General features: G+C 39.1%; 2 protein-coding genes and 1 long non-coding RNA gene across 3 annotated transcripts in view; 2 read left to right on the plus strand and 1 right to left on the minus strand.

Moving 5' to 3' along the window:
* The window catches only part of AMTN (amelotin), a 13,398-nt gene extending 12,789 nt beyond the window's left edge, over positions 1-609 (plus strand). Inside the window, exon 8 of the mRNA XM_066386200.1 lies at positions 492-609. Coding sequence (XP_066242297.1) covers positions 492-502 — 11 coding nt within the window. The 3' untranslated portion in view covers positions 503-609. The remainder of the gene's footprint in view (positions 1-491) is intronic.
* A 32,136-nt stretch (positions 610-32,745) lies between these two features.
* On the minus strand, positions 32,746-55,409 carry LOC136405893 (uncharacterized). Its single transcript, XR_010751589.1, has 3 exons — positions 55,353-55,409; positions 39,461-39,613; positions 32,746-32,905 (listed from the first exon to the last, which is right to left on the minus strand). It is a non-coding gene; the product is annotated as an uncharacterized lncRNA (long non-coding RNA).
* On the plus strand, positions 44,727-56,782 carry AMBN (ameloblastin). The gene is made up of 11 exons (XM_066385529.1): positions 44,727-44,747; positions 45,687-45,755; positions 47,848-47,898; positions 49,051-49,098; positions 49,995-50,105; positions 51,379-51,615; positions 52,519-52,557; positions 52,820-52,879; positions 52,978-53,022; positions 53,399-53,443; positions 55,992-56,782. The coding sequence occupies exons 2-11, from the start codon at positions 45,702-45,704 to the stop codon at positions 56,529-56,531; spliced, it is 1,230 nt and encodes a 409-aa protein (XP_066241626.1). The 5' UTR covers positions 44,727-44,747; positions 45,687-45,701; the 3' UTR covers positions 56,532-56,782.
* Positions 56,783-67,668: the final 10,886 nt, after the last annotated feature.

Genomic DNA, 67,668 nt, shown 5'->3' on the forward strand with positions numbered 1-67,668 from the left:
GCTAGACTCAGAAAGAAGACATTTAATTGGTGGCATAACATACTTTCCACCTTAGGTCAGAGCTGGAAATATTTGGACGCAGACTTCACTTTCCTTTGCGCAACTCAAACACACTGGCCCACAGGAGACGCAGTTAGTTAATCAATCACTACACGCTTTTCCGCTCACCGAGCTTGGACGAGCCTCAGAACCTCCCTCATTTCATGTTACCAGCTTCGCCAGTAACACACTGGAGTGAGCACGCAGATGAACCCACGAGCTGTCCTCAGGCGGCACTTAAAAATGTCGCCAAAATAAGCTCTTCTAGCATTAACAAGCAAAGATAATAGTTTAACAAGTGTGGATGTCTAGAACCAAGTGTCCTTGGAGATAACAAAAGAAAGATTTGATATTGAGACCTTTCTCCTAGAAAAGAAATTTTGATGTCAGGTTAAAATGGTTACATTCAATATATTTTTACCTCATTTAAAATGTGTTTTCTTTTCTTCCAGGAATTCAGTAAGCTGTTGCAAATGTTTTCAACTAAACCACCCTAATGTGGTAATACATATAAGTCTTTTTCATTTATCAAATTATGGAGATAAATTGAGACACACTGGAGCATATCAGAAGAAATTAAGTCTTAGTTAACCAAAAACTTTCTTGAAATTTCAGAAAACATGTTCTTCCTAGAAAATACTGACTTCTAAATAAGAACAATTAAATGGATGATTTGTCTTTGAAAAGTAACAATATGCCATCTTGGATATGGAAAATACATATGTATATTAAAACATATTTTGAAAACTGAGTTTTTCTTCTTTGGGGATGGAAGAAAGTTAGACCCTGTCAGGAACTGCATCACCCCAGGACCCTAGGCTGATGCTCAGGTCTAGAACCGCCTTGGCATGTAGACAGTACCACAGTCACGGGAGTGGCACCCAGCAATGGAAGGAAACTTTCTGGTTTCCTCACAATCACCTTGAGACTTACTCTCTCTCAAAAGAACAATGTCATATTGTTTATCTTCAAGCTACTTATATACAGAGCTAGTGGCTATGATGCTTCATGTTTAATTTGTGTATGTCTGAGAATGAGAAATGACAGTGATAAAAATTATCATTAAAAGTGATACTCTTGCTTCTTACACCTAAAAAGTAGAATTTAATCTGGGTTAAACTTGTAACTTAGACCATTACAGTTCACTCAAAGTGGGAGAAGGTGAAAAAAATTAATACAAACTACATATGGCCCCCATAAATGAAAGATGCAGATAAGTTTAATAACATGTCTCAGTATATTTGAGTCAACCTCAGTATGGAACACATCCAAATATACACTTATGGAATATATATATACTAAGTTTTTAGAAGGTTAAAGATTTATTGATCACAGTGTTTCAGATTTGCAGAATCCAAATGATATTTATGAATTGTCAAGACTTTCACAGCCAAATGAGAATAAATTAAGATTCAATTTTCCAAAAATCTTGCATCATTAGTGTCACATGATACTAATTAAAAGTGCTATCAGAAGACTTCCTACATAACCCTCTATCAAAAAACTATATACCAGTATATTCTTCTGAGCCTCACTTTTCTTATCTGTAAAATGGGGAGCAAAGAAAAACAAACCTGTCACAGATATCCCACAAGGTTAATATGATGATCAAACTAGATAGTACATGAAAGTGTTTTGCAAACTCCAAACAACTATAAAATTTTTTTTGGTTTACAATACCCTTCAAACCAGCTGAAATGATCTCTCCTCCCAGCCCTATGCTTTCTCCTTGTACTTCTGTACTTCTTCACTGTCCTTTGGTTATTACTGTGCTGTGCGATTACCATCTAGACCAGATGTCTTTCTGGTATGTGCTACTCAGGGAACCTGAAGACTTCTATAAACTACAGGCGCAGACGATTTTAAGGATGCAGTTTTTATTATTAACTCCCACATATGGACCTTCTTAAGACAGATCTACCTGAGAACATGCTCTTTTCTCCCTCTCCTTTAATACTCACTCTTATCCCACATTACAAAGAATGATTTATGTCTCATCCATCTATGACTGATCTCACAATCTAAAACTTCTCTGTCATAGAAAACCTCCAGGACACAAAATAAAGGAATTTCAAATATTGGTGCTGTTGTTAAGAATGTCTTTTGCAACTCAGGCAGTTTCTTGTTCTTCACTTTCAACAAAATTGAATGAGAACCTATGGAAATTACAGATGGTTGATCACTGAAAACAAATTTGATGGTATAAATAAAAACTAAGAAATTAAAAATGTTTAGTTATTTATTTTAAAATGTCAACAATACATAAATTACATGTTAATACAAAAACATATATTTTAAATTAAATGTAAATTTTTAAAATGTTGGTGAGGATGCTTAAATTTAATTAACAAAAAGTAACTCAATATTGTTGCAGAGACAATGACTACTCAAAGACCACATGGCGTGCACCAAGGGACCTGGGGGAGCCCTCCTCATAATCTCTTGTACAGGTTTCATGAGACGGCCCCGACCCTCAGTCCTTACAGGTATTTATTGATACACACAAAATAGAAGCAGGGACAAGAATGAGGTGAGGAAGTCAGGAAAGGGAATGTTTTTAGAGCAGATTAAAGGGCAAGCAGAAGTAGCTCAAATGTCCCCACCTATTAATTAGTCAGAATTGCTAATTCTGTCCCTACTGTGCTGTGTTCAGCTCGGTACTGTGTTCAGTACATTCGTCAGTAAAACCACTGAGGCCTTTGCCTCAGGGCACAGTACTCTGTCCCTGTTCTAAATTCCTCTTTAGAGCCTCTACAAATATGGTTTATAGGACTAAATAAATATAAAATGCAAGTGATGAAATTTTTATAATATAACATAGGTAAAAATCTAGGTGACTTTGGGTTTGGTGGTAACTTTTTTAATATAACACAAAAAGGCTCTCCATGAAAGAAAGAAATTGGTAAGATGTAGTTCCATTAAAATTTAAAATTTCTGGCCCTGGCCGATTGGCTCAGTGGTAGGGCGTCGGCCTGGCGTGTGGGGGACCGGGGTTCGATTCCCGGCCAGGGCACATAGGAGAAGTGTCCATTTGCTTCTCCACTCCCCCCCCCCCTCCTTCCTCTCTGTCTCTCTCTTCCCCTCCCGCAGCCGAGGCTCCATTGGAGCAAAGATGGCCCGGGCGCTGGGGATGGCTCCTTGGCCTCTGCCCCAGGCGCTAGAGTGGCTTTGGTCTCTGCAGAGCAATGCCCCGGAGGGGCAGAGCGTCGCCCCCTGGTGGGCGTGCCGGGTGGATCGCGGTCGGGCGCATGCGGGAGTCTGTCTGTCTCCCGTTTCCAGCTTCAGAAAAAAAAAAAAAAATTTTAAATTTCTGCTTTGCAAAAGGGTGTTAAAAGAATAAAAAGACAAGCCATAGAATGGGAGGAAATTTTATCAAAACATAAATCTGATAAAGGAGTAGTATTAAAAATATACAAAGAGCCCTAGCCAGATAGCTCAGTTGGTTAGTGTTGTCCCAATATACAAGAGTTGCTGTTTCAATCCTCAACTAAGGCACATACAGAAACAGATTGTGCCTGACGTGTGTTGGCACAGTGGATATAGCATCGACCTGAAATGCTGAGGTTGCAGGTTTGAAACCCTAGGCTTGCCTGGTCAAAGCATGTATGGGAGTTGATGCTTCCTGCTCCTCCCTCTTTCTCTCTCTCTCTCTGTTTCCTCTTCTCTAAAATGAATAAATAAAATGGTTTTATAAAACAGGTTGATATTCTGTCTCTCTCACTTCTCTCTCTAAAATCAATAAATTTATTAAAAAAATTAAAAATATATATATACAAAGAATACATAAAACTCAACACTCAACAATAAGAAAACAAACAACCTAATTTTTTTAAATGGGCAAAAAAATCTACACACACTTCACCAAAGACATAAATATGACAAATAACCATAAGAAATGTTCAACATCATATGTGTTGGGCACATAAAATATATTATGCTCACTTGTTAAAGATGGCGCTGCCCACGTAGAAGCCCGTCGCCCAGGTGATGGTATTAGTTGCCCTTCTTGCTTGGGATGGGCATGATTATATTAATGTATGTTGTGGGCGGGCTGTGGGCAGGCAGGATCCTTGTAGCCTGGGGCTTGGTTTTGCCCGGCAGGGGTCCCCAAACTTTTTACACAGGGGGCCAGTTCACTGTCCCTCAGACCGTTGGAGGGCCGCCACATACAGTGCTCCTCTCACTGACCACCAATGAAAGAGGTGCCCCTTCCAGAAGTGTGGCAGGGGGCCGAATAAATGGCCTCAGGGGGCCGCATGTGGCCCGCGGGCCGTAGTTTGGGGATGCCTGGTTTGGGACTAAGCCTTTCCCACCCTTTTCGATGTGGGGTGGTGCACTCTCATGAGGAATCCCATTATGCCTCAGATAAGTGACTTTGTATCAGAGACTTCCTTGTTTGTAAATTGAATTAAAGGTTTTGGTTTCTACACTATAAAGTGGGGCAGACTGGGAGCTTGCTCTCTCTCAGTTCCTGAGATTAGCATTAGAGGAGAGAGCAGAGAGGAGAGTAGAGAGAGGCCATGTGGCGGAGGCCAGGAGAAGCAGCCAAGATGGTGGAGTGTTGAAGGAGAAGCTAGTTTGTGCAGAGTTTGTGCAGAGAGAAGGAGATGGGGAACAGAGGTGAATAAGGCTGGTGAGGTAGAAATCTTTGATTCTAGGAATACTCGGATGAGTCAGTGGTTTTGGGAGCCCTGAATGGAAAGGGAAGTGTTTTCCAACTGTGTGTAATGGCTCACCAGTTCTTGGCTCCGTTGTTTCATCACCGTCTGTCCGAATCCAATGTGAACCTGCACAGGCCAGGTGGCTGTAATGGTGACCGTGGATACTGGCTTTACAACTGGTAATACCAAATGCCGGAAGATAAGAAGCAGCAGGAACTCTTTGTTCATTGCTGGTAGGAATGCAAAATGATACAACCACTTTGGAAGGCAGTTTGCAGTTTCTTAGTAAATTTAATATACTCTTACAATATGATTTAACAATCATTCTTCTTGGCATTTACCTAAATTAGTTGAAAACTTATTTTTGCCATGAGAATCTGCCTATAAATCCTCAGGGGGAGGAAGAGATAAATAGGGAGATTTTTAGGATGGTGAAGCTATACTGTATGATACTGAAATCAAAGATACATATTATCATGGTTTTGTCAAAACTCAAACTATGCAACATAAAGTGAACCTTAATATAAACTATAAAATTTACATTACAGAGATGACGTCAGAGTAATGGCGGGGTAGGAAGCGATACCAATAAATCTCCCCCAAAACTCAACAAGATCTTCAACCAGAAACAGAAAAACCTATACTTGGAGCTTCCAGATGCTTCGCAATACACCCAAAGGTATGATTGAGTGAAAAATTGGCTAAATATATAACCAAACCCCGAAGGAAATAGGGAGTAAGAAATGCTCCGCCTTCCTCACTAACCTAAACAGGGCGGCTTTCTCTGGTAACTGTGAATATAGAAACTGAGGCGGGCAAAGGGGGTGAATACATCCAGGCCGCAAAACAAACGGCCGAACCAGGCTGTGGCACGGAGATCCAAGCCAAGGAAAATCTGATCCTGTGACAACCCGGGCAATACAAGCTAACACTCGCGCCAAACCCAAACAAAGAAAGACAAGCGGCGCGGACATTTTACCCGGTCTCCTGGCTGGTGCGCAGTTAGTGGGCGAGAGATTTCTTCCTAGGCCCCGGGAGTCAGTGCCCGTGTTGCCTCACGGAGAGACAGAGTCAGAGGCCTTTCTGTGGGCCGAGGGCAGAGTCTCTGGGCAGCCCCAGCGCCCTGGGAAAGCCACGCACGGGAGGGAGTGAGAACTAATTCCAACGGTGGAGATTTTCCTTGCCGGAGGGTGTTTCACTCAGAGGGAAAGCAGCCGGCCTCATATCCTGGTTTGCGCGCGCAGATAAGGAGTGAGCGATTCCTCCGAGTGCCTCGGCAGTGCGCGCCCGTGTCATCGCACAGAGGGGCAGAGTCAGGGGCCTTTGTGTGGGCCAAAGCGGAATCTCGGGCCGCCCCAGCACCTTGCAAAAGCCGCGCACGGGGACGGAGCGAGACTCAATTCCAACGCTGCAACTTTTCCCTGCGGTTGGGGGTTTCACTCAGAGCGTGAGACTGCTGGCCGGATATCCTGGTCTGCGCGCGCAGCCAGTGAGTGAGAGTTTCCTCCAAGCGCCCCGGAAGTGGGCACCCGCTTGTGTTACCGGACAGAGTGGCAGAGCCAGAGGTCTGTGAGTGGGTGGAAAGCCCGCCTGATTATGCTAGCAGCTCTGACTGACTGAGCCTTACCCAGAGCCCTGTGCTGAGTGGAAATAGAGTGGGGAGTTGCCAGCTCTTTGAGCCTCTTACTATCCAGGCAGAGGCAGCAGCAACCCATAGCTGGATTATCAGGCTACTAATTGAGGAAGGAAAGACTAGGAGAAAGGCTCTAGGAACACGGACTCTCTCACTGTCGGAGCCTATAAATGCTAATAGCCTAGACTGCCAACGAGACTAAAGCACAATACATGACATTGCCATAGAGACTTATCAACTGCAAACCTCCACCTGAGCGTGGCAAAGGGGCAAAACCCGGGGTACAGAGTCACCGACCAGGAAGAGGGAGAGAAAAGAAAAAGCAAGAAGATAACCTCTCAAAATCAAGAATAATCTGCAGACTTTATAACCTATCCCATTTTATTATATTTGTTCGTTTGTTTCTCTTATCTTCATTCTTGATACTTTTTTTTTCCTCCTCCAATTTGGCCGATTAACTCTCTACCGGTCTTACTCTCTCCTCTCCTTGAACTACACTACCCATAAGTGTTACATCTCCCATTATCTTTTCTCTTCTCTTCCTTTCTCTCTATGAGGGTTGCACTCCAAAACCCTTAACTCTCTCTCTCTCTCTCCTTTCTTTTTTCTTCTTTTAGTGGTTCCCTCTTTTTTTTTTCTCTCTCTCTCTCTTTCTTTTCTCCCTCTATATTAGTTTCTTCCTTTCTCCTTTACATCTCCTCTCACTCAAACCTCAATAACAAACAAATTATCTTATCTGGGACTCAAACTTATGTTTGTGGCATTCTGGGGGGTTTTTACTTCACCTTTTTAACTTACTAGCAGTGCTCCCATCCCTGGCTCTCCATATTATCTAGTTCTTGTTCCACTAAATACAATAGTAATTTTTTAATTTGTCCCCCCATTTTTCCGTTTTCCTCTTAATCCTCTCATCATAACTCTTAGACAACCAACACCTAAAAGCAAATCATTTTATTCTTGACCCAAATTTTTTCCTTATTTGCTTTTTGTGGGTCCATACGCTTTTTTTTTTTTTTCTTCTTTTTTCTTTTTTTTTTTTTTTTTTTTTTTTTGTTTGCCCCTTTATTACTTTTCCCCAATTCAGGCCCTCCATCACAGGCATTGTTTGTTATAATTCAAAGTCCACCACAAGATTTTATCAAGAAAGAGGGGAGAGGAGAGGAGAGGAAAAAAGGAGGGGGGGAATAATTTCTTTTTTTTTTTTTTTATTTTATTTTTCTTTATTTCATTATTAATTTTTTTTAAAAAAAACAACTTTTTTCGATTTTTTTTTATTATTTTTTAAACTTTTTATTCTTTATTAAATCTCATTAATACTATCAACAAAACCACCCTCAGATGCCATTAAGGAAGAGAAAATCGAATATCATGGATACAAAAGAAAGAGAGGTAACACAGCTAGATGAGGAAAAATCTATGGAGAAAAAATTTAATATATTGGAAACCTTGGAGCTAAATGACAGAGAATTCAAGATAGAAATCCTAAAAATCCTCCGAGATATACAAGAAAACACAGAAAGGCAATTTAGGGAGCTCAGAAAACAACTCAATGAACACAAAGAATATATGTCCAAGGAAATTGAAACTATAAAAACAAATCAAACAGAGATGAAAAACTCAATTCATGAGCTGAAAAACGAAGTAACAAGCTTAGCTAATAGAACAGGTCAGATAGAAGAGAGGATTAGTGAAATAGAAGACAAGCAACTTGAGGCACAACAGAGAGAAGAAGAAAGAGACTCAAAAATTAAAAAAAAATGAGATAGCCCTACAAGAATTATCTGACTCCATCAAAAAGAATAACATAAGAATAATAGGTATATCAGAGGGAGAAGAGAGAGAAAATGGAATGGAGAACATACTCAAACAAATAATAGATGAGAACTTCCCAAGCCTGTGGAAAGAACTAAAGCCTCAAGTTCAAGAAGCAAACAGAACTCCAAGTTTTCTTAACCCCAACAAACCTACTCCAAGGCATATCATAATGAAATTGACACAAACCAACAGCAAAGAAAAAATTCTCAAGGCAGCCAGGGAAAAGAAGAATACAACATATAAAGGAAGGCCCATTAGATTATCATCAGATTTCTCAGCAGAAACTCTACAAGCTAGAAGAGAATGGACCCCAATATTTAAAGTCCTGAAAGAGAGGAACTTTCAGCCATGAATACTATACCCATCAAAGCTATCCTTCAAATATGAAGGAGAAATAAAAACATTCACAGATACAGAAAAGATGAGGGAATTTATCATCAGAAAACCCCCACTCCAGGAATTACTAAAGGGGGTTCTCCAATCAGATACAAAGAACAAAAAAAAACAGAGCCACAAGTAAAAGCTCCAAGAAGAACACAATAAAACCAAATTTAAACTGTGACAACAACAAAAAGAAAGAGGGGGAGAAGATGGAGATTAACAGTAGCAAAGGACAATGGAGTGCAAAAGTACTCACAAAATAGTTTGCTACAATGAACAGGGTAGGGACCCTTTTCATTATTCAAAGGTAACCACCATTGAAAAAACCACCACAGAAGCACATGAGATAAAAAAGATAGCAACAGTGGAAAGATGTATGGAATACAACCAAATAAAAACAAAAGATAGAAAAACAAAAGAGAAGGATCAAACAAGACACAAAACTAACAGAAAGCAAGATATAAAACGGCAATAGGGAACCCACAAGTATCAATAATTACACTAAATGTAAACGGATTAAACTCACCAATAAAAAGGCACAGAGTAGCAGAATGGATTAAAAAAGAAAATCCAACTGTATGCTGCCTACAGGAAACTCATCTAAGTAACAAGGATAAAAACAAATTCAAAGTGAAAGGCTGGAAAACAATACTCCAAGCAAATAACATCCAAAAAAAAGCAGGTGTAGCAATACTCATATCTGATAATGCTGACTACAAGACAGCAAAAGTACTCAGAGACAAAAATGGCCATTTCATAATGGCTAAGGGGACACTGAATCAAGAAGACATAACAATTCTTAATATATATGCACCAAACCAAGGAGCACCAAAACATATAAGACAGCTACTTATTGATCTTAAAACAAAAACTGACAAAAACACAATCATACTTGGAGACCTCAATACACCACTGATGGCTCTAGATCGGTCATCCAAACAGAGAATCAACAAAGACATAGTGGCCTTAAACAAAACACTAGAGCACCTGGATATGATAGACATCTACAGGACATTTCATCCCAAAGTGACTGAGTATACATTTTTCTCCAGTGTACATGGATCATTCTCAAGAATTGACCATATGTTGGGCCACAAAAACAACATCAGCAAATTCAGAAAAATTGAAGTTGTACCAAGCATATTTTCTGATCATAAAGCCTTGAAACTAGAATTCAACTGCAAAAAAGAGGAAAAAAATCCCACAAAAATGTGGAAACTAAACAACATACTTTTAAAAAATGAATGGGTCAAAGAAGAAATAAGTGCAGAGATCAAAAGATATATACAGACTAATGAAAATGACAATACGACATATCAGAATCTATGGGATGCAGCAAAAGCAGTGATAAGAGGGAAGTTCATATCACTTCAGGCATATATGAACAAACAAGAGAGAGCCCAAGTGAACCACTTAACTTCCCACCTTAAGGAACTAGAAAAAGAAGAACAAAGACAACCCAAAACCAGCCGAAGAAAGGAGATAATAAAAATCAGAGCAGAAATAAATGAATTAGAGAACAGAAAAACTATAGAAAAAATTAATAGAACAAGGAGCTGGTTCTTTGAAAAGATCAACAAAATTGACAAACCCTTGGCAAGACTTACCAAGGAAAAAAGAGAAAGAACTCATATAAACAAAATCCAAAATGAAAGAGGAGAAATCACCACGGACATCATAGATATACAAAGAATTATTGTAGAATACTATGAAAAACTTTATGCCACTAAATTCAACAACCTAGAAGAAATGGATAAATTCCTAGAAAAATACAACCTTCCTAGACTGAGTCAAGAAGAAGCAGAAAGCCTAAACAGACCTATCAGTAGAGAAGAAATAGAAAAAACCATTAAAAACCTCCCCAAAAATAAAAGTCCAGGCCCTGACGGCTATACCAGCGAATTTTATCAAACATTCAAAGAAGACTTGGTTCCTATTCTACTCAAAGTCTTCCAAAAAATTGAAGAAGAAGCAATACTTCCAAACACATTTTACGAAGCCAACATAACCCTCATACCAAAACCAGGCAAGGATGGCACAAAAAAAGAAAACTACAGACCAATATCTCTAATGAATACAGATGCTAAAATACTAAACAAAATACTAGCAAATCGAATACAACAACATATTAAAAAAATAATACATCATGATCAAGTGGGATTCATCCCAGAATCTCAAGGATGGTTCAACATACGTAAAACGGTTAATGTAATACACCATATCAACAAAACAAAGAACAAAAACCACATGATCTTATCAATAGACGCAGAAAAGGCTTTCGATAAAATACAACACAATTTTATGTTTAAGACTCTCAACAAAATGGGTATAGAAGGAAAATATCTCAACATGATAAAGGCCATATATGATAAACCATCAGCTAACATCATATTAAATGGCACTAAACTGAAGGCTTTCCCCCCTTAAATCAGGAACAAGACAGGGTTGTCCACTCTCTCCACTCTTATTTAATGTGGTACTAGAGGTTCTAGCCAGAGCAATCAGACAAGACAAAGAAATAAAAGGCATCCATATCGGAAAAGAAGAAGTAAAGGTATCACTTTTTGCAGATGATATGATACTATACATCGAAAACCCCAAAGAATCCACAAAAAGACTACTAGAAACAATAAGCCAATACAGTAAGGTCGCAGGATACAAAATTAACATACAGAAGTCAATAGCCTTTCTATATGCCAACAATGAAACAACTGAGAAGGAACTCAAAAGAACAATCCCCTTCACGATTGCAACAAAAAAAATAAAATACTTAGGAATAAACATAACAAAGAATGTAAAGGACTTATATAATGAAAACTATAAACCATTGTTAAGGGAAATCGAAAAAGATATAATGAGATGGAAGAATATACCTTGTTCTTGGCTAGGAAGAATAAATATAATCAAGATGGCTATATTACCCAAAGCAATATACAAATTTAATGCAATTCCCATCAAACTTCCAATGACATTTTTTAAAGAAATAGAGCAAAAAATCATCAGATTTATATGGAACTATAAAAAACCCTGAATAGCCAAAGCAATCCTAAAGAAAAAGAATGAAGCTGGGGGCATTTCAATACCTGACTTCAAACTCTATTATAGGGCCACGACAATCAAAACAGCATGGTATTGGCAGAAAAATAGACACTCAGACCAATGGAACAGAATAGAAAGTCCAGAAATAAAACCACATATATATAGTCAAATAATTTTTGATAAAGGGGCCAACAACACACAATGGAGAAAAGAAAGCCTCTTCAATAAATGGTGCTGGGAAAACTGGAAAGCCACATGCAAAAGAATGAAACTGGACTACAGTCTCTCCCCCTGTACAAAAATTAACTCAAAATGGATCAAAGATCTAAACATAAGACCTGAAACAATTAAGTACATAGAAGAAGACATAGGTACTCAACTCAGCGACCTGGGTTTTAAAGAGCATTTTATGAATTTGACTCCAATGGCAAGAGAAGTGAAGGCAAAAATTAATGAATGGGACTACATCAGACTAAGAAGTTTTTGCTCAGCAAGAGAAACTGATAACAAAATAAACAGAAAGCCAACTAAATGGGAAATGATTTTTTCAAACGACAGCTCAGATAAGGGCCTAATATCCAAAATATACAAAGAACTCATAAAACTCAACAACAAACAAACAAACAATCCAATAAAAAAATGGGAAGAGGATATGAATAGACACTTCTCCCAGGAAGAAATACAAATGGCCAACAGATATATGAAAAGATGCTCATCTTCTTTAGCTATTAGAGAAATGCAAATCAAAACGGCAATGAGATACCACCTCACACCTGTTCGATTAGCTGTTATTAGCAAGTCAGGTAACAGCAAATGTTGGAGAGGCTGTGGAGAAAAAGGAACCCTCATACACTGTTGGTGGGAATGTAAAGTAGTACAACCATTATGGAAGAAAGTATGGTGGTTCCTCAAAAAACTGAAAATAGAACTACCTTATGACCCAGCAATCCCTCTACTGGGTATATATCCCAAAAACTCAGAAACATTGATACATAAAGACACATGCAGCCCCATGTTTATTGCAGCATTGTTCACAGTGGCCAGGACATGGAAACAACCAAAAAGCCCATCAATAGATGACTGGATAAAGAAGATGTGGCACATATACACTATGGAATACTACTCAGCCATAAGAAATGATGACATCGGAACATTTACAGCAAAATGGTGGGATCTTGATAACATGATACGAAGCGAAATAAGTAAATCAGAAAAAAACAGGAACTGTATTATTCCATACGTAGGTGGGACATAATAGTGAAACTAAGAGACATTTACAAGAGTGTGGTGGTTACGGGGGGGGGGGAGGGAGGAATGGGAGAGGGATAGGGGGTGGGGAGGGGCACAAAGAAAACAAGATAGAAGGTGACAGAGGACAATCTGACTTTGGGTGGTGGGTATGCAACATAATTGAACGACAAGATAACCTGGACTTGTTATCTTTGAATATATGTATCCTGATTTATTGATGTCACCCCATTAAAAAAAATAAAATTATATAAAAAATAAAATAAAAAAAATAAAAAAAAATTTACATTACATTTAATGAAATTTAATTTTCATTAAAATTATTGAAATTGTATCAGTAGTGAGTCATCAATTCTAACAAATGTACCAGACTAATTAATGCAAAATGTTAATAAAATTAAGTGGAAGAGAAGGAAAGGGGATAAAAGGAACTCTGGATTTTCTGCTCAATTTCCCTGTAAGCTTAAAACTGATTTTTTAAAAATATACTAATTTTTTAAAAGGTAAAAAATACTGGTTTGTGTTTTAAAATAGTAGTCCACAGGCCCTGACCGGTTGGCTCAGCGGTAGAGCGTCGGCCTGGCGTGCGGGGGACCCGGGTTTGATTCCTGGCCAGGGCACATAGGAGAAGCGCCCATTTGCTTCTCCACCCCTCCCCCCCTCCTTCCTCTCTGTCTCTCTCTTCCCCTCCCGCAGCCAAGGCTCCATTGGAGCAAAGATGGCCCGGGCCCTGGGGATGGCTCCTTGGCCTCTGCCCCAGGCGCTAGAGTGGCTCTGGTCGCGGCAGAGCGACACCCCGGAGGGGCAGAGCATCGCCCCCTGGTGGGCAGAGCGTAGCCCCTGGTGGGCGTGCCGGGTGGATCCCGGTCGGGCGCATGTGGAAGTCTGTCTGACTGTCTCTCCCCGTTTCCAGCTTCAGAAAAATACAAAAAAAAAAATAGTAGTCCACAAAGTTTACAAAATTGATATAGTTTGCTAAAATTAATACAGTGGAGGTAGAAAATAGTGCTCCTTAGTGGCTGTGGGACAAAAACATTAAACCAGTAATGAGCCAGCTGGAGCTATGGAAAAGAGCAATAGCCCTTTTAGAGGGATGAGGTACCTCTAGAAGCAAATTAAGTTTCAGATCTGATAGTTATCCATAAATCTAAATAAGCACTCAAATAGCCAGGGAAAGAGTTGTAAAGGACAATATTTAAGCAAAATCAGAGAAGGTATGAGCAAAATGTTTAAATAATTGATGCCTTATAATGCCATGGGAGTGACTCAGAAAGAAGAAAATCAAATTCTATAACACTTTCAACTGTCTAAGCACTCTGTGGGTAGGAAGAACTCTGCAGGACAGGAAAAGAAGGCATAACAATGCGGGCTCATCCTTCCCAATGACATATTGGCAGTAAACATCTCTTCTAAGATGTAAGAAGCCCCATCCAAGCACCTCAATGGAACAAAGCAAACACGAGGTGATTATCTTTGATAGCATATCCAATATTGTTTCTAAAAACTTTTTTGTAGAAATAGTTATGGTCAGAAACTATTTTTATTTGTTCCTGCGGGGAGCCTGGGTAACAACAATCTGGATCATCTCAATTCAATTTTAGAATTTGACTTTTTTATGGGTCATTCAAATAACAGGCCAAAAATGGCCCTAAAGGTTGGATTCTCTTCTCTAGAGTTCCATCCCCTCCTGAGTGTTGGTCTAGTAATTTCTCACTATCTGATTAAGTTTTAATTTTCTTTCTATATCATTCAACTTTTTAGTTGTCTTGAGCAGGAAGAATCAGTCCCAGTGATTTTATCTATTATTACTAAAACCAGAAGTCCACTTTTGGTCAAGATGGCATCATAGATAAATGCAGCATTTGAATCCTCCCACAACCACATCAAAATTACAACCAAACTACAGAAAAACCATCATTCAAAACTGTCTGAAACATGGCTGGATGGGAAGTCCTAAACAAGGAAATTAAAAAAGAAGCTACATGAAATTGGTGGAAGGGTTGGACATGTGGAACAGCCTAAGCTCACACCTGTGTGTGGTGGGAAAAATTAGAAGGGATACCTTAGCTGCGAAGGCCCTCCCTTAGGAGTGAGGAGTACCAGCCTACACCAGGCTCGCTTTCCCAGGGTTCCAGTGCAAGGAAGAGAAGACCCCATACTTCTGGCTGTAAAGACCAGTGGAGATTGTGGCTGAGGGAGACAGAGGACTCCTGGAGTCCCAGAAGTTCCTCTTAAAGGGCCCACACATGAATTTACTCAAACCCACTTTCTCTGAGCTCCAGCACAAGGGTGGCAGCTTAAAATGTTACAGAGACATTTGTCAAGGAACTGAATTGTCCATCATCAGAGTGAGAGCTGAGGTTTTTCCATCTGAGTTTTTTCCCAGACACAAGTGTTGGCAAAGACCATTGTTCCTTTGATGAGCCTTTTCCCCACAGAGTTGGCAGGCTTGAGTCTCCATCAACCTGGCTCACACTGTTTGCCTTGCCATGGTGATTCCCTGAGGCCCTGCCCCAACGAACTTTCAGACCAACCCAAGCTGCTTCCGGTGGCTTTTCCACACAAAGAGCCTGTCTTGACTCATGCTTCAGATTTCCCTAAAATCTCTCAAATAAGCAGCATCTGGCCTTAGGCCTATCTATACCTCACACTAAATGGCCCCAGGCCTAGCCTTAGCAACAGCCATCCTTGATTCACAGCTTGGCCTTGCCTGGGCACCTACAAGCCTAGCACAATTAGCAGTCATCTGCACATCACTTTTAGCTCATGCCAAATGGCTCCAGGCAGAATACAGGTGCTGGCTAACCTTGGCCTATATCTCCCAGGAGACCCCAGAACCAGCACACCTAGTAGACAGCTTCCAACCATGTCAAAGTGTCACCTAGCCACTTCTACAAGCAACACACCCAAGGGGCGAATTCAGCAGGCACCAGAGCCCCACTGAGTAAGTCCTGCTTTGTGGTGTGGGGGCCCCTGCACAGCTGATCTTCCATGGTGGTTGTAGGGACCTGCCTTACCCTGAAGGTTGCATGAGAGGTTGCATAAGGAACAAGGAACTTAGAGCTGACCCAGCCCCCAAATCCTGTTTATCTAGATTTGTAACAGTTTTAAAACTTTTCCACTGCCTGCCCTATGTTACTATGCCATGTGACTTCTCCCCCCGCCAATAGCTAATAGCCAAGTCTGCTTTTGGAAACTGCTTGCTTGCTCAGCCTATATAAGACCTAGTTTGTAAGCGTTTGGGCGCGGCTCTCATCTGCGACTTTTTAAGAGTATAGTGTCCCTGACACACCCGAGAGTCCACCCCTGCGCAGGTTAAAAGCTTGGCCAATAAATTTTCCATCTAAATTCCTGAAAGTCTCCGACATCTGTTTTGTACCCCGGTGGATGCTACAGTGGTCAGTGGTTGGTAGTCATACCCAGTCCTTGCAGCTTATTGGCCTGGGAGTAAATCCCCACCATTTATGTGCCAACAGCAATCAAGGCTTAACTTCAAGAAGAGGTTGTACATAGCCCACATGAGGGTGCACACCTGGAGTACCCAGCTTAGGGGTCAGGAGGCTATACTACTGAACTCAACAGAGCACATACTACATTAAGCCACTCTACCAAGCCTAGAAGATGTAGCCACTCTACTAAATACATAGAAACAAACACAGGGAGGCTGCCAAACTGAGGAGACAGACAAATATGTCACAATGAAAGAACAGAACAAACTCCAGAGAAAGAACTAAACAAAATGGAGATAATCAATCTACTAGATGCAGAGTTCAAAACAGTGGTTATAAAGACTCTCAGTGAACTTAGTGAGAACAACAGCATAAAGAAGAACCAGTCAGAAATGAAGGATACACTAACTGATATGAAGGATAATTTATAAAGAATCCATAGTAGAGTAGATGAAGCCAAGAATCAAATCACTTATATTCATGAATACAGATACAAAAATTATATCATAGAAGGGAAGGCAAATTGAGCCTCCCTCTACTGTATTAGCCTGCTAGGTAGGGCTGCGAAGAATTTTTTTCCTAAACTCAAAATGTACCTAATGCATATGTTAGTTGACTTGATGGGGGGAATCTTTTATAAAGTATTTCTATGTAAAATCATCACAGTGTACACTTTAAATATCTTATAATTTTATTTGTCAATTTACTTTAATAAAACTAGAAAAACAATGTTCTTAAAGCAAATAATAATAGTAATAGTAAATTAAAAATAAATAAATAAAACCCAAAGTCCATTCCTGATCTTTACTCCTAACCCATTCCACAGTATCTTTGGCAGGAGGAGAATACATGCAATCAAAAAGTGTATAGTACACAAAGAATTGTCTGGTCCTAATACCTGATGGTTCTCTGAAACTAAGAATGTGTAAGTTCAGCCCCTGTTGCTCTCAGCTGGGACTTAGTTGTTGATTCTGATAAAGGAGGAACAATCCCACACAGTGCTTCAGCACCTTATATCAAGTAAGAAGTGATCATTCACTAGAAATACATCTGGAATCTCAAAAATTAAATATTAATGTCCCCCTATTGTCCTGAATAAAGAAATAATTAACAAGTCTTATAAGGAGAGTATGTGAGTGTATTTTTGAGTGTATTTATATATGTGTTTACTGGATTTCAAAATATTACACTAGTTATTCTGCTTATTTTGAATATGTATATGTGTTTTCATTTAAGAAGTAAAACAAATCCCAGTATGACAGTGTCATGTTGTAATAGTTTCTTCACTGGTTTTTAAATAAATCCTTTTTTATAAAAAACAAATTATTATACCAGAACCATAAAAATATCTAAATATTTTTAAAGCTGGTACAGTTTATCAAATAATGAGACCCTTAGATAACTAATTTTTATGACTATTTTTTGAAGCAGAAACAAGTAGAAAAAAATTAATGAAGACAATTATTCCCCCAAATCCCACCGTTCATGTTACTACCATTAACATTTTGATAAATATATTTTCTAATCACTTATATCTGTGCATATTACATGTATCTTTTCCACAAATATGAATTTATGCTGCAACAGTATATAATATTATGCAACATGCTTTTTCCACTTAATTATATATCATAACTATTTGTTCCTGTCGTTATTGTGCTAAAACACAATTTTAATGTCTAAATTAAAATTCTACTTTATTGATTAACCATAATTTATGCAACCAATTCCTTAACAATCTTAAAGGGATTTTGCACTGTGAGAAAATCTTTATTTCTGTTGCTCTATCTACGTCTAAAATTAAGTTAAAATTGCCTGTCACTGTGAACATCTTTTCCTCCTTGTCCCTATGAAAACTGGTCCCAGTGAGATGGTATTTGGCACTTTTTCCTTCATCTCTCTCCCTAACTGTGACATGACTATGTCCCAAGGATAACAGAGGGCAACATTTGGTAAGAGAAGTAAGGAAAGAAGTTTTTAGGAATAAAATCAAGTGGAAGACAGGCAAGAATGCTTTGGCAATGTGAAAGATCTGACTGGCTCCTAGACACTCCCCCCCACTGGACAAGACCCCCATCTGGTGGGGAATCAATGGAACTAACAACTTGCCCTGCCCTGGAAACCTGGGGCAAGAAAGTGCTAGACCCTGGACTGAAGAATCTAGAGGCCATGGAAAAGAAGTAAATACAAAAGGAAAGTTTGTTTTTTCTCCCACAAAATATAAAGCAATATAGAAACATCAGCTGTAACTTTTCATGAGAGAATGAGGGAGTCTCTCATCTCTGAATAACCAGTGGGGGTGGCTGCACTCGGGGGTCCCTGTGCGAGTGAAGGACTTGACTCTGACCTGCAGGCTGTTTTGTACTCTCTTGTAAACACTGTGTGTGTGCTTGATCAGCTGATGTAAGATCACTTAATAATGTACTGCCTCTCCCACCTTCGTCCACTCTGAAAGATGTAGTTGTGGGCTTACAGAGAAGGAAAGCCCATAGACTATAACTCAAATCAGACTTTATGTCAGCAAGCTTCAGTTAGTTAATTACCAATCATTTACCCCTGGCAGCCCCTCACCCCACCCTGTCTGCCCTACACACTGTAATTGTAGTCTGATTTGCTTTTCAAAGGAATGTCTCTACCAGGCTAATTGAAGCATGCTTAGGGAAGCTTTCTCACCATGCCCAACCAAGTAGCTACTAGATGAGTCTGCTGAAAGTTATGAGCTTATATTCTCACATCTGATCAAATCTCAGTCTCTGAACCATTGCAATAGCATGCACACTTAAATTTTTTTCACCTTAAACTATTCTAAGTACTTTAAAGAAGTAAAATAAGGGGCCCTGGCCGGTTGGCTCAGCGGTAGAGTGTCGGCCTAGCGTGCGGAGGACCCGGGTTCGATTCCCGGCCAGGGCACACAGGAGAAGGGCCCGTCTGCTTCTCCACCCCTCCTCCTCTCCTTCCTCTCTGTCTCTCTCTTCCCCTCCCGCAGCCGAGGCTCCATTGGAGCAAAGATGGCCCGGGCGCTGGGGATGGCTCCTTGGCCTCTGCCCCAGGCGCTGGGATGGCTCTGGTCATGACAGAGCAACGCCCCGGAGGGGCAGAGCATTGCCCCCTGGTGGGCAGAGCATCGCCCCTGGTGGGCGTGCCGGGTGGATCCCGGTTGGGCGCATGCGGGAGTCTGTCTGACTGTCTCTCCCCGTTTCCAGCTTCAGAAAAATACAAAAAAAAAAAAAAAAAAAAAAAAAGAAGTAAAATAAGGGGCATACTATAGAGTTATGCAAAAAATAAATCACTTTTTCTCATATTCCTCTTTCTGCATCCCCTATTTTTGTTAATAGTCCCACCAAATGCTGTGTCACCAAAGCTTATAACCACCGTGACGCTTCTTCCCTGGTCTCCTGCCCATCACAAGCAATCAGATGCCACTCCTCTGCTTCACCCCCCTTGTGAAATTATAAAGAAGAGTAAATTAGGTTCTTTGTTTAGAAAACACTTGGCAAATTCTTTAATTATTGTAAGGATGCAATAAAGGCTGGATATTGTTATAATTATCACATAAATATTGCCCTGTTTTCAGGCAGGAGAATTTGACCTCCCACTTCCATCTTCAGAAAATATAAGAAAGTTTCAGGGAGGTACAAAAGAGTACCAGCCAATAACAAGCTTTGTGTCCTTAAAAATTAATAAACATCCCAGAGACTATATTGTAAAATCTATAAAACAAGGATGCTAAGAATAATTACTATGTCTTACAGGACTGGTAAGGATACATACAATGAGATATGAGTTTGAAACTGCTGTGCAAAATACAAAGTAATATATAAATATATGCTGTTATTTCCATCCTCTTTTTTAATGGTGATGTGAAAGTAAGCAAGCTGGATTACATGATGTCCAAGATAAAAGTCTGTTGATTGTGAGGAGCAGTTTCAGAAATGTCTACAATAAGAGTCTGTATACTTTGTAATTTTCGTCTCACAGAAACAATGCTTTTTAGAATTTCTGACATTAAAGGAGTGAATGTACACACTCACCACTTCTGTGTTTTGTAGTCTTTACAAAAGGAAAGCCCAACTACATTTTTAATTTCTTTTTTTTTTTTCTGAAGTGAGAAGCAGGGGGAGGCAGAGAGACAGACTCCCACATGCACCCAATTGGGATCCACCCCGCATGCCCACTAGGGGGTGATGCTCTGCCCATCTGGGGCTTTGCTCCACTGCAACTTGAGCCATTCCAGCACATGAAGCAAAGGCCATAGAGCCATCCTCAGCGCCCAGGCCAACTTTGCTCCAGTGGAGCCTTGGCTGCAGGAGATGAAGAGAGAGACAGAGAGAAAGTAGAGGGGGAGGGGTGGAGAAGCAGATGGGTGCTTCTCCTGTGTGCCCTGACCAGGAATCAAACCCGGGAATTCCACACACTGGGCTGATAGTCTACCGCTGAGCTAGCCGACTAGGGCTAATTTCTTCTTTTTTATATAGTTAGGGCTACAGTTATATGTTGAGAACTGAATCAAGATGAAGAGACGTAGTTAAATTTTTCTTTTGTAGTGTTTTATGTTTTAGTGTTTTTTGAAAATAATTTTAGACTCATAGAAGCATGTGCTCTTCAACCAATTTCCCATAATGTTAACATCTTACACACCCGTGGTAAATTATCAAAAAAGAAAACAACATTAGTACAATATCATTAACTAAACTCCAGACTTCATTTAGGTCTCACCTGTTTTGCAGTGTTCCAGGATTCAAAGCAGTTTCCACATTTCATTTAGTTGATATGTGTTCATCGTCTCTCTCTTCTGGTCGGTTTCTATTTCTGTCTCTCCTTGCCACTATGACCATGACACTCTGGAAGTATATAGGCAGGTGCTTGTAGACTATCTCCCAATTTGTTTTTTCCAGTGTTTTCTTGTGATTAGACTGAGGTTGTAAGTCTGAGAAATAGTACCGCTGAGGTGATGTGTCCTTCTCAGGGCTCCAAGCGGGTGTGCATGGCATCGATGTGTCTTAGGTGATGTTGAAGTTTTGTCTGCTGGATTTCTCTACCTTAAATTTACTACTATTTTTCTCTTAACAAATATCTGGGGGATATAATTTAGGCTATGCAAATGTCATATTTCTCCATAAAATTTTGACCATGATGTTGGCATTCATCTGTGGCTCTTGCTTGCAGCAGTGATTACTGTGAAACTCTAATGGTGATTTTCTAGTTCCCTTATTCCTTCTACATTTATTCATTGGAATTCTCATGTAAGAAAAGTTGCCCATGTTTTCTCTTTAAAAAAACTTTATTTTATTGAAAACCAATAACAATAACTCTTCAACCCTTTGTGTGGTTGGAGATCCAAATGTCCTGACTACTTACTGTACAGTGTCATCATGAGAACTGAGTAAGAGAACATACGCATAGCCGACACTCTGTGGATGTGAGTTACACTCCTCCCACTGCTCACTGCCCAATGCCCAGAAGACCCCAATGTCTGAGCCATCCAGTTAGCGCTCAGTCAACCATGAGCAACAAAAATTTTTATCATTAGTTAACTCTGCATATATGTAACCACACTAAATAGATTAAGTCCCCAAATTAGGCAAACAGATTTCCTTATGGCCACACAGACTCACAACATGCATACAGTATACTAGACAGAAAGATCAGCAAATGAATTAAATATATGAATGACTGAATGTTTGATGAATGTTAAAAAGAGAGACATAAAAACTAAGAGCCGCAATTAAGGCTCAGTTAATTATTCTTCCTTTTTCAGGACACTGTCCCTTATTTTGTTTTTGTGTTACATGTCTCTAGATAGATTTCAACTTCAAAATTAATAAATCAATATTTCATAGTTCATTCATGGCCCTGTTTAAATCCATCAGTTTTTTTACATCTTTAAGTATGAGGAAATATCCCTGATTTTAAAACAGGCAAAGGATGGAAATGGACAATTTTCAAAGAGAGAGAGAAAGAGAGCTAGAAATAGATGATAAATATATGGAGGGGAAAATTTGACCTCAGAAGTTGAACTTCAGCAAGTTCAATTAAAAACAAGATAAGGTTTTTGCTTTATCAAATTATGAAAATGTATTTAACATCAGTGCTTCTGAAATTTTAATGTGTGTTCAAATTGCCAGAGGATCCTGTTAAAACTGAGATCCTACCCTGGCCAGATAGGTGAGTTGGTTAGGTGAGCATCATCCCGAAGCACAAAGGTTTCCAGTTCAATCCTCAGTCAGGACACATACAGGAATAGATGGATGTTTCTGCTTCTCTCTTTCCCTTTCTCTCTCTCTAAAATCAATAAAATAAACATGAAAAAAACAGATTCTGATTCATTGAGCTGAAGAAAAAAACAGAGATTCTGCATTTCTCATAGTCTTTAAGTGATGCCAACGTTTCTGAAGCTGGGACCACACTTTGAGCACGCAGAAGATCTGTAACTGTAATGGTGAATATTAGTGAAAATAGCTGTGTGCTAGATATAACTGATTCTGTTATAAATCAGTGCAGCGTTTTGGAAAGTAGTTTGGCCGTGTGATTTAGAGCAGTGGTTCCCAGTCCTGGTTGTACATTAAAATTTCATGGTGAACTTTTCAAAATATTTATGCCCAAATCCCATTCCAGACTAATTAAATCAAAATCTCTGAAAGTGGAGCCCAGTAGTGAGTGTTTTTGTTTTGTGTGTGTGTGTGTGTGTTTGCACACGTATGGTATTTTTCAATCAAAAGTGAATATTTTATTGAACAGATAAATTCGTGATTATATAGATAATTAATAAAATATAATGTAAATGTTAAAATATAACATAGGAAAATGCTTATAATATAATACTGACTTTTGATTGAGGTATAACTGAAATAATAGAATTGTAAAGTATTTACAGTATACATTGTGGTGATTTGTTAGATATATGCATTATGAAAGGATTCCACCATCTAGTTAACAAATCAATCACTTCATTTGTTGAGGTATAATTGACATGTAATATTATATTAGTTTCAGGAACACAGAATAATTCAATATTTGCATATACTGAGAAATAATTGCCACAATAATTCTATTTAACATCCCCATACATCATTGCAGAATTCTTTCCTGTGATGAGAACTTGTAAGATCTACTCTCTCAGATACTTTAAATATGCAGTTCAGTGTTGTTAACTAATAGTCACCATGCTGTACATTACATTCCCACAACTGACTTACTTTATAACTAGAAGTTTGTGCTGTTTGACTCCTTTCACCCATTTTACCCATTCCTTATCCACCCAGCCTTTGACAACTGCCAATCTGTTTTCTGCATCTATGAGTTTGTTTTTATTGATTTTTTTTATTTTTGTTGTTTAATTGTTTTTAGTTTCTACATGTAAGAGATATAATGCAGTTTTTGTGTTTCTTTGTCTGCTCTCTGGGTCATTTCACTTAACATAATGCCTGCAAGTTCCACCCACATTGTTGCTAATAGAAAGATTACTTTCACTCTCATGGCTGAATAATATTCTGTGTGTGTGTATATCACATCTTTATCTGTTCATATGTTTATGGAAAATATAACACTAAAGATGACACAAACTATATTATAGTATAATTTTAATTCTTGATTAATTAATCCAACGGCTTAATTATTTAGTATATATATGTCTCAGACACTATAATAATAGATGCTTGGATTAATTTAATAAATAAACAGAAATTCCTTTCCTTGAAGAGCTTACATTTTATATATTGTGTACTAAAAATAAAAGTAGATACAGTCAAATCTGAGTCAAAGTTAGTTCTGGGCAACCTTTATTTTCTCCATTAAGTTTTCTGGTTCTTCCATGTTTCAAAATCAAATAAAAATATTTTCCTCTAATATATTATCCATATATCAAGATTAGTTAGAACTCCAATAGCAATCTGCTTCTCCACTCCTCTCCCCCATTTGTCTTTCTCTCTTCCCCTCCCACAGCCATGGCTCCAATGATTCGAGCAAGTTGGCTCCTGGCAATGAGTATGGCTCCATGACCTTGCCTCAGGCGCTGGAATAACTTGGTTGCCAAACAAAAGAGCAGCAGCCCAGAGAGGCAGAGCATTGCCTGGTAGGGGGCTTACCAGGTGGATCCTGGTCCCGGCACATGCAGAAGCCTGTCTCTGCCTTCCCACCTCTCATTTAATAATAATTTTTTTAAATTGAGCTCTCTTGGCAATTTCATATTTATCTCTTGACTTTTTCTGACAGTTGCTTTTCTGTGAAGAGAAATTTCCTCCTTTCTGCATTTTGTTCTCTGATCCTTAAATGGATCTTGGGGTCCCTCTGCTGGCCAGACAGCATTATCCAAAGAAGACTTGAAATGAGAATAAATATGTAAATCACAAAGCAAGCAACCACCATACACATTTCTTCCACATCATTCAAAGGAAGACACCTACAATACAATAAAATACAGTCCTGTTTTTGAGATTTTTCTATACTTTTCTCCTGAAAATTACCAAGTCCCAGAATATTTCTTGGGCCTGGGACTCAAGAAAAAGCATCCACACCCTGTCAAGAAAGGATGATTGATATTATGATTGTATTTATGCAAGGCTATGAAAATAACTTATGTCTCTGTGAAAAGCTGGGACACCCTATGCAATACCCTCTGGAAGACACTGAAACATTTGAGCTTCAAATTTTCCTAAACTATGACACTCAGCATACAGTGAGAGATCTAGACACTACAAGAGAAAAGTGACCCAAAAACATGAGAAGTCTAGGGCAGTGGTCCCCAACCCCTGGGCCGCAGACCAGTACCAATCTGTGGGCCATTTGGTACCAGTCCACAGAGAAAGAATAAATAACTTACATTATTTCCGTTTTATTTATATTTAAGTCTGATCGATGTTTCATTTTTTTAAAATGACCAGATTCCCTCTGTTACATCCATCTAAGACTCACTCTTGATGCTTGTCTCGGTCACGTGATACATTTATCCATCCCACCCTAAAGGCCGGTTCGTGAAAATATTTTCTGACATTAAACCAGTCCGTGGCCCAAAAAAGGTTGGGGACCACTGGTCTAAGGTAAATAATATGGTCAGTTTCCCAAGAAAAATTAGGTACATTCTCATTTCTTTCCTAACTTAGACATAATTTGAAGAGTGGTATTATTGCAGGACTATAAAATTTTACAAAACAAAAGTTCTGGCAGACTATTCTCACCCCCTTCATTATGTGACCAGTAGTTATCTATCTGGTGTGTGAGCAGACGTGATATTCCAGGAATGACATCCCTGAGATGAATATTTCCTACAATTGCTCTTTACCCACAAATGCTCATGATAGCTAGTTGGGGTTTGAACTCTGCTTAAACATTCACTCATGAGCCAATACAATTTGCAAACTCAGTTGTTGTTGTTTTTTTTATTTAAAGACAGCCTTTTGAGCTGAGATAGCAGAAAAATTAGGAACATAAAAAACTGCAGAGGTGTAAGTTTGAGACTAAGCTGAGACATTAGAAAATTTTAACAATATCTCAAGACTTTTTGAATAAGATTTGCAGCCTTAACTTTAAAAGGACCTACCAGTTGGCTCTCCCCAACAGAAGGCCTCCTCACTCTCCTTCAAATTCACTGTAAGACTTTACCAGTTTTATAGTGAAACTTAACTTAGTTAAGCTTTTTTTCATTGCTTTAGTAACAGGATCTTGGAATGGAAATGGGACAATCTTATGGGGGGTATTTTGACAATTTTTGCAGGGTTTTTTTTTTCTGTCACAAGAAAAGCTGCTATGGACATAAAATAGCAAGAGCCTGTGTCGCTAAATGTTCTGCAGTGCATCGGGAAGTGCCCAACGAGAAACATTTGGTTCACATCCTGCGTGACTTTCAAATGCCCCACCAGATTTTCATAGAGGTAAATAAAGCAATTTTCATATCTGAGCTTAGGATCTAACCCTTCTTTATATATAACACAATGTATTTTTTTGCACAATGTTAATGTATACGGAATATTTTAGTCTGCACCTTCCTTTTAATCATGGGGAGAGAATATTTTGCTTCTGCTCAAACTTTTCCAAAAGTTGGTAACCACTAGGAAAAATCGTGAACCTAAAGGCAAGCACCACTCCTGGTATTTGAGCCAATGCCCCACACTTGAATCGTCTGCACTGGTAGCTGACTCTTGCAAATACTTTACAGTGAAGATTTGAGATGCCATTAATGTTATCTGAGATAAAAATGCAAAGATCAGCACACATTGGTAATAGTTTTTATTTTATTGCAATTTGTGGCAGAATAGTTACTTATTTTGTATGTTATAAACATTACAACTTGAAATTTCTTGAAATTGCCTCCTGTTCTTCAACTTTGTTCTCCAACCTTACAGTCCTCAGAGATCTGCCTTAAACCTTCTCCATTGTCTCTTGAACTGCTGTTTCTTTTTTTCAATAGATTTCTAATTTCCTGTTGACTATCACAGGTCTCTGTGGTGGTTTTGGATATCCAAGATAGAGTGTGCACCTCAACGTGTGGCTTTGAGATGGGATTTGTTTAGTGAAGTATTCTGTCTCATCTCCATCCCATGCCACGTGGGGAATTAGTGGACACGCACTTATAAATAAGGGTCCAGCTCACTGCAAGATTGTACTTCTTCATTTTTCTCACTTCAACAATCTGTAATTTGTCTTGACATGTTATCCTTTACTGCAATTAAGGTTAGTTCCCTCTTTCTCTTACCATAGCTAGACAGGTCTAGTCTGTCATTACTAATCGTAGCACTAGTTTTTCTTCTATGTCCACGTACCTCTACTCTTTCATTTCCCTCTATTTCTTGTCCAAAATGACTTTTAATTTTACTTCTTCTAAATTCTGAGTCATGACAAGTAGGTACAAACACCTGACTACTTCATTTTGGTTTCTGTGTAGTCATGCTCAAGCGTCATAAGTTAAAATGCATGCTGCTTATTATCTTTTCTTTCTCCCTTAAATTACAGAAACAACATTATATTTATGTTTAATAGAACTTAGTCTTTAAACTATGTGTGCATGAGGTTATGGAGTTAACTTAATTTCAGAAAAGGAAATACTTGTTATATGGATAGGGCTTCGGGTTTAAAGAGAACAAAAAGTCCTATTTGCAGCCCCCACCTTCAGACACCTTGTCCCTGCTCTCTGTCCTGTGGTCCTACTTGCTCTTCTGGGCTCATTGAAATTAGGGCTTTGAAACGGCTCTTGCCTATAAAGTTCTCTTCTTTGGAATCCTATGACTCTATTTTCTAAATAGTTGGAATTTAATCTCATATGGTCTTCAACTACCACTGTTGATCTTGCAATATGTATGTGTGTGCACTATTGTCTCCTCAACTGACTGCAAACTTCCAGAAGACAAAATTATTTGCCATGTTCTTCACTATACTTTGTTCAAAGTTAGAACTCACTAAGTTCTCATTGAATAAATAAGCCAACATCTAAACTCTATAAAGTAGTATAGTTCTTAGCATATCCCTGTATTATAACTTGTCAGACAATACTTTAAGAAATGCTTTATATGTCTGACTCTCTCACAAACTGTTAGCTCCTTTCGGAAAGGGGCCATGACTATTCACCTTTGTAATCTCAGCATCTGAGTGCACTGACTAGTTCACAGAAATCACCCAGTGAGTATTTATGAATGACTATATAAATGCATCATTTAGATCCTTGAGGAGAAGTCTGATGTAACCTAGATTATATGGAAGCAATTTAATGGAAGGAATACAACTAAAGTCCCAGCAATAAAGATTCCCAGAATTTTACCTTTGAAGTAGCATTATAATTTGTTGTGACTTCAAGTCTAATTTTCAATCCTCTCCTCTGTTGAAATTTTATCTACAAGAGAATTCTTGAAAGAGAACTGAGGAAAATAGTATTACAAAAGATGAAGCCCATCCCAAGATTAGGAAGTTTTCTTCTTCCTTATAAATGGGAGGAATTATATTTTGAAGCATTTTTATAAGATTAAACATGAAGACTTGGAGGTAATCCTAAATGTCTAAACAAGTTTATTTGAATTCACTTTACCACATAAGCATTACCATAGAATAAGCTCTATATTTTGTTATATCCAATGTATTATTTTTATTTTAATGATAAAATAAATCATATTCATTGTAGAAACTTTAAAAAGAAAGATATCGCCTAACCAGGTGGTGGCACAGTGGATAGAGAATCAACCTGGAATGCTGAGGACCCATGTTCAAAACCCTGAGGTCGCTGGCTTGAGCACAGGCTCATCTGGCTTAAGCATGGGCTCAACAGCTTGAGCACGGGGTCACTGGCTTGAACATGGGACCATAGACATGACCCCATGGTTGCTAGCTTGAACCCAAAGGTAGCTGGCCAGAAACCCAAAGTCATTGGCTTGAACAAGGGATCACTGGCTCAGCTGAAGACTCCCAGTCAAGGCACATATGAGAAAGCAATCAGTGAACAACTACAGTGCCGCAACAACAAGTTGATGCTTCTCATCTTTCTCCCTTCCTGTCTGTCTGTCCCTGTCTGTTCCTCTAGCTCTCTTTTGCACATACACATGCTAAAAAAAAAAAAAGAAAATATATATTCAAAACTTAAATTACACTGGGGAACAAAAATTTTGTTGCATCCACAAAAACACTTGTTCTTACCTAATTCAAGTGTGCTGATCTCAAATCTGACATTGGTTTTTCTCTGTAAGCTACAGTTCTTTTTGCAATTCAAGATTTTAGGTTTTCATCTTATTGTAAAATTTTTAACATTTAGTTTAACATAATGAAGTAGAATGTCTTCTTGGGCATCATCTTTGTGAAAATATAATAACTTGTATAATGCAGTAAATACACTAATACAATAAAAGATATGGTTGCATCAGAATTTGTCTACAATTTTGAAATAGAACATATTAAAACACTTATTTTAATCATAAAATTTGCGCAAAACTTATTTAACTTATATTTAGGAAAAATTTGTGTTCGTAGTTCTTGTGTTTGTGTACTTGTTGAGGACAATCTCGTTTGATGCTCCAGCAGTAGTCTGCCATCATATTTCTGTCCGCTTGCCCTAATAATGCTCTTTCATTGTCTTCAGATCTTGATGAAAGCGTTTTCGCTGCTCATCACTAACAGCTCCAAGATTTTCAGGAAACTTATCAAGGTGACTGTTCAGGAAGTGAATCTTAATGCTCATGTTACATCCAATGTCACGAAAAGCCAACAGCATCCTTTGAACCAGAAGCTCATAGTTTTCTGCTTTTTTGTTGCCAAGGAAGTTCTTTATGACTGCCATACTGCTTTCTCCTTGTTATTCATCTTCCTGGAAAATTCTTTGTCATGTATGAGGGTTCAAATTGGAGGTCCATTGAATACACCTGCTTTTATCTTCTCAAAAGACAAGGCAGGAAAAGCAGAAATAATATGTTGAAAGCATTCACTTTCTCTATTCAAAGCCTGAACAAACTGCTCCATTAAGCCAACTTTGATGTGAAGTGGGGGAAAAATGATCCTGTCTCGATTAACTACAGGTTCATTCACAATATTTTGCATCCCTACTTCCAGAGCTTTACATTTCAGCCACTCCTTCTGTGTCCAGTGTTTCTCCCGAGCTCGACTGTCCCAGAAACACAGAAAGCAAAGATACTTCGTGAAACCCCTCTGTTGTCCTAGCAGGAAACTTACCATTTTAAGATCCACACAAATGATCCAGTTATGCTCCTCATACTTCAGAAAGTCGAGGACCATATTTATGTCATTCTTACTAAGTCATTCAATTCGGGTTGGCTAAACTGCTGAGGGGTTAATGACTGCTTGGCATTAGAAGACCCTTCAGATTCTACAACCATTTCCTCATGCATCTTATCAAAATACACTTAATCACCATGTTCACTTTCTTTGTCCTTAGAAGAAATAAAACCATTGAAAACTGGAAACGAGCCTGACCAGGCAGTGGCACAGTGGATAGAGCATCAAACTGGGATGCAGAGGACCCAGGTTCGAGACCCTGAGGTTGCCAGCTTGAGTGCAGGCTCATCTGGTTTGAGCAAAGCTCACCAGCTTGGACCCAAGGTCACTGGCTTGAGCAAGGGGTTACTTGGTCTGCAGTAGGCTCATGGTCAAGGCACATATGAGAAAGCAATCAATGAACAACTAAGGTGTCGCAACGAAAAACTAATGATTGATGCTTCTCATCTCTCTCTGTTCCTGTCTGTCTGTCCCTATCTATCCCTCTCTCTGACTGTCTCTGTCTCTGTAAAAAAAAAAAAAAAAAAAACTGGAAACGAGGTGTCTCAGAGTGTAGGATAGGTCGTATTGCTGAAGGAATATTAGGATATGCAATCATATGCCATTTTTTCTTGCCGATGCCCTTTGTATGGCTCAGACAGAAATAACAGTCACTGCTGTGGTCCTTAGGTTCACGCCAAACCATGGGAATACCAAAAGGTATTTCTTTGTGTTTTCCTTTTGTCCAGTCATGAAGCATTTCCTCACAATTATGACACACAATATAAAGAGCCCAATTCTTGTGTTGGTTGCCAAGGGGAACTTGAAAATAGGCAATATATGCACATGTCACTAATGATGAAATATTGCACCTTTGACATTGAAGTGTGTAACAGCCACATATATAACAGAAGGTGTCAGGACTATTCTTATATTTACGCCTAACTGAAGAAGCCATGATTCAATCATAAAACAAAATAAGAGAGTGTTTTTATTAGATAATAATTTTTTACATTTAAAAACAACTATAATTATGTAAAAGTGATATTTGTAAAACATTAATTGCCTTGTGGTGATGTTCAATCCAAGAGTTGTTGCCCTTTAACTCCAATTTAAAAACCAATGCATACCATTAACTGTAACAAAAATAAATTAAAATTGCATAAAAACTAGAACATTCACCAAAAAACAGATTTCAGATTTGGAATCAGCGATGCAGAAATATATAGAAACAGTTCTAAAATCTCATGCAACAGAAAATGAAAAAATATTGTTCTCCAGTGTTATCTATCATATAATCAGTGGTAGTCAACCTGGTCCCTACTGCCCACTAGTGGGCATTCCAGCTCTCATGGTGGGCGGTAGCGGAGCAACCAAAGTATAAATAAAACGATATATTTAACTATAGTAAGTTGTTTTATAAAGATTTATTCTGCCAAACTTAGCAAAAATCCAACATAAAGTACTTGATAAGTAATTATTATTATATACTTTAACTTGCTGTAACTCTGCTTTATAAATTTTATAAAGTAAAGTTACTTCCATACTTTACAAATCACCATTACTGTGGAACCGGTGGGCGATTAGAAAATTTTACTACTAACAGAGATAAAAAAGTGGGCGGTAAGTATAAAAAGGTTGACTACCCCTGGTCTATAATCATAACGAAAGTTGTCATTTTACTTCTTTTTTCTATAAATATATACGTTTATGATTTTATATCATTGGAATCATATAATGTATTTTTTTTCCATTTTTAAATTACAGTAATGTTGAAAAGAAAAAAAAGACCTGTTTCAGAGGTTCTCAAACCTCTTGGTGTCAGGATTATTCTAACTCTTAAAAATTATTGAAGAGCCCACATCTTCTTTAGTTATTAGAGAAATGCAAATCAAAACTGCAATGAGATACCACCTCACACCGGTTAGATTAGCTATTATTAACAAGACAGGTAATAGCAAATGTTGGAGAGGCTGTGGAGAGAAAGGAACCCTCATACACTGTTGGTGGGATGTAAAGTAGTACAACCATTATGGAAGAAAGTATGGTGGTTCCTCAAAAAACTGAAAATAGAACTACCTTATGACCCAGCAATCCCTCTACTGGGTATATACCCCAAAAACTCAGAAACATTGATACGTAAAGACACATGCAGCCCCATGTTCATTGCAGCATTGTTCACAGTGGCCAGGACATGGAAACAACCAAAAAGCCTGTCAGTAGATGAATGGATAAAGAAGATGTGGCACATATACACTATGGAATACTACTCAGCCATAAGAAATGATGACATCAGATCATTTACAACAAAATGGTGGGATCTTGATAACATTATACGGAGAGAAATAAGTAAATCAGAAAAAACCAGGAACTGCATTATTCCGTATGTAGGTGGGACATAAAAGTGAGACTAAGAGATACTGATAAGAGTGTGGTGGTTACAGAGGGAGGGGGGAGAGGGAGAGGGAAAGAGAGAGGGGGAGGGGCACAAAGAAAACTAGATAGAAAGTGACAGAGGACAATCTGACTTTGGGTGATGGGTATGCAACATAATTGAACAACAAGATAACCTGGACATGTTATCTTTGAATATATGTATCCTGATTTATTGATGTCGCCCCATTAAAAAATAAAATTATTAAAACTTAAAATAAAAATTATTGAAGAGCCCAAAAAACTTTGTGAGTTAAAACTTAAAAAAAAATTTTAACATTTATTCATAATATGTTTAAACTAACAACAATAAACCAATTAGAGGTTAATATAAACAAAATACTTATATGAAAAGTAACTCTATTTCTCAAAACAAAAACTTTATTAAGAATAACAACATTGTTTTTTACATATTTGTAAATCTCTTCAATGTCTGGCTGGAAAGAAGGTAGCTGAATTCTCCTGTCTCCTGCATTCACTCTGTTATATCATACAGCATGTTGCCTTTGGAAAACCACATCATGCACCTGTGGGAGAAGAGAATGAGAGTGGAAAGGACAAATAACTTCTTAGTACTATTACAAACAAAAAGTTTTAAATTCAGGACCCCAAATGTATCTCAAGAAACCCAGGCATGCCCAGACCATACTTAGAAAACCATGACCCAGTCGGTAGTTTAGGTGTAGGAGAGAAATTGTTAATGGACCTTGTTTTTCAAGGACGGATTCTGCTCCATATACTCCAGGGGCCCCACACTGGTCATATCATTTCTGGCAGACCCAGAATGCCAGTCTTGACTTGGTCACATCACACTCTTGAGGGGCAGTAATTTCTACATGGACCACTGCACCTTTGGCCCCATGACCACAATGGTACATAAATGATCAGAATTTTAGCAAGGCAAAGGCTTGTGGCAGGAAGTATTAAAGAAAGCCATATATTATTTTTACAATAAAATATTTTCATTTGAAACAATTCTTTAGTTAAAAATTAAAAATTAAATACCATCCTTAGAAAAAGATAAGTCAGAAACATCAGTAGTATCAGCCAAACATTGCCTACTGAAGGAGCTCTTTCCAGTGACTAAAAAATTCCAAACCATTCGTAAGGCCATCAGCAATGTACGAAAAGTGGAGGAGCTGGTAGCTGAGAAACTCTGTGTATGCCAGGGCCAGTAGCGAGTCCACCCTACCACGAGCTACCTGTGTCAGAGTGGCCTAGTCTTTTACCACTTAGCAGCTGTGTTCACAAAGAGTTATGTGATTATGAGCTAGCGTTTGATGTAGGTCTTTCTATGGAGAAATACTGGAATGATTATGAGTAACCTGACCAGACAGTGACTTCTCCTGCTTGTTATAAATTAATAAAATAGCTATCTGATTTTAACTTTTTTTTAATACTTCTATTGTGTCAAGAAGCTTAAAACTGGAATAGATCAAGAAAGGCATCTAACAGTCTTAACTCCTGTGGGAGCTGCAGAATACCTGAGAGGCTCACATCCCCTTCTTAAAGTTTCTTTAATTATACCTCATACCTTTTACTCTACCTCCCTGGGCACAAATGACTAGACTAGGGATAGGTACTACTTCTCGCCAATAATCTATACTGCCCTGACTCAAAAGATCTGCCCCATACAAACAGACCTCCTAGAGAGGATGGTGAAGAGTTGAATCAGTCAGTTCTTCTCTCTGGGGAAACTTAAAACAGTAAACTTAGGAAAAGTCAGTTATCAAGAGCTAGCTCATTCAAAGTGGCATGGGGAATAGTTGTTTCTGTATTGGTGACTGCCACTAAAAGAGAAAGCTACAGTGCCTCCTAAGTCACAAAGCTGCTGGCGAGTACTAGAACAAGCAGAAGATGTGAGATGCCATCCTGTCTCCATGAGGCCTGAAAATGCATCTGTTCTTATTTTGCTTTTTTTAATTAAGAAACATATTTTGTTACTACAACTTGTAACAGCATAAGCCACGTGACATTGTAAACTCTATGAGAGAGTGGAAACAATTAGCTAATTACCATCCTTCACACTATAGCGACAAGTACTTAGGTTTAGAGCAGACACCAGAAACCAAAAGGCCTACCCAGGCATGCAGGTAACATATATGAGTGCAGCTAGCCAGGTGTAAGAGAAATAAGGAGGATGCTTTGTTTTATTAAAGGGAGAAGTTGCTCTCCAACTTGGATCATTAATACCATTCAGAAGAACTGAATTTTCAAGTTGTTAAGTAAGATAAGTCGAGTGCTTAATATATGCCCATTACATTGCAAGAGCTCATTAATATTCATTATTATTATTTTATATCAGTTACAGTCATCATCAGCAATTACACATCTATAGTAACAAACTAACAAAATGAAACTACTTAGCAAATCTACGTTTTCTAATTCCTTAATATATATTTATCTCACAAAATTTTTGTCCATACTTTTTAAAATATTTGTCCAATTATAATTGGTTACTTAATTGAATCATGAAAACCCTAAAATGTTAGGTATAAGGACTCTACTGGTTAACTTTCTGTTAATGATCGTTTCTTTGGTTTTGGGGAAAAAGATTGTCTACCCATTTTTTGGTTTTTCTAGTCTATGTTTTCCCTGAGTAATTACCCCCATAAACACCTTCAGACATTGCCTCTCAGACAGAAATGTAGATTGAACATAATGTCATTTTCTCCAAGTGGGCTTAGACCTGTAATCAGAGACTGCCAGTTCTGATCAGCTCTTTTTTTAAAGAAATCAGTCAGTTTTCTAGCCTTTGAATAATTGGTACAAACAATGAAGTTTAGCTTTAAAATGAGTAAAGTGACCATGTCTAAAAAAGCAGCATAGTAAACTATATATATACATACCTGCAGAGCATGTAACCATAACTCACAATTCCAAGTTTTACAGGGGTAGAGACTAATTGTTTTTTAAAAATATAGACAGAGAGGAGTTCATAATCAAATGAAAGTAATAGACTTACTGTCTGGGCTTCTTTCCATTTTAACAACTACTATGAATTATTCTTATGAATTAATATTAAGAATTTATGGTATATGGAACATAGTCACAGCACATCTAAGTCTCAAAGTAACTAAGGCTGTGTTAATATCATCTATTCAAATCCTGTTTTCTACCGAGGGACAGAGTAATGTACGGTGAACAGCACGTATGGATTTTGGAGTCAGGCTGACCTGAATTCAAACTCTGTCATGCTCATTGGATCTGTATCTTTGGTAAGTTCCTTAACCTCTTGGAGCCTGTGTTATTGACTGTAAAGATGGGGACAATCAGGCTTATTTTATAAAGCTCATAGGAAGATTATACAACATAACATAGAAAAAGTGCCTCTCTGACATCTATCATTTAACAAATGTTGAATAAACGTTATTGTCTTGCTTCCTTCCATCCCACTGTTCCCTAGCAGAATGCGGGAATCAGTACAAATTCACATACATCTCAGAAGATAAAAGGAGAGATGACTTGCATGTCCTTAAACACGACACTGAAAGTGAAGGATCTTCCTTCCCTCTTACTCCCCGAGTAAGCACATCTGTGCTGCCCCTTCCACTCATGGAGACCTGTCTGGAGGGCCCAGATGAGTTCATTTATTTGCTAAGTCACTTCTTGAACAAATACTGTGCCTTATACATGTGAACAAATACATTCACCAAGCACTGGAGATACAGGAAGTTAATGACAGCCGCTGTCCTCCAGGCTCGTGTTCCAGGCTGAGACAGACTAAACTTTAAGTACCATTTCCTAAGGTGTGTTTTACAGAACACCAGTGTCACATGTCAACAGATTTTGTAAGAAAACCAAATGTAGGGGAAATTGGGGGAAAGTTTCTAAAGGTTCTTTACAATGGAATTTTCTAGAACCAATAATGTGTTTGAGGCTATAGAATGCAATGTTTCTATTTAAGCACATAACTGGTTTTTCAAGGTGCGTCTCTAGATGTTTCTCAAAACACACTTTGGGGAGAACAGACCTATCATGAACTTGGGGAGCCCCCTTTCCACCTGCCTCTGCAAGACTTGGAAGGAGGCAGGAGGGAAGGCAGGTGTCCTTTCCACCACCCCATTCCAGCCCTCGCTGTTGGGGTACAAGTCTGCAGGGGAGAGCTGGAGGCTTTGGACCCAGACTAGATTAGAAACTCATTCCACAATTTACCTGTGTGGTCTTGAGCAATTTGTGAAAGCACTTTGGTGCTCATTTCCATCTGAAAACAATGGGAATCATAATCACAGCTCGCCCTGAGGATTTTGCAAGTAATAAATTTAACAATACAGGGAGAGTGCCAGGCACAGAGTAAAAGTCGAACCCAATACACAGTCTTGCCCTTCCCCCTTATTTTATGCTACAGTTTATTATATCCTGGAAAGTACAACCAGTCAGCTGCTCTAATGAGCAAATACTTGAGCTTGATCACGTGGGCTTCCCCTGTAACTCCACCTGCAGTTTTGCACCCCTGCACTTCTGTGCTCTAGCCAGAAACGCTGAGACAGGCGCTGCATCCTGCCTGCCTGACAAGTCTGGCTGCTTTCTGGGAGAAGTTGTTCTTACATTGTCTTTCATCAGCTAAAAGTTACCTTGCTCTATCTAAAATTAAGTAAAATCCTCCAAACTTTATTCCTGAGACTTTTATGATCAGTCAATTCTTTTTAACTTTTTATGACGTTTAACCCAACACTTCACACACACCCGATGAAAAGCAGTGTTGCAGAGTCACAATAAAATTTCTTATTGTACAATCATTACTGTAATCCATGTCAGTCTACAAACAGTTGAAATATACTTCCCAGTAATAAAAATAAATACAAAAGAATTATGTGAGACATAATTCATGTACATTATATAATATCATAATTAACATTATATCACAGAATTTATATCACATATATTACACTATATATATCCAATAATGGTTCATTCGTTGGGGTCATCAGAGAATGTGCTATTCCACACGAGTAAATTTTCAGGTTAATAAAGTTTAAGGTTGACCCACTTCCTATTCTACTCACCCTAACTAACTTAGAAAGGAGATCTAGAATGCAGAAAAGAAAATGGAGAGATGTGAAGGGAGGGATGGAAGCCTGCATCACAAATTCAGAGCGGTGTGGACAGCCTGGCCCTGTGGTGGGGATCAGAGCCTCACCCCTGCCCAGGGCAGCAATTGCGGATTGCCGCTGGAGCCTCTCTCCCCTTCCTCCCGCCCTCGCCCTTCCTCCTGGGTCGGTGCAGATCCCAAAATTTACAGCAGGGGAAGGGCTGCAGATGGGGTAGGGCTGGAAAGGTTGGGTGAAAGAAACTAGAGGTATCTTTGATTAGAAATTTTTGTGGCTTTTAGTCTATAGTTACTGACTCAAAACTGAAATATTGGAGGCATTTGATCTCAGGAGTCTTTGAGGCTTAGTGTGAGCTTCGGGGGCATGGGTAGGCCTTTGGAATGTGCCAAGAAGAGCCTCAGGAAATTGCTTGAGGGGGCTTGTTCTAGGTTCCAATTGTAAAGAAAGAGGGGTAAAAAGAGCCTCAACACTTCCTTCTGGCACACCAAGCCGCTCTCCGGGGAGGGAAAGGGGTTGTAATTCAGGATCAGCACTCTGTGCCCACCAGAATACTGTTTGTGTTTGCCCTAGAAATTGATAAGGGTAAGGAATTCCAACACTCTTCATTATTTTAAAGGCAAAACATCTATAGTTTAACTTCCTCATTTCTTTACTTATTTAATGATAAAAAAAATAATCTAACCTGATTTTAATGACACAGTGACCATTACAAACACCCATTTCTATTAAAGCAGTGAGAAATAGATTCTATCTCAAGTGTTCACAGACTGTTTTTTGTTTTTGTTTTGCTTTGTTTATCTTAGTTCTTAGACTCAGCTATTATTTCCGGTGGCTGTGTTTCAAAAATTAGAAAACTTGGTTTTTCTTCTTGGAAGATGGATATGGTAATAACTGAGACAACAAGGAGGTAAATTAGCTTCTCTCTGTTCTGCATGTTAAGTTAGCTAAATTCACTATGTTTGATACCATGATTATATCACATCCAACCAACTGGGTACATTTTTCGCTAGATTCCCCATATCATTCAATCTCGGTTAGTTTGCTTTCTTCCACCATCGTGCAATCAGCTCTTTTCTTTTCATTGGTCACTCCTTGCATACAGAAAGGTCTTTCACCTTATAACGTCAGTCTATATTCTTTATTTTCAGCAATCCTGGATTTAAAATTCATTTCCTGCAAGAATGCTTCTATGATTAAGTCTGTCTCATTCTAATAGCCTCCCTCTTTGACATCCTTTTAATATTTATGCTAAATCAATAATAATTTGCATCAGTTGCATGCTTACAATAAGCCAGGCACTGTTCTAAGAACTTTATTGCACTATTTCATTTACTTCTGTGCAGATTTCTTTATTTGTGCTCTTTTACAGATGAGGAAACTGAACCTGAGAATGGTGGCGTAACTTGTCCGAGACACACAGCTTGAGAATCATAAATCTCTATCCCAGCCTGATCAGTCTGACCCGAGAACCACATTCTTAGGAACTAAGCAATCCATACCCTATCTTCTTTTACGTGGTAAGATATTTCATAATAAGGCTCATGTCAGTTCATGTATCAATGTCATATACAGTTTCTTTAACCAGACTAATGTTTTTTGAGGAAAAGAAGGCTGAGTGTCCCTCTTTACATCATTTATATAATGTGGGAGATAAGATGGAAAGGGTGAACTAAAATGTTAATTTGACTGTCTGGTACTGGAGATAAATTTTACACTAGAGCCTTAGGAATCCTTAAAAGTTTGGGGGCAGGGCAGTAAAATGCTGAAATCAGTACTTAAGATGATAAATTCGGTCTGAGTACTCAGGAAATTGGAGGAGAAAGAAACTAACAGGTAAACATCTGAATAGACAATAATCCAGGATAGAGAGGAAAGGACATTATATGTAATACGATGGTCTGTTCATGACAAGCTTTTAATAAACATTCTTGAACAAACTCAGCAGTTAAGTGAGTAACACCAGACTTGTTTCCTGTCTTGCTTTCCACTTATGTACGTCAGAAACTTCTCCTGAGCAAGGCAAAAACTTACCATTGCTACTGTAAAACTGACTCTGATGTCAGCATGTAAGGTCTATGTGTGAACAGTTGAAATCATTCTGTCTTGTTTCGTGGTCAACTCATTCTTCCAGAAGTCTTCTAAACTGGGCATATAATGGGTATCAACTGGCAGATGATAATAATCCTGAAAAGAAACAAATGGATCGCCTTTTATTAAATTTTTTTTTTACAGGGACAGAGAGAGAGTCAGAGAGAGGGATAGACAGGGACAGACAGACAGGAACGGAGAGAGATGAGAAGCATCGATCATCAGCTTTTCGTTGCGAGACCTTAGTTGTTCATTGATTGCTTTCTCATATGTGCCCTGACCACGGGCCTTCAGCAGACCGAGTAACCCCTTGTTCAAGCCAGCGACCTTGGGTCCAAGCTGATGGGCTTTTGCTCAAACCAGATGAGCCTGTGCTCAAGATGGAGACCTCGGGGTCTCGAACCTGGGTCCTCTGCATCCCAGTCCGACGCTCTATCCACTGCGCCACCGCCTGGTCAGGCTGGATCACCATTTTAACATACAAAACAAAAGAGTGTTTTACTTGATAAACCGCCAAGCACTCTATCCATTACACGTATTTTTGCAACAATCTCCCCTGTTTGGAAAGGATTGATGCCAAGTGTGTTTACAGTTAGAATTATCAGGTGTGTGTCTTGGAATCTACCATGCAAAAAAAAAAAAAAAGGCATGAAGGGCAGGAAATGAGCTCAACCTGACTCCAGTAAATATACGTGAAATATACTCTGTAAGAAATTACTGTACAATATAAAGCCTTTACATGGAAGGCATTTTACATACAATTTTTAATCTCTGTCAATAAATTACATTAAACATGGTGAGAGTTCAATTTGTTATATAACATTTTTTATAATATATGCTTTCTGATACATAGAACATACATACAAATTAACAAGAATATCAATTTCCCTGTGGTTAATAAGCAAAATCATGAAAAATTTACTAAAGTAGAAACCTAGGTAGTCAATAAATATGTGAAGAAAATATTTAACCTTGATAATGAACAAAGAAATACAAATTATAACACTAAAGAAATACTGCATCATATCTATTAAGTCAGCTTTACGGAGTCGCCTTCTCTGACATGACCACACTCTCTGCCTTCATTCCCTTGCACTGAGACTTAATGTGTGTTATTCAGTCAGGTTCTTTCCCTGGACACTAACTACTCAGAGATTCACTCAATCGCCAAGTATTGATTGAGCATCTTGGCAAATCTCATTCTTCCTTCAAGGATGAGCATAAATCTACTTTCCTAATACCTGACCCAAAAAGATTTCTCCAACCTCAAAACTTTTATAACATTTTTTAATTAGCGAAGTTTCCCAACCTCTCCACTATTGGCATCTAGGACTGGATAAGGTGGGTATTTGGGGGGGAGGGGTTCCTCTGTTCATTATAGGATGTTTAGCAGCACCTTTGGCCTCTACTCACTAGATGCCAATAACAAACCCCTCTTTCCCCTCACTCCCCACCACCAGCAAATTATGACAACCCAAAACATCCTTCATCTCCCAAAATCTCAAAATGTTCCCTAAGGGGGCAAATCATCCCTGACTGATGAGGACTAGACTTACCATGGTGAGCATTTCATACGTTATATAAATGTTTAATCACTACGTTGTACACCTGAAACTAATATAATACTGTATGACAGCTGTAATTATTTTTTTTTAATTTTCCCTGATTGAGAATCACTGTTCTGTAACATTCATCCATGTGAGATTATGCCTTCTGATATTAGACATGATTTTTAATTATTTTTGATTTGTTGTATGATTTATTAACTTCTGTTATATATCTTTCTTCTTTGAGTGAACATCTGACAAGTTCCTTATACACAGGCGTATTGTTTTGTATCTGCCAATGTCTTCTGTCATTGGGTAATTGATTTATTTTGGCATAGTTCGTGACAGCAGGGACTCTGGAGCCAGATGCCTGTGTCTAAACACTGGTTCCACTGCTTACTGTTAACTTCAGGCAATTTACTTCACCTCTCCATAGTTCAGTTCCATGAGGTATAAAAGGAGAAAAAGAGTATTTTCTTTATAAAATTCTTGTGAGAATTTTTTAAATACATATATGTAAAACATTAAATAATGTCTTCTCACAATAAATACTAATCAAATATTACCTATTATAATGAGCATAGAACAACAAAGGATGCAACTTAGTAAAATGGATGATTTTTGCCCCACAGGAATGTTTTTTATGTTTGAAAGGACATGAAAAACATATCCAAAAACCTGGAAGACCACATGCAGGATAAAATGTTACAGAACTGTAACAAAAAAGGTATTACAATAATATAGTGTCTGAATGGTTTTCAAATGGCTGACAAGTCATTGGAATTCAGAGAAGAAAAAAACACAAGAGAAATGAAAAGGTGGGGGAAGGAGTCACAGAAGGGTAAAATTTGAGTAGAACTTGAAAGAAAGTTGTTGTGAAGGGGTAAGAAAAGAGTCTAGAGAGAGAGAAAGTTTCAACCAAAACCCCAGGAAGAGAGAGACCATGACACATTCTGAGGAGAGTGAGTAAACAATTCTGGCTGGAGCAGAAGGTTGAAAAGGATATGTCAAAACAAAACAAAACTCCAAGTCCGCATTTTGTCATGGAGAACAGATAGACCTATAAGCAAACAAATCATTCCAATACATTTTAGATAGTAGCAATAGCTGCCATTGATGCCTGGGACAACTCCAGTCAAGGCCCACAGTCTACTATGAAGCAAGTTTTCTGCATGCATGTTTCTTTATTTCACTAATAACAATAATAACTCATGATCCAGTGATTTTCATACCATATAGTATACAGAGCAGTTTATGTTTATTATTCTTAAATTAAAATAATGCGCCTGACCTGTGGTGGCGCAGTGGATAAAGCATCAACCTGGAATGCTGAGGTTGCCAGTTCGAAACCCTGGGCTTGCCTGATCAAGGCACATATGGGAGTTAATGCTTCCTGCCCTCCCCCCTTTCTCTCTCTCTCTCTCTCTCTCTCTCTCTCTCTCTCTCTCTCTCTTCCCTTCCTGCAGCCATGACTCAGTTGGTTCACGATAGTTGGCCTCGGCACTGAGTATGGCTCCATGACCTCCACTTCAGGCACTAAAAATAGCTCAGTTGCAAGCAGACACCAGATGGGCAAAGCATTGGCTCCAGGCCAGGGTTGCCAGGTGGAACCCAGTCAGGGCAAATGCAGGAGTCTGTTTCTCTCACTTGGAAAAAAAAAAAGGAACAAAAATGTTTTGGAATGGGGCAGTAAAATGCTGAAAACAATATTTAAGATGATAAATTTGTCCTCGATATGCTGGAAATTGGAGGAGAAAGAAACTAACAGGCAAACATCTGAAACACAATAATCCAGGACTGAGTGTGAAGGACATTTAAAAAGGTGAATGTAACATCATCTATGATTTTTGAACATTTGACTTAAGAGCAAGACAAGACATCTAAACCTACCAAACATCATTATTAAGAAGTCATAATCATGCTCCTAAACCATAAAAGACATACACAAACTCCATTTCTCCGTTTAGCAATCATTAGGAAGCTTTATCCCATGGATTTAGTATTTATTTCCATGCAGAGGAAATGCCTCCCATCAGGTCCTTGCTCTGCCCTCCTTGGAGCTCATAGACTTAAATGCCAGCCCTCCTCCTTCTATAACACACACACACACACACACACACACACACACACACACACGGTATATTTGTGGTCTCCTGTTTCATGTAGTTTCTCCCACAAAATAAAAAAAAAACCATCCCACTTATTGAGCACCCGCTGTATGGCAACTGCTGTATCTTCGTCATCTCACCAAATGCCCAAAATAAGCCTAAGTGTGTCCTAAATGATTATCCTTCTATTACAGAAGAAAAAACTGGAGCTTAGAGAAATCAGGAGACTTGACCAAGCACCAGAACTGGAATAAAGAAATAGAGAGAGGAAGAGAGAAAGAGAGAAGCCAAAAATAGTACTTTTCATTTCAATAACATTTTGCTGTTATATTGGGAATACAAAACGTATTCCCATTTTTTATTTCTCTGTATCCTAACAATAATTATTTTATCAATCGGAAATAGATTTTTTTTTTAGAGGCAGCTTCTTGAATAACATTATTTGAAGCTTTTAGGTCTACACCTAAGTATGAAGACATATTTCTTTCATAATACCAGCTTCCTCCATGTTCCCTGTAATTGGCAAGATCCCTACATCTCTAGAGAATGTACTGACTCATCCCTTTCGAAGAAACTAATCTTAAATGCTTATCCCTCCCATGTCTGAAATTGCACCTTTGGAAAGACAAGGAGGGTCAGAGAAATAACAAATGCAGCTGAAGTTCAACCCACATCCAAGACATCCTTATCTGCTCATGGAGAAAAACCTATCCAAGTTCATGTTCACCGTTTAAGCAACACAAATGCCTGAAAAGAGGTCTGTCTAAAGAGATAGCTATGAGTTGTGCCCATTGACTTGATTGGTTCATGGAGAATGCTCTGATTTATGGCTCTTTCCCCTCAAAGAACATGCACCAAAGGTCTACCTGAAGTGATTCTTCCAGAGGGTCCAACTAAATTTCTTACAGAAGTTTGGCTATCTCTAGTGTAATATGTAGGAAATTGGGGGCCGGGGATCATAATATGATTTATCTTATATTTTCCTCCTCTCTTTCAAGCCCAGAAAGTTATTTTAGTGTTTCCTTCTTGACTGTGCGTGTGTGTTGAGAGAAGGGGAGTTACTTTCACCACAACAAACATGAGGGTGGAACTCTTGAGAATGTTGGCACTAGGTTACTAGCGTTATCTGCAGATAAAAACCTGCACAAAACAGATAATGGTGTAGCATCTATTTTAGGTGTATTTCCCCCCAGCTCACTAAAATGATTGTCTTCAGGGTTTACGTCTATTATTCGTTCATTGTCTTCCCTGCAATCAAGTTCTCTGAATAAATACAGGGGTTGAGTTACAATTAAAAATAATGAGGCTCTACTGGGCCGATGTCCTTGCATGCAGTAAAAGGTGTGGGCTAATTGCAGGAGCAGAGTTTGGGTGGTTTCTTTCCCCCATTTTGCTTCACTTTGATTGGTGGGTTGGTACTTTAAATAAAGATTTCAGTTCTACCCTGAATGAGAGGTACAGAGCGAGTCCCAGACACACACAGTCCAGAAAAAAAAATAATTAATCTTCTTTTCTTAGAACTAACTTGGTTGGCATCACCAGGCCCTGAGAGCACAGTGCAGGCCAGCATTGAAGGTAAAATGTGATTTTATGATTTCCATGTGATTCCTGTAAGTTTTTTCTTCCTATCTCTAGGCAGCTTTTATAAAGAGGAATTATCTTCACTTGTCACCGGAAGCTGAATAACAGCTTATTGTAAACGATTAGCAAGTTGCAAAGAAGATCTGCTTTGTGCCCTTCCAGCTAAAGAAAAAGAAAAAAAAGACTTATTTATGAACCTTTTCTTATTATTTGTGATTATGAATCACAGTGCCTAATTTATAAAGGTATTCAAAGATGAACAAATCTCTTGGCTAAACAGACTTTCATTCGTGTAAGGCTAAAGAACTTTTTGAACTTATAAAATGATTTTAAAAAGATAATTTATTTTAGAAAAAGAAAAACTCAATTTTGAGAAACACTTTCCATTAACATTATAGGAAATGTAAGCATTAAGTTTATTCTTGTTTTTAAAATATAGGTTTGAGTTATGTGGGTAACATAAACAGAGAATGATATACCCCATAAACCTGCAAATAGAGGTTTATTATGAATTATTATTGTCTGTATTATATTTCCAATTCATTTCAAAATTTACTATGGAAAGAAACAAAGTAAAAGCTCCTTAAATGGTACTAAATAGACCAAAATTTCACAGAGTAGAAGGAATTTTTAAGTTTATATTTTACAAAATATATCATAGCAGTTACAGAATATGCATGAAAGTTGTTCCTGCATGTCTATTTAGGTTGTAGCTCCACGAAAAGTACTTGGCTATTTCCTAATTGCTTGTCAATTTTTTCCAAAAGCTAGTAAATACAGATCATTTCTTCAGCAATGTATAGCTTTTCATTTTTGCTTTTGTTTTTGTTTTGAACCTGGTTGTTTTGGAAGATGAGAGACTCAGCTCATTTGAAGAATCGTTGTTCAACCATTCTAAAATAAAAATTTATCTGATTTAATTTTCTGTTTCAGATCCCACTATTCAAAATGAAGAACCTGATACTGATCTTGTGCCTCCTGGAAATGAGTTCTGCAGTGCCGGTAAGTCAGTCTTCTAGAGCGTGTTCTCAAAGGGACATTGCTGGATACCAAACAATGCTGAGGACTGTGAGCTGAGAGCCCATGCACAGACTCATTTGCATTAATCCAATGGTATAATTCGTCCTGAGACAACAGTCATAGTTGCCCAGACATTAGCCTTACCATCCAAAAGCAATAAGTCAAACATAATTTCTTTATTCAAAAAGGTATTGAAAATATTCCAAAGACAATTTCTAAATCTCCTTTTATTCATTCAAAAATAGGAGATTTGTGCTGTCTCTACAATGCCAAGGTACAATTTTCTTAAAACTACTTGCTACTATTATGCAATTGAAATGGAAAGAGAAAATTTCTCCAAAAAAGTGAAGTAGATTTTCTTCATTTTTAAAAGAACATTATTAGCCAAATTACTGTGGCTACAAAACTGAGCTAGTAACTAATCTATTTGAAGCTAGTAATTAGCCAACAAGTGTTTCTTATAGGGAAGATATTGTGTGATCGAGAGCTGAAGTTTCTTAAATCAAAACATGCCATGGCAATAGGGTTAATTGTATGTCACAGTCACATAACTGGTCCACTCTATCATATACTGTGATGATTTCATAAGAATACAATTCTTTTGAGCACTGAACTACTTAAGCCAAAAGCATGAGACTCTATTTTCATGAGGACTTTATTCAGCTGCTATTTGCTTTTGGCAAATAATGAATAACACCTGCCATGCACAGCAATGTGATGAACATGGGTGACGCTGAAGGAAATATGACATGGTCTCTTGTCTGGGAAAGCCTAGTCAGCCTCAAGTAAACTTTAAAATATTTCAGTTTCTTGAGAAAAAAGGTTAGTTATTTGGGTTTCTTAAAGTTCAACATTTTGAAGAAAGGGGATGAAAACTGTTTACAAGGATGAAACCTCAATTTTACAAATAAAAAGTTTTTAGCCCTGGCCGGTAGGCTCAGTGGTAGAGCGTTGGCCTGGCTTGCAGGAGTCCCGGGGTTCGATTCCCGGCCAGGGCACACAGGAGAAGCGCCCATCTGCTTCTCCACCCCTCCCCCTCTCCTTCCTCTCTCTCTCTCTCTTCCCCTCCCGCAGCCAAGGCTCCATTGGAGCAAAGTTGGCCCGGGTGCTGAGGATGGCTCTATGGCCTCTGCCTCAGGCGCTAGAATGGCTCTGGTTGCAACAGAGCAACACGCCAGATGGACAGAGCACCGCCCCCTGGTGGGCATGCCGGGTGGATCCCAGTCGGGTGCATGCAGGAGTCTGTCTGACTGCCTCCCCGTTTCCAACTTCAGAAAAAAAAAAAAGTTTCTATTCTATTGCCAGAAGCATGTAGGTTTGTCAAACACACAATAAAACCGACCTCAAGTTTGTCCTCTTTACTTTTTGATAGTACATTTTAAGAATATAAAGTACTTTCGGCCCTGGCTGGTTTGCTCAGTGGTAGAGCGTTGGCCCAGCATGTGGAAGTCCCCGTTTCGATTCCTGGCCAAGGCACACAGGAGAAGCAGCCATCTGCTTTTCCACCCTCCCCACTCTCCTTCCTCTCTATCTCTCTCTTCCCCTCCAGCAGCCAAGGCTCTATTGGAGCAAAGTTGGCCCAGGTGCTGAGGACGGCTCCATGACCTCTGTCTCAGGCACTAGAATGGCTCCTGCAGAAACGGAGCAATACCCCAGATGGGCAGAGCATCGCCCCCTGGTGGGCATGCCAGGGTGCATGCGAGAGTCTGTCTGACTCCCGCTTCTAACTTTGGAAAAATACAAAAAAAAAAAGAATATAAAGTACTTTTACTTGTCTATTTTGTTGCTTTATTTTACTTCTTATGTGACTGTCAAACTAATTTAAATTTTGCTTCTAAAGCAGCATAGCATTTAGATGCAGACAAAGAGTAGGTGATTTCTGCAGGACCAAAATTGTTAAATAGTATGTTAATTCCCCAAATATATAATTTAAATCATTCTTCTTTCTGCCCAAAACTTGAAGCTACTGGGGTAATAAACCAAATGGTGGCCCCTTGGCTATACTTTCTATTTCCAGTGGGTATGGAATTTTCTCACCAAAGAGAACTCAAAATTACTCTTACTTCCCATTTAGGTGTTTCCTCAGCAGCCTGGGACACCGGGCATGGCTAGTCTGAGCCTGGAGGTATGTATTGTCAGAGCATTTACTTTTAATTTTTACATTTGCATACTCCTGATGGGGAAGAACCAGACAGGCTGCTTCTCTGTGGCTGTCCTCTTATGTGGTTCTAGAAATTTATGACATTTATTGAAGCCTTGTTTTATAATTTTACTTTACTTTTAAATTCTCAGGTGTTTTAGAGATTAAACATCATCTGTATGTAAATCAAAGTAATACTATTATTTAATACCTAATATATATATGTCAACATAATTACTACATTAATATAATTACTATATTAATTCAAACACATTGCTCTAAAATCACAAACGGTTTATATACCATATAGTATTGTATATTATAAAGTTCTCATGAAGAAAATTTACCTTATGAAAATCCCAACAAAATGGAACTGTCTAACCATATTAATAGAATATATTGACAATTACAAATAGAAAGATATTTATGAAATCATATATTTTTCACAAGACCTTGCAAAATGTATTCATATTACAACAGTCTGAGGGTGAACAGTGCCTAAATTGTCTAGATGCCTATTTCACGAGCAAGCTAATTCCACTGAGTTATTTTTTCTCAATTTCTAGCTTAAACTCAATTCAAAGAACTCTAAACTTCTTTCCATTAAACTGAAATCGACTTTCTGTTAAATTGTGGGTTTTTCTGACAACCTATCCAAATACCATTTTCTCCAAAATCTTTTCTGTTTTTTTATTTTGAGGGCTTTTTTGTTTGGGAGGAAGATGAAGGTTATCTTATTTTGTTTTGTTTACCTATTTTATCAAATTCCTCTTCAGGTTGAATTTTAAAAGACAAAGTTAAAGGAGGGAAAAGAGGCAAGGAAGCAATGTCTTCAGGGTTACATTCATGTTTCAGTTGAATGAGCTATTTTCCCATGTATCAATGTGACCGCAATTAAATGATGCTTTTTCTCTCTTAATAATAAAAAGCAAGCTCACTACCATGATGCAAGTAATAACAACGATGGCAAGACCACTTTCAACATTTCTATTTTTCAGTGATAATTAATGTCTATTCTATTTTATTCAAATTGACCCAGTCTAAACTGTGCTAATAATATATGTTGAGATATCATTTGTGTTGTACAAGAAAGGAGCATATGTGATAAACATTAACCCACTTTTATTGTCTTTACAGACAATGAGGCAATTGGGCACCTTGCAGGGATTAAACATGCTTTCTCAGGTAACCTTATTTTCAGATATCTCTTATTGCAAGTATCATATTAACTGTGATGATAGCAGTGGTATTAGCAGCAGCCTTGTCATTTATAAAGTATATTTTATAGGCAATATATCCTAAATATTGGAAGAAAAAATGAGTAACTGAGATAACCTAAAATGAAATAAGATTCTGGGATGGGCAGGCAGGGGAAAATAAAAAACAATGTTGAATTTTCATTAGTAAACAAAACTTTTCTTTATTATCAATGTTATTACACATCCCAAGATATGAGTGCTTAAAAAGCTAAATCTCAAACAAGTTTATGAGGATATTGTAGTCAGACTCAGAATAGATGTTAAGTCTGCCGAAGAGTGTTTACCTAGCTGTATTGAATTAACCAATATCACTCTCACTTTTGCTATCTCTATACTTTTTTTTTTTTGTATTTTTCTGAAGCTGGAAACAGGGAGAGACAGTCAGACAGACTCCCGCATGTGCCCGACCAGTATCCACCCGGCACGCCCACCAGGGGCGACGCTCTGCCCACCAGGGGGCGATGCTCTGCCCCTCCGGGGCGTCGCTCTGCTGTGACCAGAGCCACTCTAGCTCCTGGGGCAGAGGCCAAGGAGCCATCCCCAGCACCTGGGCCATCTTTGCTCCAATGGAGCCTTGGCTGTGGGAGGGGAAGAGAGAGACAGAGAGGAGGGGGCGGTTGGAGAAGCAAATGGGCGCTTCTCCTATGTGCCCTGGCCGGGAGTCAAACCCGGGTCCCCCGCACACCAGGCCGACGCTCTACTGCTGAGCCAGCTGGCCAGGGCTATCTCTATACTTTCTGTGGGTCTTTTAGAAAATGAAAACCAAGTTTAAGCCAATATTGAAATGAGAGTATGTCTTTCTTTTTCCTCACGTGTCTTTAGTATTCAAAATTTGGCTTTGGGAAATCATTCAATTCTTTGTGGCTGCACGGTCTCCTCCCTCCACACGCCCCTTTCCCATGGATGAGACCACGGGAACATGAGACTCAACAGGTAAGTTAGTTAGCAACATGTTTGAAAGCTCAAGCTTTAAAATCCTCCCCTACTTACATTCTCTAAGTTGTCATATACTACCCACAGACATGGAAGAGTAATAAACAAAAATTATCCAGGTCCCAAATACATCAAAACTTGTAACTCTTTATAGTACTTTAGAATATTTAAAATAAAATGGTCTTAATTTTTAACCCATTTGACCATGTATTTCAAATAAGAAGATATAGACAGACTCCCAAATATGAGACCTATGTTAAAAATAACAGCAATAATAATAAACTATCCTCAAAATGGAAACAGGCTAAATTCCAGGCAATTCTCATTTTAATTAAGATTTCCCAAATAATAATTTAAAAGCACATTTTAAAATGATGCCAAAGTCCTGGTTAACACATCATGAACCCTACAGCAATCAATAAATGCACCAACTAAATTTAACCATTATTTTATTAGGTACTTAAAAAACAAACCAAATTTTAAATTGGGAATGAAAGTGAAGATATTAAAGAATGGATCTGCAGCTCATGGAATTTCAGATCTGACTGGGAAATAACACAAGAAATAACATATTACAAGGCTTTACGTTGTGACATATAAATAATAAATGAGGAAGAGGAATGAAAACCATACTAGTTTAGGGATGGACCGTGTTGCTGGCAATCAATTTAAAAATAATAGGGAGCCATTTATCACAGATCATTTTAAAGAAGATCAACAAAACATGGTTGTTTTAACAGGAACTTCTATGTCCAGGTGGCCTCGTACGGCAGGTAGCATCGCCCACCAAATCACATTTGGTAGGACAGGACATTATGTTAATGGTGACTGTTTCTCCTCTTTATTGTTTCCAAAATGGACTCCATGGTGCAGAAATTTGATTGGTATTTTAGTTAATTACTCTTTCTCCTTTCATGAACTCAAAAAACATATATATTAAGTATCTGTCATGTGCCAGGCACTTGTTAGGAGCTATGTTAAGTCCTGGGGCTATAAAAATAAATAAGACATATTTTCTCTCAGTTGACTGAAAAGAGACTGATAACAAATAACTATAATCCAGTGAGAAAGTGGTAAATGAGATGCATAGAGGCAACTAGGAGAATCCAGAGGAGGAAATGACTTGTTCTACAAAGAAGTTCACAATGCTTCCTATTTTCATGAGCGGGCTCTTCCAAGTAGAAAGCTCCCCAGGCTCTTTGCTGTAGAAATTTTAGACACCATCATTCAGTGAGCCATTGCTTCCTGACACTTCTTTCAAATTTCTCTGCAGTATGAATATTCTTTGCCTGTGCATCCCCCACCTCTTCCATCGCAGCCATCCCTGCAGCCTCAACAGCCAGGACAGAAACCTTTCTTCCAGTCCGCTGTTGTCACCACCATCCCAGACACAGCCCAGAGGGGAGGACATCAACCTCCACTTTACCAGGGACAGCCACCCTTGCAGCAAGCAGAGGGGCCAATGATTGAACAGCAGGTGGCACCCTCAGAGAAGCCACCAAAGATGGAGGTATGCAATTTCTTTCTCTGAACTCAGATCAGGATCACTACTAACTTAATGAAAAGAAAAAGAAAACTGATTTGCAGAGCATATTTAAATAATCAGAATTTTAGGGTATAATGCATGAAAATACAAATATGTTTTTAAGCAGTTGCCATATCTGGGAGTAGAACATACGTATTCATTCCATGAGAAATGGATTCTAAAAGATTCTGTGTCTATAAAGTTTGGTTTCTTAGTTGCAAAAAAAATAAAAGCTTTCGGAGAAAATAGGAAATCTCAGACAAATCCAGGCTTCCTATCATCAGGGTTCTCTTCACTGTTGGAAGGACAAAGAGTAATTGATTCCTCAGCATTGCAAGTAGTAGTTTGCATTATTATCTCTCTATTGGTAGTAGAGAAGGCAACTCTGTAAAACTCTTGCAATAATGTAGAGAAAAGAGTGATGGACAGAAAAGAAATGTACCGTGTAACTTGTGTGCTGCAGACATTGAGCATTCCCCACATCATCTTGACTACAGACCTATAAAGATAGAGATTTAAAAAAAAAAAAAAAAAAAGGAAAAGACAGATTTCAAGAGGTTATAAAACTTTCAACATCACTTAAAAATTAAGTGGCAGAGTCAGGATTGAAACCACCCTGGCATGCTCTGATTCCGAAACTCAGTACTTTCCATTTGTGCAAGACAAAGCAAACCCACGATAGACATGCTGTATCTCCCTGCCTGCGCACTTGAGTTATGTCAGTAAGAGGCAATTGTAATCTCTTAGTTTATAGCCCTCAAAACTAATGAAAGTGAAAACCAGAAAGCTTATTTGAGACTGTTCTATCACATTCATAAATAATAGTGTGTTTGATTTACTTTGTCTGTTTTGATAGTTTAGTAATTTTAATATTTTTCTGTAATGCAGCTACCAGGAATTGATTTTGCTGGTCCACAAGGTCCATCAGTAAGTACAGATCACAAGGATACTTTCTTGGGGAAAATATCTCTATCTTTTAAGAAAGAAGAATAAAACTTTTAAATTGCTCTTTTTATTATGGATATGAAGTATAATGAGTTCCTATGTTTTCTTAAATATTAGATACTTCTTTGTTAGATGAATACATCTGAAAATGTGTTTTATGTCACTCTTAGAAATGGCTGTAATGGGCAGTTTTCCTGTGTTATAATAAATATAGATTATTTATTCTATTTTCTATCACTTAAAGCTGTTCTCAATAGCCCAGTTGATATCTCGGGGACCAATTCCACAAAACAAACCATCTGCAGTAAGTTTTTCCTTAATACCACTTTTCTGTTTGTAATTTATTTAAAACTTCTTCTCTGGGAAAATGCATTTTATGATAATTATTATATTTACATTTAGCTTTATCCAGGAGTGTTTTACATGTCCTATGGAGCAAATCAGTTGGTAAGTCTATATTCTATAAAAACTGTCATTTTTAATTAAATGTTACCTTCAGAGCTAAAATTATAAAACCCAGTCCTCACACAATAGATTCCATATTCTCAGAATTCCTAAGATAGCAACTAAAATGGCAAGGAGACACACTTTCTATTTGGATAATTCTGGCCACACACACACAAAGCATTAAATAAAAGGTAAATTTGCCATCTGAATTATCCAAATTGATTACATGTATCCAAGAATTCTCATCCCTCCACTTTACTCTGCCTCTGAACACAGCATTAATATAAAGATTTAAGGAGAAACTCAATGACTTTGAACTTAGCTACAGTAGGAGTCAGCTGGTTCATAATATGATGCAATGTTTCTTTCTTAACAGAACGCTCCCACCAGACTTGGCATCATGAGCTCAGAAGAAATGGCGGTGAGTGATAACTTCAAACTCTTCTAAACATAGTGTCCAGGGAGAACAGTCAAAGATGATTGGCTATGAACGTAGCCAAGTATACAGCCTATGTCTCAGATTGTTCTGCTCCAAAACCAAAAGCTTGATTCTGAAGCAACAAAGATTTCATCATATTTTCCAGATGAACATTTCTGAGAGATGACCATTCTTAAGCATAGGGTTTTGCCCCATCTTGACTATGAGGAAAGGAGAAATATCTCTTGAAATGGTCATCATTGAATGATAAACATCTCAAACCAAAAAATATATACAAAGTTCATACAAAGTTCTTGTTTCTTCTTGGACTATTTAACCCCTCAAAACAAATTCAACAGCATCACAAATTATTTTGACCTCAAAACTGAGATGTCAAAAAGAAAAAGGAAATCAACCAAGTTTAAAATTTGATTCTTATACCCTGACCAGGCAGTGATGCAGTGGGTAGAGCATCAAGCTGGGACCCAGGTTTGAAACTCCAAGGTGGCTTGAGCACAAGCTCACCAGCTGAAGCACAGGGTCGCTGGCTTGAGCATGGGATCATAGACATGACCCCATGGTTGCTGGCTTGAGCCGAAGGTTACTGGCTTAAGCAGTCACTTGCTCTACTGTAGCCCTCCGGTCAAGGCACCTAATGAGAAAGCAATCAATGAACAACTAAGATGTTGCAATGAAGAATTGATGTTTCTCATCTCTCTCCCTTCCTATCTGTCTGTCCATATCTGTCCCTCTCTCTGTCTCTGTCACAAAATAAAATTTGATTCTTAAAAAATTGAAAGTATATTAATAAGTTAATTCAAGTATATTCTTATTCTGTTATCATTATCTATGCATATTACAACTTTATAATGTGGATTCAATTAGACCTACACAATTTGTCTTTTTCTCTTGGAAATTAAACATTACATCTATTAGAACACAAAGCAAAACAAAACCATACTAAATTTACAAATCATTAGCAACTACAGACAGATCTCATCAGTTAATAAATACACCCACATATTATCACTGAAAGAAAATTTGCGTCTCAACATTGAGTGCGTTCTGTGAGATAGACACATTGAAAGATATGTTAAAGGCAAAATAAGTAAGTGTCAGTGAGCTTACAGTCTAATAAATGGAAAAGATCCTGTGATAAGGCTCTCAGCTCTCTAAGAGAGGAAAAGGAAGGGGCCGTTTAGCCCAGTTAAGGGATTCAAAGTGCCACCAAAAGCTAAGAGTGGAAAAGCCAAGTAAAGGTAAGAAGAATAAGTATTGTATCTATTTAACACCAACATGGCTATTTGAAATTTCAAGGAAGTGTTCATTATTATCTTATAATTTTAATTAATTTATTTACATTCTGACTCATATTCAGAAGCTTTTGCTGCAGCTTATGAAAAACACAACAAATGTAACCCAAAATATTAAAAATGAAGTTTTAGGCCTGACCTTTGGTGGCGCAGTGGATAAAGCATCGACCTGGAATGCTGAGGTCGCCGGTTCAAAACCCTGGGCTTGCCTGGTCAAGGCACATATGGGAGTTGATGCTTCCTGCTCCTCCCTCTGTTCTCTCTCTATCTCTCCCTCTCTCTCTCTCCCCTCTCTCTCTAATAAAAATGAATGAATAAATAAATGAAGTTTTAAATAAATCAAAACTGTGAAGAAATGAGACTATAGATATGTAACTTACAAAGCCCTGAACAATTGGTGTGAATAGCCCAAGATTTTGGTTTTGGAATTCTAGGCAGCAAAGGAAAACAAAACAAAACAAAAGAAACAAACATGTTCAGTTCTAGAATACTAACTTCCCAAAGGAAAATAATACTTTAGTTTCTCCAGAGACATCAAGCTTTTTAAAAAAATACATTTATTTAAAAAAAAAAAAAAAAAAGCAAACAAAATGTCTTACCTGGGGCTTCATTCCTTTGAGGATACTGAGAAATATAATGACAAGATCCTCCAAAACGTCCCTCAACAAACTCAGGAATGGATCTGCTCTTGTTTGTTTGTTTTATGATGGCATTGCCCATTTCAGCTGCTTTTTTTTTTTAATTACATTCAAATAACCTTTTGTTTATAGATGTGGTTCTGCCCTCCTTCTCTCATACCTACCTTTTCAGCCAGCCAGGTGTGGCAAAGGGTGTCCATCTCCCCTGCAGAGAACTGGGCTTCCCTCACCCAGGAAGGTGCAGAACTCTCTCCCTTGTGTTTCAAAGCCAGTTTAGTGAGAAATGTGCTTACACAAAGCTGTCAACCAGCTCCCTGTTCCCTGTCAGTTTTTACAGTTTCTCAATACAAGTGGCTAGAAACAGAGTAGGTCCCCTTCTTGCTTTCATTCTCTCACTGAAATAAAATGTGTCGATAGTCTCTGTGACGTAGAAATATTCATCTCTGCATTTGGAAAATCACTGTTTCTTAGTTGTCTTAGGCATTACAGAGTTTCTCTTACTAGAGTGATCTGTAAGAGATCAGTGGATCTGACCAGGTATAATTGCGTGGCGTAGTAATAGTATGTAATAACGGTGTCTTTGGTAAACGGTTTTTCCAGGGAGGCAGAGCAGGCCCAATGACCTATGGAGCCCTGTTCCCAGGATTCGGAGGCTTGAGGCCGAACCTTGGAGGGATGCCTCTCCACCCAAGCCTGGGTGGAGACTTTACTCTGGAATTGGACTCCCCGGTTGCTGCAACCAAAGGCCCAGAGAAGGGAGAAGGAGTTGGGCAAGGTTCTCCCGTGCTGGAGGCCAACCCAGCCAATCCCGAAGACCCAGCTCTCCTTCCAGAAGCAGTGGTGCCCAGTGCCCTTGGAGGGCTTCTTGCTCTACCGAAGGGCAATATTCCCAGCCTGGCCAGGGGCCTTGCAGGGCACGGCCAGGGATCTTCCGGGGTGACCCCAGCAGCTGCTGACCCACTGATGACCCCTGAATTAGCTGATGGTTATGAGCCCTACATTTCTGATATGACCACACCCTTGGGAGAAACAACCATGGATACCACAGAGACCCCAGACACAGAGCAAACATCAGTGCCAGGAAGCAAGGCCCAGCAGCCCCATATTATGCAGGATGTGTGGCATTTCCAGGAGCCCTGAGAGCCTGTAGGATCAGCTACTTCCTGTATGCACAGATCCCCAGCTTCACCCCGTGGCCTTCTCCCGAAAGCACTATTCCCCTTCCGCAGCAAAGGCACTGAAAGTGCTCTGCATGTATTAATAAATACAAGTGGCTAGAAACAGAGTAGGTCCCCTTCTTGCTTTCATTCTCTCACTGAAATAAAATGTGTCGATAGTCTCTGTGACTTAGAAATATTCATCTCTGCATTTGGAAAATCACTGTTTCTTAGTTGTCTTAGGCATTACAGACTTTCTCTTACTAGAATGATGCTCTTATATCCAGAAAATGTGACACTGCTTTGGAAATTTTTCTCTAAGCAAAGGCACATATTCTCAGAGTTATAAAATATTTCATTCAAATGTTAGTAAATGGGGATCGGTGGACAATCCCTGACTGGTGTCGCTGGGTTTGGTATGTTGGATTTTACATTCTCATTTGTAGACTATTTTATTTAACCTAGTAAAAACCATCTAGTCTATTTTAAATAAAGAATTTTTCTCACTGAAAACATCAGGAAGTATATGTTTATTATTTACATGTATTAAAGCGGTTAAGAAAAGCATGCTCATACCCTACCTTTGCTACTCTTTAACTTACTTTATTTAATTTATTCATTCGTCATGGAAAGCTTGTTGAGTATCCATCGATGTCTTGGGTACTGTACTAGGCAACAGGGACACAGTCCCTTTCCTCAGAACTTACAGTGGACATTTTTGACAAATAAACAGACAACCACAATAATAGCAAAAACAGCCACTCTGGGCCAAGCTCAAGTACATGACAAACCACATTATCTCACAGCAGCATGGCAAAATAGACCGTTCCAAACCCAGCACACATGTGAAAAGTGCTATGCAAAGGCCAAGTACCATGTGAGAATTAGCTCAACCCTATCCCCCTACCCCATTCTCTCCACTGCCTCCAAGTGGCCCAGCCCACGTCTTAGACTCCACAGAACTCAGACTCCCCATGGAGATCCTAGGAATGAAGGAAAGGTGCCTGCGGAGCATCCTGACATGGGACACTTTTGGAGCCTTAGCAGGAGCATGCAGCCACCACCACCCCTTGTCTCCCTCTCTTCATTCAGGTGGAGCTCTGTGACCCCCCACTCTGCAGCTAGAGCCTGAAGAGGCATGCCGGAGTTGACGATTCAGTTTGTGACCCATAGCGGCTCTTGCAAAGGAGCAGGGTAGGAGAATGACCTCCACTGAGACCCACCTAAGCAATCCATACCCTCTCCTAAAAAGCAGTATGCTAAAAGACATACAAGTAGATGTGGGCTTACCCCTTACCATCACACCTAGCCATTTGTAAGTCTTTGGAAGTGAGACTTACTCTCTCTGCTCCTGTGTTTTCACTTTTATGATGGCCCTACAACCCAACCCACTCACAAGGTCGCTGTGAGCACTGAATGTGATAAGATACACAAATAATATTGCTGAATCATAGTTGTTTCCTTTTTATCTTACTGATCCTTTTCATAAAGACAACTAGCAAAACAGCAGCAGGAACAATGGAAGAATGGATTTGTTCCCTCTATCTGACTAATTTGTGCTTTTCTGTTTACACACCCTACACTGCCCTGCTGATCCTTCTTAGTAATTTGAAACATGCATTTTTTAAATTACATGCGCTGATTTCCCTGATTAATGTTATCATATTAAGGGCTCAGAGTTGGCCTCTGCTATTGACAGGCTAGGCACTTAATATGTTGATAGTTAGATCTGTTACAAAGGAGGATGCCATGTTGTTGAGTGCTTGAATAACCTCTGTCCCTGCCACCAATACACTTTAAACAGTGACCCACAGAGCAAACACCAAAGTGGCCAGGGAAAAGGCTAAATGTCACCCAAGGGCTGGGGGAGATCTTAATCATTAAGAATTTTCAGGTTTCCCTCTAATGGGTATTTGCATGAAACACAAATAACTTCATACCAAATCCTATTCTGAGAGGTCTATGCAGATAGCCTGCCTTCTGGACCACCTTATTCCTAACCTATCAATTTTATTTTAAAGTCCCTGACCAACTAATCTGGTACTGACCCTGAGTCAGTGTAAATCTGTATCTCAGGCAATCTCTCCTTCCACTCAAAATAGACAGACGTGCTATTTACAGTTCTGCCCACTGAGTGGGATTGTGGTATATTAACTGTCCATTGCCGGCTGATGCCAGCATCCATACAGAAATCCATGAACCAGGCACACACCCTTGCCTTTCCATTAGTTAAGCAGAGCCACATAATTGATTCTTTAAACCGAGACACTTGCCAATGTAATAAATGAATGCTGAACAACAGGTATAAACCAGTAAAACTTAGAAAAACCCTGTGCATCTGATTATTCTAATCATATGGAATTCCCCATGAAGCCAAATAAGGAGAAGGCATCAAAGTTATAAAGAGGAAGTACACTAAAATCTAAACCACTTGTTTGTACAATTTACTAGAGTCTTCTAGACTAGTGACATACCTATTATTTTAACTTAAAATGGAATGCTTCTGGTTATATTCAGTTTTATGGTTCAGTGGATCTTCTATTACCTAGTTAAAGATGGGCAACTCAAATAGCACAACCACTTGACATCCCATAGTCAAACATATGGTCTCCATCAGGGTTCAGTAGCAAGGCAAAACTACTCACAAAGAAAACCTTAAGGTTCTGTGAAGTTATTCTGTCAGGGCTTGCCAAAGGGCCCAAATAGCCATAGATAGTTCCAATATATTTGGGTCCCTGTGTCATAATTCCTAAGTGATAAGGAAGCATGTGCTTCCCTTTCTTGCCCTAAGTCCTACCCAAAACTGTCAGCCTTTCAAGTCATACAGTATGTAGTATATTTGCCTTCAACACACAAAGAAGTTCAAAAAGCACTGCGGTTCTCTCTGCTCGTGCAGTGGTGCCAGCTGCAGCCACCTGCCTTCCCCTTCAGCTGTCCCGATGTGCCCCAGGCGACGAGACCTCTGAAATTAGCAGCCCAGCAAACTTTTGCACCATTTACCTTCCACCTCTGGCTAGCTGTTTCATGCTCATTAAAACCTATTGCTGTCTGTCTTCAGTGGAATGGACAGGCGTGGTGTCCTGTAGAATATGCAGACGATCAGGGGTCCTTAGGACTGACTGTATTATGACAAATTGCAGGAGAGGTGACACAGTCCTGGGGCAAGACAGTTTAAGTTTGTACTGGCCCTGATTTTTCTCACTGATTGAAATGGAAAAAAAAAAATCTGGCAGATCAATAGCCACTTGCTCGGTGTCATGGGCTGTGCTGATTTGTTCCGTAAACTTACCTCCTCTAGACCAGCTACAAATGGCATCACCACCTCACAGAGTTTTCAGTAATCCACTGCAATTGTCCATGACCCACGTAACTTTTGTATCAGCCAAACAGTTGAGTTAAATAAGGATGTGGTAAGACAACCTCCATGTATTTCTCAAGTCTTCAAAGGTGCCACTACGCTCTACAATTTTCCCTCCAGAAGTTACCTACCATCTTGTTGGGGGTTTGGGGAGGGGGTAGAAGAAAGAAGACAGTCCCAGCAGCTTCCTCCACTTGGCCCTTCCTACGGTAATAGCTTTCCTTTCACTGATGTAGGAGTCAATATGGAATTCTGCCAGTTAGGAGGTATATCTGCTCACTATACATCCTGGGACTGGGGAAATAGCCACAAGATAGATGCACTGGACTCACTGTTACATGGGCGTGGATCAAGAGCCCATCTCTCACATGACTTCTCTAAGTTTTAACTGGCAAACTATGAGGATTTTCAGATTTAGAACCACTGTCTAACAACCTCCAAAAAGATCGGGTATCCCCCACACACACCCTACAGAGTCACCCTGGTAAGTTGCTTCAGTTCCTTCTAGTCTATACATGTGGTCAAACTCAGTCTTTTCTCATAAGGAACTGGTCTTTGCTCAGAGGATGGCTCTAGGTCTGGGAACTGGATCAGAAACTGTGAATCCCACTATGGCGACTTGAGTTAGTCTCAGTGAACCCAGCATTTCTCATTTGTTTATATTAAGTAACACCTTAACAGTGTGTCCACCTACTTTTCCCTAGAGACACATGATCTGCTTAGTCATCAGCACAGATCCCTGATGACCGTTGTGTCCTGTGACTTCCTACATCCTCCTTGTCTCTGAGGCCCCACCATCTGGCCTTTCTTCCAGAATCTTGTTTTCCCACCGAGAGCTCAAAGCAGCATCTACCATCATATCTGTCCTCCAGAGGATAAAACCTCAGAGTGCTTCCTAATGGCTTAGTGAGAAAGTGCTTTCTGGGCCCTTTTGGGTGGGGAAGGGTGGGTAGTGAGTCTGGTGTGGTTAGCAGAATGTATCCATTATACCCGTGTGTCTCAGAGTAGCTATTTTAACGTAGTACTTAAATAATCTTACTTTTACTTATATCAAGTAATGTTGGTTTCCCACTTACAAGAGGCAAAAATGAGGTTCATTTTAAAATAAACTGTTTCAAAAATATTAAGTGCATAGTACAGGTTACAGGAGGGAACGGCAACAATCGCAAAGGCAGTACATAAACAACTGTGAACATGAACAAAGTTTGAAAAATACATTTATTTATATCAATCTTATCATTTACAAGCAAAGAAACTAATGCCTGGAAGTACTGGGCTTTTGGAAGGGGGTGGGGGTTCAAGTTCTGGCTGGCATTCAGGTCTCCTGCTCAGCACTCTTCCACACAGAACTGCCACCGCAATCATTTGAGAATTCAATGAAAGCCATCAGATGAGCTTTCCCTGAAAAGTAAATGGAGTGAAGGCATAAAATTCTGCCGACAATTACAGTGATTGCTCAAAAGGCCTGAAGTTTAATCATTCAAATGCCGACCAGTAATATGGTACTGTAGAAGGTGAAGCAAAAATTCAAATTGAGCCAGACTCAACAGTCTTCATTTCAGGAGGGCTTGACAATACTCCCTTGGGGAAAGTAAATCTCAAACAGAAAAAGCTTTGAGATTCTAAGTGTGTTCCCCTTTCATCCAAAACTGCTCAGCACTGATGGGTTGACTCGTATAGACAATATTTGACTACCAGTCAAATGAAATCAACAGACTGTGCTGCATTTTCCAACAACAGAGATCAAACCAGATATTTAGACAATTCTTTTCTCTCGTGAACATTAGAGACTAGGGAGAGAGTAGAAGCACCAACAGCCAGACTCCGCAGAGGCCAGACATTAGAAGCAAAATCCCCGGTTTTCAGAAACGGTCATTATGAAGCTGTTGTCATAATATCTTTTGCTGACGCCTTCAGCTCTCTTCCTGAACTTTTATCTTTCCCTAGGGTTCAGCGTCTTTTTGCCAAAAGATCCACCTAACAACCAGTTTGATAATGACTTAAAAATAAGCTGTAGTGAGCACAGTGAAGGAAATGACTGTGAGTTTTCCAAAGTGGATGGAGATTTACATTCTAATTTATTCACACACTAGAAATGTCTGGGTGTTATTTTAAAGATGTGTTTGGAAAACAGACATTAAAAGGTCATGCCTGGAGTTATGTGTCTAGCACATTTTGAACATCATTTCAATGACTGTCTAGGCTATGCTACCTCCTTGGAGCTAGGAGGACTGAGTCCCAGATGACAGAAACTAGAGCATTTTTGCAGATAGCAACCTTGGAAAAAAAAGGAAGGAAGGAAGGGAGGGGAGGGAGGGGAGGGGAGGGGAGGGGAGGGGAGGGGAGGGGAGGGGAGGGGAGGGGAGGGGAGGGGAGAGGAGGGGAGGGGAGGGGAGGGGAGGGAAAGGAGGGAGGGAGGGAGGAGGAAGGGAGGGAGGGAAAGAAGGAAGGAATCCTGATAGAAACCTGTCTGGGATCTCCCAGGCTTTCTTTTGTGTCCACCCAAAGCCCAAACCAAGCTTATGAACTATAGTTAGTTTTCCCTTTAATAGCAGATTCTAAAAGACATAGCATTTGTCCCTTTTTTTGCAGCTTCAGAAAGATTAACACAAAGTGTACCTTTCGGTGAAAGATGCCAAGCTGGGGCCAGGGGTTACTGTCTATCTCAATCTTCTGAAAAACACGTTTGTTCAATGAAGATTCACAGAACACCATGCACTAAGCACTGTTCCAAGTTTCAGGGAAACAGCAGGAACAGAACATGAGGTCTCTGACACAACGGCAGGTAATGATAAGCCCCGACAAGAAAACTAAAGCAGGGTGCAGGAGAAAGGAGGAAGGACTGTGGGTGATCAAGGAGAGACACCTGAGGTGACATTGAATATGATGATTTCAAAACTGTAAGGTCTTTAGAGAACAATTAGTCAAACACACACATAAAAAATTAAAATGTGGTATCAGTTGCTAAGAATTGATCAAAACAAAATATCACATGGTGAAAGGGACATTAAATTGAAAGTCAAAACCCCCCGTGCTGACCCTAACCACCAGTGGAACCCTGGAAAATTCAATTTATCTCTCTAGACCTCAATTCCATTATCTGTACAATAAAGGTATTAAATTACCAGATTTCATTTAATTCTACAAATATTTACTGAGTGGCAACTATTTTCTAGATGCTAGGAATTCAGTAATAAAAAAAAACACAGAATTCTCTGCCTTAATTGTAGGAGAAGAAAACAGACAAAAAATTGAGTTACAAAAATATGTGTTAATTGATAATGAGTGCAAGAGAGAAAAATAAAGTAGGAAAGATTAGGATGATGATGGGGTTACAAGTTCGATTAGGCAAAACTTCACTGAGAAGGTAGCACTGGAACAAAGACCTAAAGGAGGCAAGGGAGACTCAGGAAAAAGCATTCCAAGTAAAGGGCACAGCCAGTGCAAAGGTCCTGAGGCAGAAGATACCTGGTATGATTACAACAAAATAATAAGGCCAGTGTGAATGGAGAAGACAAAGATCAAAAAGCATAAAGAGACAGTCATCAAAGAGGTGGCATCAGGTCACATTAGGCCTTGTGGCCACGTAAGGACTGTCTTTACTACAGGCTGAGATGAAGAACCATTGGAAGAGGGTCATTAGCTGACCTATAAATCTAATATATGTCTCTGGCTGCTGATTTGAGACTAAACTGAAGAGGAGCAAGAAGCAGAGAGACCATGAATGTGGTAAGACTGGACCACAGAGATGCAAAATGGTCCAATTTAGGATCTATTTTGAAAGTAGAGTTGACAGAATTTGTGCAGAAATGGGAGAAGAGTGAAGGATAACTCTAAGGTTTTAGGTCTGTGAAACTAGAAAGAGACACACATACATCCCTTTAGATGATTCCAAGGTCTCTTCTGACTCTCAGATGGTATGATTTAGAGAAGTTTCTTTCTCTTTCTTCGTGATAGAATCTTCCATTCATTTAGAAACCAGTTCTTAAAAAAATTGAAAATATGAAATCTCTTTTAAATTATTTTCTCTCTTAAAGAAGCCTTACAATAAAGGAAAATGTATGGCAATAACCATTAAATAAATTTAAAATTTTGTCCGTTTGTTTAAAAACCCAATCTTTTTCAGTACTTATCTCTTCAACCACTAAATTGTGCTGGGTTAGAAATATAACTACATTTCTTGTAAAAAAAAAAAAAAAAAAAAAAAAAAAGGCAATTGCTGGGGGAGGGGGAGTCCCCAGATTGATCTTATTGTCAGAAGGGGGGAGGGCCAAACCCCGAAATAGAAGTCGGGCAGTGGCCCTGGTGCTGGTGTTCGCCCCAGCCAGAGAGGAATGCTTTGTGGCGAGGGGAAAGCGGAGGCAGACGCATTGGTGAGGTTCACCTGGGTAACCTCAGCTCATGCTTGTACCTTAATCACCCTGAGCCTCAGTTTGCACATGCTAAATACCTACCGTTCAGAGTTCTGAGGAAAAGACGATAACTCTTTCCCTGGGTCATATGCTGAACAAATGGCGGCAGCACCTTGGAATCCAAGAACACGTTCGTCTAACATCCCAAGGGTGGGCTTATGAGACCCATTTCCTGTGAATTGATGGGTGAATTTGGGTGGTGGCAGGTAGGAAAGGGAACCCATGTGATACAAGAGCCAAAAACAGAAGGCTGCACCCTGTGTATCCGGACCTATTTAGGAGGAGTTTGAACCAAATATGTGCATAATTTCAATGTAGATGTCTCAACATAGATGTTTGCATTTCTGAAAAAAGTGATTAGACGATGTCTGGTAAGAAATGACGTGATAGACTCAACAAGCTTCAACTTACTCAATTATGTAGTCTGCTCCAACTGCTGATTTCAAGTTGGTTCATCCTGCCCAGCCTGCACTCCACTCCCCACATCGAGGCAGAGCCTGCTGTTTGCAAGAGACGCAAGACTTTTTTTTTAACTTTGCATGCAGTTGAACTTCAAAAAATTATAACACATGTTAGTATTTGGGTTGAAGTTTCACAAACTAATTTCCTTTCATTCACATCCCTGTTCATTTTAACAGAGAAGTCCTTTAGAGAATCTTGGCCCCGGTATCCTGACACCACTGGTAAAAGCATGCATACTGTGTATGGCTACACTGGAGTGGAATGGTTAAGAACAGGCAGACGTAGTTTTAAATCCCTCAACAAGTTACTTAAACATCATAAGATCCCATTTTTCAAATAAATTTAACAAATAAAATAAATAAAAAGAAAACTACACCAAACTGAAGAAAAAAATCCATTTTTCAATGGTAAAATGTTGGTGGGGGTGATCATAGGACACACCTTACAGTTTTTGTGCATATTAAATAAAATAAACTGTCGGCCCTGGCCGGTTGGCTCAGTGGTAGAGCGTCAGCCTAGCGTGCGGAGGACCCAGGTTCAATTCCCGGCCAGGGCACATAGGAGAAGCGCCCATTTGCTTCTCCACCCCTCTGCCGCGCTTTCCTCTCTGTCTCTCTCTTCCCCTCCCGCAGCCAAGGCTCCATTGGAGCAAAGATGGCCCGGGCGCTGGGCATGGCTCTGTGGCCTCTGCCTCAGGCACTAGAGTGGCTCTGGTCGCAATATGGCGACGCCCAGGATGGGCAGAGCATCGCCCCCTGGGAGGCAGAGCACCGCCCCTGGTGGGCGTGCCAGGTGGATCCCGGTCGGGCGCATGCGGGAGTCTGTCTGACTGTCTCTCCCTGTTTCCAGCTTCAGAAAAATGAAAAAAAATAAAAAAATAAAAAATAAAATAAAATAAATAAACTGTCTAAAGCATGTAGCACAGTGCCCAGCACATAGCCAATGAAGTCATTACCATTGCATATTTCAAGGTGCTATGACTATAAGAAAATGATAATGACAAGGTATATTGTCACCATTTTATTTTATTAATTAAATTGTTTATATCTTTCTCTTTTCAAAAAGTATTTTTAGATTGTTCACAGCAAGAAATTATAATAACATTAATAAAATGAGAAGGTTAATATGCGGTCAGAGGTAGAGTCACTGTGAAACCAACAAAGCACAGGCCCCCTCCACACTCTCGGAGGTCCAGGCCGTGTGTTCACAGGGCCATGAAGTTGTAAAATTTGCCTACAATTGGCTAAGACTGCTGCTGTCTCTTTCCACTACACAGTTCCACCATCCTGCTTCTCCTAAACTCAAGTGGCACTGAAATAGCCATGGGGATTTTGAAGAAGTTGAAATGGAGAGACATTTCATTTGAGTTTAGTGCGATATATGTATGTGATCCACAGTGAGCTTCTGCATACAGTGAAAATATTGCTAGCCATTCTCATGTAGGAATGGCTACTAGGAACCTCCCGTGCCTAGCTCTCAGTGCCCACTCATTCTACAGTGACCCAAAAATACAAGACCAGAAATCGTACTGCAATATGAATATGTCCTTGGCTGCTGAGCCCAAAAACCTGTGGGCAGTGAGGGAGACAGTGTTTGAAGTATACAGGTCCTATGATAAAGGCCAGACTAAAAATATTGTTTTACAGATCCTGTGATGTTTGTAGTATTTGTCACCTTTTTAAAATCTAAAATTTGTTGTGATCTTCTCTTATCTAAACAAATATTTACTCTCTTGCTTAAATTTTGGAGTTTTATTTTTTTAATATTTTTCCTTTTTATTGAATTTACTGGTGTGATACAGGTTAACAAAATTATATGGGTTTCAGGTGAACAATTCTATAATACATCTGTACCTTGTATTGTGTGTTCACCACCCCATGTCAAGTCTCTGTCCCTCACCGTTTATTCCCCCACACCCTCTACTCTTTTCCTCTCCCCACCCTGCAATCACCACACTGTTGTCCATATCCAGGAGTTTTTTCTTTTCTTTTTTTTTTTTTCTCAATCCCTTCTACCTGCCTACCCCCCAACAGCTGTCTGCCAGCTTTTAACTATGAGTATGTCTCCATTTTTTTAAAGAAAGCCCCTTAAATTATTATACTAGCTTAGGCCTCATATAACCTGAATCTAGGCCCTGGACCGTTGGCTCAGTGGTAGAGCATCGGCCTGGCATGTGGAAGTCCTGGGTTTGATTCCCGATCGGGGCACACAGGAGAAGCAACCATCTGCTTCTCCACCTTCCCCCCGCCCCCCAGCTTCCTCTCCCTTCCCTTCCTACAACCATGGCTTGAATGGTTCCAGCAAAACTGGCCCCACGTACTGACAATGGCTCCATGGCCTCTCCTCAGGTGCTAAAATAGCTCAGTTGCCAAGCAACAGAGAAGCCTGGCAAAACATCACCTGGGAGGAAGCTTGCCAGGTGGATCCCAGTCAGGGCACATGTGGGAATCTGTCTCTGCCTCCCTACCTCTCACCTAATTTAAAAAAAAAAATCAAAACACCTGAATCTACTGTTAAGCATCAGATTTATCTCTGAGTTTTCTAGTAACCAGAGTGATAGAAAAGCACAGAGTGTAACATGCAAAGAGGGAAATAAATTATAACAGCAGTGACCAATATTCCTTAAACAAGATGTAGAATGGAATAGCACTGGTCTGGATTCCCCCACTAGCAATGTGACTCCAGAGAAACACGTTAGGTAATACATGTCAAAGACAACAAGGTCTTTCTTGAATAAAATTCTAGAATAACTCCCCTCTATAACACTTTATATGATGTATCTGAATGCAATGTCATGCAGTTTCCAACTTTATTTTATGGAAAAGTCCATCAGTAAGCTGGAAACTCTCTGGCAACCCCTGCTAGTTTCTTTTAGCCTCATCTCACCA

The sequence above is a fragment of the Saccopteryx leptura genome, chromosome 5 (assembly GCF_036850995.1).
Source record: "Saccopteryx leptura isolate mSacLep1 chromosome 5, mSacLep1_pri_phased_curated, whole genome shotgun sequence".
Taxonomy (NCBI): domain Eukaryota; kingdom Metazoa; phylum Chordata; class Mammalia; order Chiroptera; family Emballonuridae; genus Saccopteryx; species Saccopteryx leptura.

What these genes read in the sequence shown, in the direction of transcription:
- AMBN (XM_066385529.1), top strand. Translation starts at nt 45,702, where the DNA reads ATGAAGAACCTGATACTGATCTTGTGCCTCCTGGAAATGAGTTCTGCA. An exon ending in GGGAACATGAGACTCAACAG is followed by an intron (nt 50,106 to 51,378) that starts GTAAGTTAGTTA and finishes ATTTCTCTGCAG; the next exon opens with TATGAATATTCTTTGCCTGT. An exon ending in AGAAGCCACCAAAGATGGAG is followed by an intron (nt 51,616 to 52,518) that starts GTATGCAATTTC and finishes TCTGTAATGCAG; the next exon opens with CTACCAGGAATTGATTTTGC.